At 48.3% G+C, this 71,624-nt stretch overlaps 3 protein-coding genes and 1 pseudogene across 3 annotated transcripts; all 4 read right to left on the bottom strand.

Annotated features, from left to right (window-relative positions):
* Positions 1–19,307: 19,307 nt before the first annotated feature.
* Positions 19,308–21,756, bottom strand: LOC109778373 (putative F-box/LRR-repeat protein At3g58880; annotated as a pseudogene).
* Positions 21,757–48,383: 26,627 nt separating this feature from the next.
* Positions 48,384–50,803, bottom strand: LOC109786887 (fructokinase-2-like). Its single transcript, XM_020345445.3, has 3 exons — positions 50,526–50,803; positions 49,306–49,968; positions 48,384–49,197 (listed from the first exon to the last, which is right to left on the bottom strand). The coding sequence occupies exons 1-3, from the start codon at positions 50,739–50,741 to the stop codon at positions 49,063–49,065; spliced, it is 1,014 nt and encodes a 337-aa protein (XP_020201034.1). The 5' UTR covers positions 50,742–50,803; the 3' UTR covers positions 48,384–49,062.
* Positions 50,804–56,416: 5,613 nt separating this feature from the next.
* Positions 56,417–61,943, bottom strand: LOC109786892 (dnaJ protein ERDJ7). Its single transcript, XM_020345452.4, has 10 exons — positions 60,998–61,943; positions 60,855–60,917; positions 60,692–60,758; positions 59,800–59,859; positions 58,856–58,906; positions 58,685–58,765; positions 58,318–58,430; positions 57,832–57,949; positions 57,556–57,682; positions 56,417–56,800 (listed from the first exon to the last, which is right to left on the bottom strand). Exons 1-10 carry the CDS (start codon positions 61,108–61,110, stop codon positions 56,694–56,696), a joined length of 900 nt encoding a protein of 299 aa, XP_020201041.1. The 5' UTR covers positions 61,111–61,943; the 3' UTR covers positions 56,417–56,693.
* Positions 61,944–61,995: 52 nt separating this feature from the next.
* Positions 61,996–65,536, bottom strand: LOC109786891 (subtilisin-like protease SBT3.10). The gene is made up of 9 exons (XM_020345451.3): positions 65,293–65,536; positions 64,966–65,106; positions 64,677–64,866; positions 64,429–64,593; positions 63,622–64,235; positions 63,453–63,523; positions 63,109–63,375; positions 62,740–63,029; positions 61,996–62,655 (listed from the first exon to the last, which is right to left on the bottom strand). Exons 1-9 carry the CDS (start codon positions 65,392–65,394, stop codon positions 62,108–62,110), a joined length of 2,388 nt encoding a protein of 795 aa, XP_020201040.1. The 5' UTR covers positions 65,395–65,536; the 3' UTR covers positions 61,996–62,107.
* Between the last annotated feature and the right edge of the window lie 6,088 nt (positions 65,537–71,624).

Genomic DNA, 71,624 nt, shown 5'->3' with positions numbered 1-71,624 from the left:
ACCCCCATTGATTGAGTTTGTGCCACATTTTACCCCTAGCCCTCCAATTATGTGTTGACTAGGCCTGTCACATAGTCTTTTTTTTGGTTTTTTGTCTGGTTTTCTTTATTGCAATAAACCGAACAAAAAATTGAAGTCACGATGAACTGGACCCAGCCGCCCGCACCCACCTAGTCGAGCCGCGTAGCCTCCATGTTCAGTCGCGCCGGCTAGAGCCAGTTGTGTACCCGACCACCCAAGCGCCGCCTCCCGTCGACTGACGAGCCACCGCTGCCCCTCTAGCCCTCCTTCCTCATTACCTCCACCTCTCTCCCGTACCGGCCTCATTACCCGACCACCCATGCGCAACTCGTCCCAGCTCGCACGGTCAAGCGCCAACCACCCCCAACACCACCCAGACACAAGGCCACAGCTGCGCGAGGCGCTTCTGTGTGTCTTTTTTCTGACATTGTCCATGAGAACTTGAGATGTAAATGTAATGTTGAAACATTACGATTCAACGTACTTTTGGCATGCATATTTTCTTAGTTGCTTAATAAAGTTTGGAACAAAGCACCCTTTGTGCTTTAAAACACACCATGCAAGCCATATACATCTACTTTGGTGCAAAGAATATTTAAACCACTTAGTTGATAGTTTGATACTTGATACAGATTATATCCTGATTGAAGCTTAACTTTTCCCCCGCAAAAATAAAGAAGCTTAACTTGCTGATACACATTATATTTTAAGATCGTGAGAACAATTACCATTTCATAAATCTTTAATTAACTTGTTGCTCCAATCTAAAAGTCTTTCCGGTTCATTCATGGTCTGAGTGCTGCGTACAAGTGAACACTCCCTTGACTAATTTACACACGAGTGTGGTTTTTGTGCACCCACGGACTTTGCACCCCCGGTGCACCCACGATAAAAAACGTAGCAAAACATTTCAGGAAAAAAAATGAAACTTTGTGGATGTGATTTTGACTAAATGTTTTAGGTGCTTGTACAGAAAAAACTAAGTTTGTGCTGAAACATGTGAACAGTAAACTTGGGTGCAGATCATTATTTGTATTTTGTTTTGTATGGAGATCATTTGATGTTTTTTGGCTACCAAACTATGCAAACAGTTGAAGCATTTCCTCATAATCACATGCACAAAGTTTCAGATTTTTTTTATTTTTTTCTAGTTTTTCGAATTTACTTCAGTGTGTTGGTGCACCGAAGTTGGGTGCAGCCATTACTTTCCCTTTACACACAGATGCTGATAGTTCTCAGCCATCAAAGTGCGCCATTTCCTTTTTCCTCATTTTTGAATGTGTTGATGAAAGGGTTTCCATTGTTACAGAACATAGTATCAGTAGGTCAAAAAAGAAAACCATAGCATCACCATTGCATCTTCAACATGTTGAACAAGTATGGTGAGGTGCCCACACCAAGGATGTAGTAGATATTATTCTAATTGTCACTCCCTCCACAACGCCCCCCCCCCCCCCCCCCCCCCCCCCCCTCTAAATAATTGAACATCATGTGGTGTGTACCAAAATTTTCCCCAGAGTGAAAATACATTAGTTGGCATATTTGCGGCAAAGTAATCTCTATTGCTATCTCCTCCTGTTAGTCCGGGTAAAAAGACAGAAATCTTAACTGTAAGCTAAGTGACATTGTTTCTGAAGAATATAAGAGCAAATAGATGAGCCGTGCATTATATGGTATTAGGCACTAGGCATAACTGCACAAGCCATGGAAACACCTAAATCCGCCAGTGCCATTATGTATCCAGGATAATTATTGTCGAGTCCAGGACTACCTAACTTCCTCTTAACGTGAGAGTAACAGGCCTCTGAAGAAACTTCTGGGGTTTTGGCATGTACGTATATTTTTTACCTGTAATTGTGATTCTACCCTAACCCAATACAGGCAAATCTAAGATGTTGGCCAGCAAACTAATCGCCCACTCCAAACATAGTGAATCGTTGAATAGATGGACACTTTCAGTTTTAGCATTAGATATGTACATATATACACTTAAATTTTGATGAAAGTGCTTCAATGCAGTCCTAAGTCCCAAGAAGTGAAACTCAACAAGTTTTATTGCATATTCAGAACTCACCTGGTACTTCAGTACTAAGGATACGGACTGACATTCATGCAAACATCAACGGTCTTCTGACAATTTTCTAATATTGTCATCATATAATGGTTTAAACATGAAATGGATAGACGAGTAAAGTAGATAGCATGTCCAGCCTCTCTCCGGCATATAGAAATTATTTCCCATATACTCACAACGATAAACTTGAAATGGATAAACATTTTCGACTCCCTATATCTAGAGCCCTTGAAGAAAACGTGGCAGCTTCACACGCTTGCCATCTTTCCTCTCGAAGAACTCATGCCTGACTAGGCTTTCTTTGAAACAGAGACCAAGAACCTTTGGATCAACGTTCTTCCATGGTAATTTCTCAATCAGCTTGCCCTTGCTGTCACAGTGAAATAGTGATTGGGAGGAATAATTGTCACTGATTAGCAGCATATCTCCCTTCTCAGACACAACCTTGCCGTATAGGCACTCAATATAGCTATCATCTTCCATCATCTCCTCCTCCGGCAATTCATTCTCGTACTTTGATGACCATACCTCTGCCTCGTAGTCCTGCAACACCCATGCTTTCGCGGTCATGGTAGCCACATCTATGCGGCCGATGCCGAGCGTGCCATCCATCTGAAGCAAATGTGCTGAGCAGTTGGCTGTGGGAGATTGAATCCACCTGAATGACTCTGTGACCGTATCAAATATTACGATCTTGCCGTCAAAGGCGTTCTCGTCCGGGAGGGCGGGACGGCGTCAAGGCCGCGCTTGCGCGGCGTTCCGTTCACCATGGTCTGGTCACCGCGCTCCGCACGACCCAGCGCCGCTGCTAGCCGCCTCAGCCATTGCATGCAGGAGGTTCGCCGCCGACGGCGGATCGTAGGGTTTGGACTGTATTTGGGCGGCTGCGGCGCGGTTTGGTGGAGATCTGGGAAATGATAATGAACCGTGAAAATAGCCAGTTATCGGGCAAGTTTAGCCCGTAATTCTCGATGGAAAATCTCGCCGGACGCGCTAATTATTTTCCCGATCTTCCGCTTCCTCATCAACGAGCTATTCATGCATGCAGGAAAACTCACGCACGCGTATTCCCTTCCCATTTTTTCACAACAATGAACTAGCCAATCGTCCATGCATTGGCTTAAGGCCAACTCCAACGCATCACCATAAATGGACGTACGTTTTGTCCGTTTTGTTTGCATTTTGTCCGCTTTGAGTCAGCAAAACGGACAAGAGTGTCCATTTGCGGTCGTCCGCTCGTCGACGCACCCAATGGCCAGACGTATTTGACAAAAGTGTCTGTGTTTAAATTTAAAATCAAATCTAAAAAGACATAAAAAAAGCAATTCAAACGACAACTATATATTACATTAAAGTCATGACCGAACTGTCCACATGCATTAAACTGAAAACATTAAAAAACAAATTTAAGCTCCAAAAGAAACCCTTGATCGGCCGGCGCCGTTGTCCTGGCCGCCTTCTTCAGGGCATGCAGTCATCGTCTTCTCCCTCGTCTGCGCTGAGGTCGATGAAGGGAGGCGGCTGCCACATGTGGGCTGGAGATGCCTACAGCTGCTGCACTCTGCAGGGGCCGCTGTGACTAATGTATCGGCCCCGACCCACACGGTCGGCGCTGTCACCAACTCCGGCGTATACGGCAAGGACGAAGTCAACGCCCAGGGCTGGTCCACAACCGCCTGGTTCCACCATGGCTCGGCGTCGTCCGGCTCCTCCATTTCCTCGAGCTCCAGGCAGGAAGGGTGTGGAAGGCGGTGAAGCGGCAGTGTGAAGACGAGGTGGACTAGCCGGTCTACCGCTTGGGCATTTTAAAAGTATGCTTGGGGGAGCTGGGTGGCTGCCAGGGGGGCCCGTCCACGCGTGGGGCTTAAACGGGGCCGATGAGAAGTAGATGGATGGCACATGCCAAATCCGAACTAGCCTCGGCCGTGCTGGCTAGGGCCTCAACGACTCTCCCAACGATGGCTGCTCATTTGTTGGAGACGGATCTAAGTGGTGGTGCTTGCCCGATCCAGAATCTACGAGTTGTAGTCGACACCACATAATCCTCATGAGGGCTCCAATCTCAAGATCATGTGTCTTCTGCTAGCGTCTTGTACTGGTTTCATTGCGAGATACTACCAGAATGCTCCTTTGTGAGTTTTGGTGGGTCTCACTCTGGCCAGTTTGCCTTGGACGATGAGATGCTATCTAGGGACGGCTTCTTGACACCGAGGGTATGGTTGTGCAGCGACTGCGGTGGGATTTTTGGCCCAGCGCATGAAGCTGTTGAGATCGCGAAAAGGGGCGACGACACATAATTTACATTGATTTGGTTGTGCTTCTCAAGTACCCAGTCTGGAGCTCCCTGATGAAACCCTTAGCTATGAATCAAGTTGGTTTTACCTGTCAATGGCGATGCTTTTGAGTTGTTACCTTGTTCAAGGCATTGCTTACATATGCTCGAACTTGTTCATCCGGATGAAAACCTAAATTTTGTCCTTTGATGGTTGGATTTGGTGATGATGGCGCTTGAGAGTCATTCCCTTAATGAAGGCATTGTTGTTGAAGAACGTTTTTCATTGTCCTTGTGATGTCAAAAGATGATTGTTGTTGAGATTGTCATTGTTGTAGTTTGTCGATTATGGTTCGATCACTTTTTTTTTTGCTTAGGCGTGCATATCTTTGGTCTTATAGTACTTTGCTATTTATCAGCGTGTTGTTGTGCGTGTTGGTGTTAGCTTTGTGTATACTAGCTATGCGGAGATGTGTGCGCTAATTTTGATTGTATCACCTTGATGGCTCATATCTCTATATACTGTTTATAAAAAGATTAGTGTTCCTTTTTCTGCCGGCAGAATTTTGTCAACCGGTTCTCTCCCTCCCACCACGTCCCTCCATCAATTTGTTTTGTTCAGGCAGTTTTTTGTTCCACCACGCTCTTGTTGGGGAACGTAGTAATTTCAAAAAAATTCCTACGCACACGCAAGATCATGGTGATGCATAGCAACGAGAGGGGAGAGTGTTGTCCACGTACCCTCATAGACCGAAAGCGGAAGCGTTAGCACAACGCGGTTGATGTAGTCGTACGTCTTCACGATCCGACCGATCAAGTACCGAACGCACGGCACCTCCGAGTTCAGCACACGTTCAGCCCGATGACATCCCTCGAACTCCGATCCAGCCGAGTGTTGAGGGAGAGTTTCGTCAGCACGACGGCGTGGTGACGATGATGATGTTCTACCGACGCAGGGCTTCGCCTAAGCACCGCTACAGTATTATCGAGGTGGACTATGGTGGAGGGGGGCACCGCACACGGCTAAAAGATCAAACGATCAATTGTTGTGTCTAGGGTGCCCTCCTGCCCCCGTATATAAAGGAGCAAGGGGGGAGGTGCGGCCGGCCAGGAGGAGGCGCGCCAGGAGGAGTCCTACTCCCATCAGGAGTAGGACTCCTTCCCTTCCTTGTTGGACTAGGAGAGGAGAGGGAAGGAGAGAGGGGGAAAGGAAAGGGGGGCGCCCCCCCTCCTTGTCCAATTCGGACTTGGGGGGGGGGGGGCGCGCGGCTGCCACTTGGCCGCCTCTCCTCTTCCACCAATTGGGCCCATAAGGCCCAATAGCCTCGGGGGGGGGGGGGGGGGGGGGGGGGGGGGTTGGAGGGGGGGTTCCGGTAACCCCCCGGTACTCCGGTATATATCCGATAACCCTCCGGAACCATTCCGGTGTCCGAATATAGTCATCCAATATATCAACCTTCATGTCTCGACTATTTCGAGACTCCTCGTCATGTCCGTGATCACATCCGGGACTCCGAACAACCTTCGGTAGATCAAAACATATAAACTCATAATATAACTGTCATCGAAACGTTAAGCGTGCGGACCCTACGGGTTCGAGAACTATGTAGACATGACCGAGACACGTCTCCGGTCAATAACCAATAGCGGAACCTGGATGCTCATATTGGCTCCCACATATTCTACGAAGATCTTTATCGGTCAGACCGCATAACAACATACGTTGTTCCCTTTGTCATCGGTATATTACTTGCCCGAGATTCGATCGTCGGTATCTCAATACCTACTTCAATCTCGTTACCGGCAAGTCTCTTTACTCGTTCCGTAATACATCATCCCAGAACTAACTCATTAGTTGCAATGCTTGCAAGGCTTAAGCGATGTGCATTATCGAGAGGGCCCTGAGATACCTCTCCGACAATCGGAGTGACAAATCCTAATCTCGAAATACGCCAACCCAACAAGTACCTTTGGAGACACCTGTAGAGCACCTTTATAATCATCCAGTTACGTTGTGACGTTTGGTAGCACACAAAGTGTTCCTCCGGTAAACGGGAGTTGCATAATCTCATAGTCATAGGAACATGTATAAGTCATGAAGAAAGCAATAGCAACATACTAAACGATCGAGTGCTAAGCTAACGGAATGGGTCAAGTCAATCACATCATTCTCCTAATGATGTGATCCCGTTAATCAAATGACAACTCATGTCTATGGCTAGGAAACATAACCATCTTTGATCAACGAGCTAGTCAAGTAGAGGCATACTAGTGACACTCTGTTTGTCTATGTATTCACACAAGTATTATGTTTCCAGTTAATACAATTCTAGCATGAATAATATACATTTATCATGATATAAGGAAATAAATAATAACTTTATTATTGCCTCTAGGGCATATTTCCTTCAGTCTCCCACTTGCACTAGAGTCAATAATCTAGATTACACAGTAATGATTCTAACACCCATGGAGCCTTGGTGCTGATCATGTTTTGCTCGTGGAAGAGGCTTAGTCAACGTGTCTGCAACATTCAGATCCGTATGTATCTTGCAAATTTCTATGTCTCCCGCCTGGACTAAATCCCGGATGGAATTGAAGCATCTCTTGATGTGCTTGGTTCTCTTGTGAAATCTGGATTCCTTCGCCAAGGCAATTGCACCAGTATTGTCACAAAAGATTTTCATTGGTCCCGATGCACTAGGTATGACACCTAGATCGGATATGAACTCCTTTATCCAGACTCCTTCATTTGCTGCTTCTGAAGCAGCTATGTACTCCGCTTCACATGTAGATCCCGCCACGACGCTTTGTTTAGAACTGCACCAACTGACAGCTCCACCGTTCAATGTAAACATGTATCCGGTTTGCGATTTTGAATCGTCCGGATCAGTGTCAAAGCTTGCATCAACGTAACCGTTTACGATGAGCTCTTTGTCACCTCCATAAACGAGAAACATATCCTTAGTCCTTTTCAGGTATTTCAGGATGTTCTTGACCGCTGTCCAGTGATCCACTCCTGGATTACTTTGGTACCTCCCTGCTAAACTTATAGCAAGGCACACATCAGGTCTGGTACACAACATTGCATACATGATAGAGCCTATGGCTGAAGCATAGGGAACACCTTTCATCTTCTCTCTATCTTCTGCAGTGGTCGGGCATTGAGTCTTACTCAACTTCACACCTTGTAACACAGGCAAGAACCCTTTCTTTGCTTGATCCGTTTTGAACTTCTTCAAAACTTTGTCAAGGTATGTGCTTTGTGAAAGTCCAATTAAGCATCTTGATCTATCTCTATAGATCTTGATGCCCAATATATACACAGCTTCACCGAGGTCTTTCATTGAAAAACTCTTATTCAAGTATCCCTTTATGCTATTCAGAAATTCTATATCATTTCCAATCAGCAATATGTCATCCACATATAATATTAGAAATGCTACAGAGCTCCCACTCACTTTCTTGTAAATAAAGGCTTCTCCAAAAGTCTGTACAAAACCAAATGCTTTGATCATACTATCAAAGCGTTTATTCCAACTCCGAGAGGCTTGCACCAGTTCATAAATGGATCGCTGGAGCTTGCACACTTTGTTAGCTCCCTTTGGATGGACAAAACCTTCCGGTTGCATCATATACAACTCTTCTTCCAGAAATCCATTCAGGAATGCAGTTTTGACATCCATTTGCCAAATTTCATAATCATAAAATGCGGCAATTGCTAACATGATTCGGACAGACTTGAGCATCGCTACGGGTGAGAAGGTCTCATCGTAGTCAATCCCTTGAACTTGTCGAAAACCTTTTACAACAAGTCGAGCTTTATAGACAGTAACATTACCGTCAGCGTCAGTCTTCTTCTTGAAGATCCATTTATTCTCAATGGCTTGCCGATCATCGGGCAAGTCAACCAAAGTCCACACTTTGTTCTCATACATGGATCCCATCTCTAATTTCATGGCCTCAAGCCATTTTGCGGAATCTGGGCTCACCATCGCTTCTTCATAGTTCGCAGGTTCGTCATGGTTTAGTAACATAACCTCCAGAACAGGATTACCGTACCACTCTGGTGCGGATCTTACTCTGGTTGACCTACGAGGTTCAGTAACAACTTGATCTGAAGTTCCATGATCATCATTAACTTCCTCACTAATTGGTGTAGGCATCGCAGAAACGGGTTTCTGCGATGAACTACTTTCCAATAAGGGAGCAGGTACAGTTACCTCATCAAGTTCTACTTTCCTCCCACTCACTTCTTTCGAGAGAAAATCCTTCTCCAGAAAGATTCCGAATTTAGCAACAAAAGTCTTGCCTTCGGATCTGTGATAGAAGGTGTACCCAACAGTCTCCTTTGGGTATCCTATGAAGACACATTTCTCCGATTTTGGTTCGAGCTTATCAGGTTGAAGTTTTTTCACATAAGCATCGCATCCCCAAACTTTAAGAAACGACAACTTTGGTTTCTTGCCAAACCACAGTTCATAAGGCGTCGTCTCAACGGATTTTGATGGTGCCCTATTTAACGTGAATGCGGCCGTCTCTAAAGCATAACCCCAAAACGATAGCGGTAAATCAGTAAGAGACATCATAGATCGCACCATATATAGTAGAGTACGATTACGACGTTCGGACACACCATTACGCTGTGGTGTTCCGGGTGGCGTGAGTTGCGAAACTATTCCGCATTGTTTCAAATGAAGACCAAACTCATAACTCAAATATTCTCCTCCATGATCAGATCGTAGAAACTTTATTTTCTTGTTACGATGATTTTCAACTTCACTCTGAAATTCTTTGAACTTTTCAAATGTTTCAGAATTATGTTTCATTAAGTAGATATAGCCATATCTGCTTAAATCATCTGTGAAGGTGAGAAAATAACGATATCCGCCACGAGCCTCAACATTCATCGGACCACATACATCTGTATGTATGATTTCCAACAAATCTGTTGCTCTCTCCATAGTTCCAGAGAACGGCGTTTTAGTCATCTTGCCCATGAGGCACGGTTCGCAAGTACCAAGTGATTCATATATATCTAGTATGTCATATGTGTTAAAGTAAATCAACATCTCATATTTCAAATAAACTCAACATCTAATATATATCAAAAAAACTCAACATCTCACATATAGCTACAAAACTCAACATCTCATAATTATCTACAAAACTAGGCATCTCATATATATCTAAAAAAATATACAATCTAGGTTTCACTAACAAGAATCATATAGTGTGTGTGTGTGGGGGGGGGGGGGGGGATCAAAGGTTCCACCTAATCTTGGGCAAACAGAGATCCAAACCAAGCAAATCAAAGGTTCTACCTAATCTTGGGCAAATCCCTAAACTTTCAACGAATTTACGGAGGAAAAGAAAGGGAACGGAGGAGTTTACCTAGTAGGAGGGATTGGAGATCGAATCCGGGCCTCAAAACTTCAGATCTGAGAGGGGTGTGGGGGGGGGGGATCCGAAGGGGGCGCCGCCGCCGCTCTCTGTACAGAGAGCAACTTCCTCAGATGGGGAAGAACTGCCTGGGAGGGGCTGGCCCGATGCGGCTTAAGTCAATGTGCAGCGCCCAAGCGATAGGCGCTGCAATTTACACCGTGTGGCGCCCAAGCCTTAGGCGCTGCAGTGCTGTCTGTGGGGCCGCAAGAGGACCAGGGCTGCCACGCTGGTAGGAGGTGCGACGCCTAAGGGAAGGGCGCTGCCAGTAGGGTGCGGCCCCTCGCTGTCGGGCGCCACACGAGAGGGTCAGCAGAGTGAAATTTTTTCGAGAGTAGGTTAGTTTGTGATTTGATTTCGTCCTTAGATCAAATATGTGATTTCTGCCGCAGCGATCAGAGTGCACCCACTGCAAAAGCTGTCCAAGTAGTCAGACTCATGTGCGAATCAGAATTGCTCAACGCACTCGACTAGGGGATGCCTATCTAGGCCCCGTTCGGGGATTCACCAGCTCCTAGAATCTGCGGAGCGGTGGTTTGCGGAGCGGTGGTTTGCTCACGGTGGCCTCACTGTCAGCAAAGAAGGTGTTTGCTACTAGGTCCTCACGGTGGCCTCATGGGCATCCTGGCAACTACTTCTGTCTGAAGGTAGTATTCAACGTGGTGGCTGATTCATTTAGGTGGATGTCATCTCCAATAGCCGCCGGGATAGCAAATCTTCTTGAGATACACGGGCCATCAGCTGCCTGTGAGTTTCTAGAAAATAGTTTATATAATAAGACATATTTCGTTTCGTTAGAACAAGACTTTGACCAACAATTACTCTTTTAATATTTGATTTATGTGATACAAAATCACTATCATAATAAAGTACTTTTAAATACGATTCTAGTGATACAAATTTCATGTCAAGATATAACCTTGTGTTTATGGAGTAATTATTGGTCAAATGCATGTCATAACGAAACAAAATACGTCTTCCTTTTAGGAATGGAGGGAGTATGTAGCTAGGAAGCTTGAACTCTGTACCTTCTTTGTTGGTTTATGCATATTAAAACCATTATGCTATGGTGCAAATCAAATGCAAACATTCTTAAGCTCCACAGTCTACCTGTTGTTCATCTTCACTTCTTTTCGTTGCCAATCTTGAAGCGTCACGTCAGCACAATTTTGCTGCAAACGACAACAACGATCACGTCAACGAGAAGAATAATGAATCATGAATCATACATACAACAAGGACTGAAGGAGGTTAATGGCACGAGCAGTGCGGTTGGAATGGTTGACTCACTCACTCTCACCCCTCTCTTCTCCGCAAAATGACAAAATGGTGATTTAAAAAATAGTGAACAGTACACTATTCATTTATGCAAAATCGTGTTTTTTTCATTTTTTGTGTAATTCATATAGTTACTTGTTTCATCACACAAATTTGCAAATGTATGATATAGGAGTACATCTTTATAAAAATGTAGGTTTTTTTTTTCATTTTTTGAAACTTTGAAACACTACCACTTTAAAAACGTCTTATAATTTGGACAAAGGAAGTACCATTTTGAAACTTCTAAAAATATAGTGCTCACTCAAGCACGTGCACCGAAGTGTTTTATTATTATTATTATTATTATTATTTGGGAATATGTGGCAAACTGAATTGGAGTTAGAGAGGGGGGATGGGGGAGCTTTCAAGAATCTCTACTACCTAAAAGAAACAGAACCTTCCATCTCCCGTCATACGTTAATCCTTCGTCCGACCTCGTATATCATGACACCTCTTCATTGTTGTTTTTTCGCCCTTTGTCCCAACCTGGTTTTTTCCTTTGGCTTTTCCCTACGCGATCCCCCTTTACAAGTTTTTTCGTTCCACCACCACGCCCCAGTCGCCGTTGTGTGCGTGGGCTACGTTAGGGCTTCTTCATCTTCTAAATAGAGCCCTCCAGATCCCATCTCCCTCCTCGCTTGATGCCCCAGCGCTGCCTCCCTCACTCTCCAAGCTTCGTCGTCCGCTGACGTCTTTGTCATCTTCAAGCTCCTCCGCATTGCAGTACTCTACATCTATTCTCTCGTCTGGCGGCCATCGTAGATCGAGGGAAGCGGTGGCGGCGTCAGCAACAGCCCCGGCCAGCAGATGTGCACATGCGCGTGGCGACGACAACTTAGCGCGCTATGGGGACTGTGTCAGAAAGTATTTCACATGTATATATGGTATAAGTATAAACCGTATATACTTATGTTGGTTTAGGTGTTGTGTGCGTTGTTGTAATCCGATGGTTCAAGTGGTTAGGATTTATCATCATCTCTTGTATAGTCTTTCTTGAGGATCAATCCAGGAACTACTGAACACCGTATCTTGTAAACCTCCCGATCATCTCGATCTCTATAACACACAACGCGTCCCTGCCAGGGGCATACGCTTCCACTCATCTTTCATGGTATTCAGAGCCTAGCTTTCCTCACGCATCCGAGCCTTCCCTCTCGCATCCAAGCCATGGCTAGCTCCAGTTCCTCCACCGCCGCCGCCGCCTATGCCCTCATCCCCATCGCCAACAAGCTCCACCATGGGAACTACCTGGTGTGGCATGCGCATGCACTAGCCACCGTCCGTGGAGCCCAGTTGATCGACTACCTCAACCCCGATCACCCGCTCCCGGAACCCAAGCTCGTCGATAAGGACGACAAGCCCACTGATGTTCCCAATCCAGCGCATCAGATCGCTTTGGCACAGGACTCTCAGGTGTTGAGTTTCATCTTCAACTCAATCTCACCACCTGTGATGATCCAAGTCACTCATTGCACGAAAGCAGCTGCGGCATGGACCGCGATCAGGGAGATGTTTCTCTCCCAGACTCGGGCGAACGTCGTCAACACAAGGATTGCCCTCTCCACCACCAAAAAGGGCACCTTGACCCGCTTAGTACATCGGGCGCATGAAGGCGCTTGGTGACGAGATGGCTTCAGCAGGGAAGCCGCTTGAAGACGAGGACATGGCGTCCTACATTCTTGCTGGACTGGACTACGACTAATGTTGTTTGTCTCCTCCATCTGCGCTGCAAGAACCGAGCCAATCAAGGTAGCAGACGTTTATTCACAGTTTGTCAGTTTTGAAAAAAAGACTTGCTATGTTCGAAGGTGGAAATCACTCCTCTCAATCCTCGACCAATGCTGCTTCTCGTGGCCGCGGTGGAGGCGGCCGTGGCAATGGTGGCCGCGGATACGGAGGTGGCGGTCGCGGCAATGGAGGTGGTGGTCGCGGCAATGGAGGCCGTGTCTACGGCAATGGAGGCGCCAATGATCTCCCTGAAGTTGTATATGCTAGGTCTGCAAGCAGCCGAACCACACCGCCATGGAGTGCTGCTGCCGCTTCGACATCTCCTTCACCAAGAACGAGAAGAGTGCAGGGTCAGCAAATACTTCATCCTACGGGGTGGACACAAATTGGTACCATGATACAGGAGCGACCCCACATGACAAGCGAACTCGACAAGCTGACCGTCCGCAACAAGTACAAAGGCAACGAGCAAATTCACACCGCCAACGGAGAAGGTATGGAAATTAGCCATACGAGCAAAAGGGCCCGTGCGTTGCAATGGAAGAAAATCGCATCGACCACGCTTAATTCAGTCACTGTGAATTCTAAAAAATATGCCATGAACGGCGTGAGCAAAATGTTGAAGCTCAGAGATTGGCTAGGATGGCGACAACTTTAGAGGTTGGACGCTATATTCGGTTGAACCTCTGTATCCCCGTATCTTTAGCCAACTGGAATAAAAGATGCCGTTCTTCTAAAAAAAAGCAAAGGCCTTGTCCTAGCGAACCAAAACGGTCGCTCGATAGACCCTCGCACAGCGAACCATTGGTTCGCTATACGGCCAACCCCAGATCTGACGCCAGTTTTGTATTGGCGTCCTCCTCAAATCCCCAGATCTGACCCAAACTAACGTAGACGTAGATATCGGAGGAAATCAATCAACCGGCCTCAAAACAGAACCGGGCAAGTTTGATTACTTCCAACGCAAGTCATAGTTTTCCACCAACACGCGCTGCAGCCGTCGAAATTGGCAGGTCAAAACCCTACGGTTCCCCGTCGCCGGCCGGCTACCCCTAGACGGCTAGCAGCGGCGATAAATCCGTGGAGCTCCGCGAAGTGACCATGGCGAACGTGGCACGACCTGGTCGCAAGCTCATCCTCCCGGACGAGCTCGTCCTGTGGGAGATCCTCGTCCGCGTGCCGGCCAAGGAGCTCCTCCGCTGCGGCGCCGTATGCCGCTCCTGGCGCCGCGTCACCTCCGACACCGCGTTCCTCCTCGCCCACCATGGACATCAGCCGTCGCTCCCGCTGGTCGAGTTCGAGGACAAGAACAACATCGCCCACAACGGTCTGTCTGGGACGGTGCATCGAGTTCGAGTCGTTGCCTACTACGTCCTCACCGTCGGCTCCTCCCTGGGACGGTGCATCGGGCTGCCCGTGGCCGACTGCGTTTACTGGTACAACAGCCACGACGACATCTTGGACAGCAAGATTGTAATTTTCGACACGGTGGCAGAGTCATTCAGGTGGATGCAACCTCCCATCACCACCAGTTCAGCAGATTTGCTTCAGATGGATGGCACGCTTGGCATTGCACATGTCAATCTTGATGCCATGACAGCGGAGGTTTGGGTGTTGCAGGACCAAGAGAAGGAGTTAAATTACCATATGAGGAGATGAGGAAAGATGTTAAGTGTGTTGATGATTTTCTAGGGGGCACGGTCGTGTCTGAGAATGGAGATGTGCTGGTAATCGGTGGCAATTCTCCGTCCGGGTCCATATTTCACTGTGACAGCAAGGGCAAGCTTCTTGAGATATTCATACTGCAGAACATCGATCCAGTAGTTCTTCGACTCTATTTTAAAGAAAGCCTAGTCAGGCATGCGTTCTTCGAGAGAAAAGATGGCAGACGCGCGAGGATGCCACGTTGTTTCCGAGGGCTGTACTAGAGAGCTCCTCTGCTGCTTCTTCTTGATCGGTCTCCTTGCTTATTATCGATGCGAATATGTGGAATGTTCTCTGTAGGATGCTTGAACACACTCTCTACCTACTTTGCTCATCCACGTGTCTCGTGTTAAAACCATTATATGATGCACATGGTAATTAATTAATAATGCACATGTGGTCATCATGCTTGTTCAATTTTTCTTTTAGTTCTTGTGCATACAAGGATGATGCTGACCTGGTCTCTCTGCAAGGTTTCGGAGAATATAGAACTTTGACGAACATACAAGGATGATGCTGACCTGGTCTACGTTGAATAAGAGTCTGTTCTGCAAATTGAAATGATGCACATAAATGCAAGCAGTTTTGGTGATCGAGGATATGATGTGGTGTTTTGCCTATATCATTAGTAGTATTAGTGAGAACAAAATATGTAAATGGTTATTCAGTACTGCATACAAAAATCACTGATTCTTTTTAATTGGATCTACCATGTTGGTGAGATGATCATTGATGGCATTATAAACCACCGGTACCAGACTTTTGTATGTCTTTTCCTTGGACCACCAATAAGACAATGCAAATTATTTTAGCATAGGGGCAGTAGTTTTTATTCAATTACTAAGCAGTGGGAAAAGGGTATAGGGAAACAAGGGGCCAGGCTAGATGAACGAACTGCAAAACAATCTAGTAGATGAGCTAAAGCGTTGTAGAGAGATTTGTTGTAGCTTACAAATAAAGAAACAAATGGTGCTACCATGAATTGTAGATCCTTATCCATACTACTGAAGTAAAAGGTGCTACAGGTGATCGGTAGTTTCATATGCACTAAACCTGTGGATTTCCACTTCTTGAGACTTGGGATTGATGTGCACTGAACCTAAGATCTGTCAGTTTCCCAATATTGCACTATTTTTCTTCATGGGTATATTTTTTTCCAGAATGGTTGCTCATAGAAGGTTTATAATGACGCAATAGTAATACCAGCATCATGATCTATGTCAGTTTCCCGTTATTTTCCCACTTGGTTTTTCAAATGATCTTTTCATGGCATATTATGTATATCTCCAATTTTTTTCCTCATTATTTTTGAAGGACCCATTCTTCAAGAATGATGAAATTACATGGACAGACCTATATTAGATGGAGCTTTAAGATGTAATAAACACATTTTAATTATGGGTGAATCTACACTTGTAACCGACATGTTGTTTCTCATCTTCGAGAGCAGTGTATCACCTCGATTGCCTCCCCCATGAGTGTCATGTGTTTGCAATGCGCCCCCTCGAGGAAATATATACATGTGCACTTCTTCAATCTTCATTCTCAGTAACAAAGATTGATAATGAGTCAACATGGGGAGAGGACCATGCAGGCGATTAAACCTAGTCGCCACTCTATCTAACCCCCGCCCCAACCTCGCCGCCGCCATGGAGAGAGGATCGCGGGAGATTGGAGGGCTGCGGTGTGGGATGGCTAAGGAGACGTGTGCTTGACTGGCGGTCTTTGTTAGGTGGTGCTTGACGGCTGTGTTGGTGATCGTGCACGGTGATCTTCAATGGTGGCCCGACCTGGCTGGTTCATCAAAGAAGAAGGGAGACGGTGCATGGTCCTAGACGGCTTCGCCGAGTGGGTGAAGACCATGCCATTTCAGTCCACGCGTACAGCTTCGCCGAGTGGTGCACCACCAGCAACGCCATATTGTGGAGCGTCAAATGGTACCTCCACGCGCAGCTCCACCATGACCTGACGGTGACACAGAAGAAGGCCAAGCCGTCTCGTCGTGCGTCATCTGATTGTCGGTTAAGTTACGCCGTGTGGCGGAGCATCCTCCATGGTAAGCTCACCTGGGTAAGCTACAAGCCATCTGTATGGTTGTGCTGTGCCGTTCAGTGTTGTCCAGTTTTGTATGCTGATCGGTTGCATGCAACATCTCGCTAGCTGAAACTCATTTTACATCGCTGCATACAACACTAGCCAAACAGGTCACTTTATTATCAAGGACGCGAATATCCAGCTGACGTTGTACCTGGGGAGGCCGGCGCGATCATTCCCATGCGCGAGAAGGGATCATCTGGCGAAACCTTCGCACAGGAAGGCTATATCTGACGCCAGACTTATAGCCTTTCCGATTATCAATACTGTAAAATAGTTTATGTCAAAACCGTGCTATTTTACACCAACGGCCTAAATGACTGCAGTATTTCAATACTGTGGAATTTGCAGTACTTTGCTCTCAACCACAGCCTTGTTGAATACAAATCAATGACGTGAGAGAGCTATCCACCATTGGTTGGTGCATAAATAGTCCTGCAGCCATCTTTTCCCAATTCTACGCCAAACCACGCCGCAGCTGCCAGAATTGAGCCCAAACCCTATGATCTGCCACCATGGACGTGTAGCCCGCACGGATATCAGGTGCGCAATTGGGCTCGGTCAGTGGTGAGCAGAGCCGTTGGTGGTGCTGCAACCACCAGGGGGTGAGGCTACCTTGAGCGTTGACACACAACACTGGTTGCCCTGCCTTCGTGTCGCCCAGCCAAGCGAGAGCACCGGTAGCGGCATGAGTGAGTGCGGCGAGAGCCACCGTCACAACGGTACGGTGTGGAATCCCAAGTATAGTGTCACCCATGCTCTGTAGATCAGGAGGCACAACCCCTTCCCCCAAGAGGTCTGTCAACGTCGTCCCGCAGTTAACAACAGCGCTGCCATCCTGCACATCATTGCGGTCATCATAGCAATGCAGGTGCTGATCAGCAGGCCGATAGGGGCCACATCCATCACCGTAATGCTCGTGAACAACATCATGTGTGCCGCCTTCGTATATCATAGTCTAAAAAAAACATTTGAAGGTGTTGGTTGGGGCGAAATAAGTGAATCTACACTAGGGATGAAAATGGAGTGGAAACTTTCCATTTTTCGGAAATGGAAACGGAGAGGAAATGTGAAAACAGAAACGGAAATTTGCAAAACGGAAGTGGAAATAGAATTTTTTACGCGGAAACGGAAACAAAAACGGAACGGTGTTTTCCGGTGGAACATGAATGGAAATGAAACTTTCCGCTTCCGTGAATATGGAATTTCTGTTTTTACTATAGACCTATAGCTGCTTTGTAGCCCAACCACCAAAGAGAACACAATGACACAATTAGTAGAATGGATCTGAGGCCCAACTTCTACTACCACACATGTATTCAGTTTGACCCTCTACGCAATTGTTCAGTACTACTATAATACTATGCTAAGTTGCTAACATAATGATATTATTTTGTAGCCATGTTAAAAACTCTTTAAATTTGTTTGTCTTTGTGTGTATTTATCTATGATTGAAGGGGTTTTTAAGTTCCGATCAATGCCCATTTCTGTTTCCATATCCGCTTTGTATTCGCTCTGTGTCCGTTTCTGGTAGTATCTGCTTCCGTATTCATTTCCCGGGTTTCTGTGTATTCGTTTCCGCTTCTGTAGAGAAATGTGAAAACAAATATGATAGCACTCAGTTCCGTCCGTTTCCACGCCGTTTTCATCCCTAATCTACACTCTAAAATATATCCATATACATCCGCATGTAGTCCGTATTGAAATCTCTAAAATAGCTTATATTTAGAAACGAATTGAGTAGTTGAGGTTAATAAAACCAAGCATCTTCAGAGTCAAACCTTGAGTGTATAGCTCATCACAATTCAAAAGCATTACTACAATCCTTTAAACAAGGATGTGCGAAAATAGAAACCCCGTTACTGAAAAAAAATGCACCTCAACTATTAAATACCAGATGAATAACCAGGTCGGAAGCACTAGCTAACTCTAAGCCAACAGCTACAACATCTAGTCTAGGGCATCACAATCAATAATATCTGTTAGTTTCTTGACTTCCACTACAAGAATGAAAAATAATCTTCTATCACTGCTGCAACCTGCAAACATGGTGTGTCTCAAGACTGCCATGACATGGAAGTGATGAAATGATACCAAATAAAAACTTTGTTTATAGGATAATCACTAAAACTAATAAAAAGCCGCACACATATAAAGGTTCATCGTCAGCTCCAGTGCACATCAACCTGATGAATGTGAACAAATTTCTTATTAACCAGACCTAATGCTGATAATACAAAAAAATTAGATGCAAGTGGGGTACGGTGCTCCCAGAAACGAATCTCAGAGATATCCCTAGTTGCTGAATGTCACTCATATACTATGGTAGCCTGAAACCTGAAGTCTACTGCAGGTATCATTTTGATGGCAGAGAAGAAACACCTTCCGCACTTCGGATCCTTCGCAGCTAGCGATAGCTCTGGGATTCGTTTCTGGGAGCACAAGACCTTGCAATGTTCCTGCGTCAGGGCTGTCTACGGCTATCTGAATGGGTCGGCCACTAACATATCATGGATATGATTGTCGACTCGGTACTCCGGACGAGGATGACCTCTGGTGTACTCAAATTGAGCTTCTTGGGAAGCTCTATTTTCCACTTGTAGCATCCTCTGTATAGTATACACATATTTACTGTTGTAGTCACGGCCTCCTTCAATTTCAATTTGTTTTAGCACTTTTGCATTCAAGACAAAGAATCTGGCAAAGTCAATCTCTTCCTCATAGCCTAGGAACGACTTAAACGCCACTCTCTTCAGATGGGTCTCAAGGCATTCGATTGGATGTAGCGGGTCATACTGATGCACATTTTCCTTATTCATCACAGCGTATTTGGGGAACTGCGAAAACTGGAATTAAGAGGCATATATGTTAATGTTGTTGCAAACCAGACTAAGTAATGTGTGTTAATCAAATCAGAAATACTGTATAAAGCAAGTAAAGATGAGTACTCACCATGACATAGAGCTTACAAGGTGTGGGGCATCCTCGATGAGCAGTTCTGCTTTCTCAGTAGTAGAGATATGACGAAAGCCGATGCTCCTAAGAGTCGGCGAGCTAACGAGGAGACAACAACCCGCAGTGTGAACCTCGGACATGTATATGCTCTCCAAGGCATGGCAGCCAGAGACTAGCCTGTGGAAGACGTCCCCAGAGATTTTTTCGACAAAGGATGAATTTTATTGGCTCAAAATGAAGCATCAAGAGGATACAAAACATGATGAGCACACACCCGGCCTCTGCATAGCAATGATGCACACAGCCGACACCAACACACACGCAAAAATACGCCAACAACTAGCAATGTCATATAAGACCAAAGCTATATTATGTGTAGGCGTGAAAAAAAATAGCCCCAAAGCGACCAGATCCGCTACCGGCAAACTGCAGCAATGACCATATCCGCACCATTCATCTTATGACACCAAATGAACAACGAGATTCTTCAACAGCAACGCCTTCAGGAAGGGAGTGGCGCTCAAGCGCCGCCGTCACCGGATCCAACGACCAAGGCCAGAATCTAAGTTTTCACCCTGAAGAATTAGTCCGAACATATCCGAGCAATGCCTTCAACAAGGTAACGACGTAAAGTAACATTGTCATTGCCAAGTATAACCGACTCGGTTTAGACATGGGCTTTCACCCCGGAGCTCGAGACCGGATGCACGAGTAGCACCACCATCGCAGTCACTTGTGTTGTCTGCCACCTCTTTTCCAAGATTCCAACAACTAAATGCGATATGTGACCGCAATCGCTGCACAACCATCCCTATGCGTCAAGCCGTTATCTATAGTTTGCATCTCACCGCCAAAGTCAACCACCTCTGAAGAGATGAACCCTCCTGAAAGATCTTTGGGTGTCAACCGCTGTCGTGGAGCCGCTGGAGGTCGTTGCATGACAGTCAGTGTCGTTGGTAGCCACCACCACCTGGCCGGTACGATCTGAATCACCGCCATCAAGCACACCAGATCTCACAACCACGCCGGGTCGCCGGCATGCCCTGTTCCAATCTGGTGTACCAGCAAGAGGGGCCTATGGCCGGAGGTGGGATGGTTGTAGCCCTCTTGCCACCCATGTACTGCATGCGTCAGGAGCCGAAGTTGGGCCTCCAGCCGCTACATGCCCCGGCCAGCGAGAAGACATGATCCGTCCACACCGCTGGCTAGGTGAGGGGACGAAGGAGGTAGCGCAACTCGAATCAGCGACACACCATCAAGCAGCAGGACAACGCGAGAGCGGACAGCCTGCCGGAGGCCATCGCTGAGAGCAGCGTACACGCCCCGCCGCCTAGCTCCAAGCCTAGCAGAACCGGCCACTTTGCGCCTTCCGATGGTCCCGCCGCCGCCGGCGCTGGCCAGGCTTTGCCGGCGACGCCCTCCGGCGGCGGTGAGGGGAGAGGAGGAACCGGTGTAGGCCTTGGGCCGCCGGACTGGGGCGCCCCGGTGCGACTCGCTGGAGTCGCACGGGAGCGAGATCCCTTTTTTCCGGAAGTGCCGGTAGTGGAGTACCTTCCGCACTGCTGATAGAATCACTGAGATGGAAACACAAGATAGGGTGAGCTGCTTAAGGAGGGGGAATTTCATGGAGTCTTCGATCTCGTGAGGTAAAACACAATGGCCGATCCGGGCAACAACAAGGGTGGACGCTGAGCGGAGCACAGACGGCGGCAGCGCATGGTCGGCGTAGCTGATATCGAGCTCCTGGAGGTCATCGAGGACCCGGGAGCGAAGCCAGCTCTCCGCCTCAGCGTGGAGGTCACCATGGCACCAGCGAAGGTAGAATCGGCGGACCGGGCCACGGTGTCGGGAGATTATTTTGGAGACGGCGAAGGTGCGGTTGGTGCCGTCGATAAAGCCATCCAGGCAGCGGGTGACCTCGAGGTTGAAGAGGCGCGGAGCGCCATAGGTGGCGCCAACGGCGGGACAGGATCGGTGTGCGGCCGCCGTCCTTGGTGGGGAGAAGGGAGATGATGTTGCCGAGGATTTCATCGGGGAGCCCACTAACGAGATCGTCGGCTGCCATGTCTCTCCGTACCATCTTCCGCGCGGTTCCGACGTTGTTATCGGGCCCGAGTGCTGTCCCCACGGCCTGCTTCATCTCCATGGCCGGCGACTACTAGTGAGTTCTGGTCTCATGGCCGGCGGTCATCACTTGACGAGGCTAGGGTATGGGTTTTTAGGATTTGCCGCCGATCGCTGTGACGGACACTCATCAGGGGGTTTTCGGCCTGCTTCATCTCCATGGCCGGCGACTACTAGTGAGTTCTGGTCTCATGGCCGGCGGTCATCACTTGACGAGGCTAGGGTATGGGTTTTTAGGATTTGCCGCCGATCGCTGTGACGGACACTCATCAGGGGGTTTTCGGCCTGCTTCATCTCCATGGCCGGCGACTACTAGTGAGTTCTGGTCTCATGGCCGGCGGTCATCACTTGACGAGGCTAGGGTATGGGTTTTAGGGCTGGCGCCGATCGCTGTGACGGGGAGTTGATCTTGACGGAGACTCATCAGGGGGTTTTCGGGAGTCTCGGCCTTGAATTTTCCGTCTATGCAGTGGGTTTGGGCTTTGGGCTTTTGGGTCCTCGGCCTTGAATTTAGAGAATTTATGGACGGCCCAAAAAAAATATGCAAAAGAACCAGAATTTGGATGTGTGTGCTCTTTATCTTCATCAGTACGGTATAAGAGGGTATGCCTACAACATGCTTTTGCCTCCAGCTGTTTCAGCACAAAATCGATGCATAATAACACACATCATGCTCTTCTCCTACTTGCTCAGCCATGCTACATAATGCAAACGCAGCTTATGTCTTGTCAAAAGTACACAGCTGAAACGCAATAATTAGTGTTCAACAGAAATAGTTTTTATTTTTGTTGACAAGGGGATGGATTTTATTTACTCGACTAGGACAACGCCCATGTGTTGCAACGGGATATATATAAATATCCTAGTATGTTCGGTTTTTATTCATTTGTTCATATTAATGTGATTGTGTAAACAGATGTTTATCAAATCTCACCCATAATTTGTTTGATGAGAATTTTCACAAGTAAATTAATGTGAAAATGGTGCACTATATAAGTAAATTAAGGTGGTTGATTAGGGTACGGGAAAGGTGCGGACAAAGGGCTTGGTGGGACAAAAAACTGGCTGAACAAAAAATAATAATGGTGGGATGTGGTGGGAGGGAGAGAACCGGTTGAGGAAGTTCATTCGTCAGAAAAAGGAACGCTAATGTTTTTATAAGCACTATATAGAGATATGAGCCACCAAGGTAATACAATCAAAATTAGTGCACACATCTCTGCATAGCTAGGATGCACACATCTAACACCAACAGACACAAAAACACGCCGACAAATAGCATAGTATTATAACACCAAAGACATGCATGCCTAAGAAAAAATAACAAAGTGATCAAATCATAATCGATAAACTACAACAATGACAATATCAACAACAACCATTTTTTGACACCACAAAGACAATGAAAAAGGTTCTTCAACAACAATGCCTTCATTAAGGGAATGGCTCTCAATCGCCGCCATCACCAAATACAACCACCAAAGGACAAATTTTAGGTTTCATCCGGAAGAACAAGTTCGAGCATATGTAAGCAATGCCTTCAACAAGACAATAACCCAAAATCATCGCCATTGACAGGTAAAACCAACTTGGTTCATATCTAGGGTTTGTACCCCAGATTTGGAGAAAGGCTGATTTAATTGGTTGATCAACATAAGTCATTTGCAAGCTAAGGAATGTGAAAATTTGACGCCACTACCTTGTTTACCAGCATGTAAACATATACAATGAACGACAGGTCTTTGTCACATGAGGGGAGGAGAGAGATTTAAAAAAACTGAGAGGGAGGGGTACATTGATTCGGGAGCAGAGAGAGATTGGGGGTAGAAGGTATACATGACAAGTGGGCCCGGATGGTCAATGAGAGGAACAAGTGATCCCAGTTGGGATCGTCCTTTTTCCAGAGTGCCAAGCATGATGAGGGCCAGGAAGGAACGGGATTAGTAAGTATAGGGTGATGATTTCAGGGATCAAGAGGTTAAGATTTGATTCAGACAAGCTCTGCGAGTATAAGGCTGATCATAATGGGAAGTATTATATACGTACTAGTATCATGCATATGATACTAGTGTATGATACTACCTTCACATTTGTCCACAATACATAGTATCATAACTTGGTATCATAGAGAGCTCATTTATTAACATGCATGACACAAAGTAGTACACTATTTAACATGACATGGTAATATATCATGATACTCAACCTCCTCTTTCCTCATTTAATTGTGTGACACCTCAGCAAATTGCCTAGTTGGCTTGCATGATATTACCTATTGTACGCTCATTGTAACCCGCCAGGTTTTAGTCGCGTACATAAGAGCATCTCCAATAGATTATGCAAACTTAGAGATGTAAAAATAGACGTTGTATAAATTACATCATCAAAAAGTACATTTTTCATCTCAAAGAAGAGGCAACTCCAACAGATAATGTATATTGGTTATGTAAAAGTTCAACTCCAATAGATGATGTATATTGGAGATGTAAAACACATTGGATGCGGTGGTCGTGGGCATGACCATGTCTTCCTCCATGGTTGGTTGTGGAGGTGGAGTAGGGGTACCTTGACCGAATGCGGACGCCACGGCCGCCGGCGGCGGCGCGGCCGCGACCACCTTTGATTTTTCGGCCACCCGAGATGGGTTCGTCGCTTGGTTGCACCCCGCTAGCCCCTTCACACTTCCACCGTGGGGATTGGCAGCCCACTGCTTCTTCGCCGGTGGCGCAGCCTACGTCGATGGGACGGGGAGGGAAAAGCTGGGGCGACATGGAGGCGGAGGGGGGATTGGGGAAGGTGGTCGTGCCAGAGAAGGCCGCGGCAGGGTGGGTCAGACCAGCGGTGGCGCGGCGGAGGAGGCGACGTGGTCTTTGGAGTCGGCCATGGCCCGGGTGACGGTCGGCAGGCGGAACAAAAATGAAAGCGTTTGGCGCGTGACCGGCTGTTTTACATCTAATAAAGGTCTCCAGTGTTGTATTTTACATCTCCTGAAGGTGGAGAAGATATAATTTTGTTTACATCGACGTTATGTGTTGGAGGTGTGTTTTTAGGGCTCGAAGATGTATAAGCTAGTTATTTTTGTATCTATGTCATCTATTGGACATGTACAATTAAGCCCCACACTACCGGAATCGCACCCTATGCCGACGGCCCTGGCCGTCGGCATAGCCCTGATTGGCCGTCGGGACAGGCCTATGCCGACGGCCCCCGTCGGCATAGGGCCGTCGGCGTAGCCCGGGAGGCCGTCGGCATAGAAAGGCCGTCGGCATAGGCCCTATCCCGACGGTGTCCGTACATCTATGCCGACGGCCCTGGCCGTCGGCAACGTTACCTCCTAACGGCGGCCGCCGTCAAGTGCTGACCAACGCCTGCTCGCCACGTGGCAAGCCTATGCCGACGGCTAGGCCGTCGGCATAGATTTAAACTAAGCCGACGGCCAGGCCGTCGGCATAGGCCTGCCATGTGGCAGCAACTGGGCTCTCCTGGGGCAAGGCTATGCCGACGGCCTGGCCGTCGGCGTAGTTTAAATCTATGCCGACGGCCAGGCCGTCGGCATAGACTTGCCCGAGGAGCTCCCAGTTGCTGACACGTGGCATCTATGCCGACGGCCTAGCCATCGGCTTAGTTTAAATCTATGCCGACGGATAGGCCGACGGCATAGATGCCACGCGTCACCAACTGGGCGCTCAGGCCAGCCCTATGCCGACGGCCTAGCCGTCGGCATAATTTGTATTTGATTTTTTTTTCTTTTTTCTGTTTGTTTTCAAATCAATTCAATTCAGATATACAGCACATATCAGCAGATATATATGATGGAAATAGACATATAGAACACATCTAAGTATCATCCGTCACCATCACAAGAAAATATGCATAAGCATCATCATAATCAACATAAAGATAAGCATAAGCATATAAAGAAGCACGCAAGTCATCTAAAGGACCATCAAAGACCACAAGTTTATCATCATCACCACACACAAGTCATCTAAAGATACATAAGCATAAGCACACAAGTAACCAAAAGGCTTAAGCGCCAGGACGTCGAGCACCGCGGAGGTCGTCACCGCCAAGACCGCTGAAGCCCAGGTCGTCAGTGCTAGCGGCAGCGCTACCGCCAAGACCGCCTCCACCTCCGCCTCCGCCTCCATGGATCGGAGTGGTCGGGCTCCGTGACTCGGGAGTGCTGCGAAGACCACCGCCAACGGTTGATCCACCGGTTCCCTTGATGTTGAAAAGACATATTAACAGGATATATGACTGTGTTGAAAGGCATGATATGCTTTGAGTGAATAGATTGGGGATGAACTAACCGGCGAGGGGCCAGCGTTCTGTGCCACAAACTCCTCAAAGGTCAGCAACGTTGGTTGTGCTGGAGGACCCTCTGCTGATGGCCATTGAGGACACCTGCCCGCCGCCATTTCCTGAAAAGCGTGCTGCATCTGGCGATCCCTCTGCTGATGGTACGCATCAAGGCGGTCGTGCCACGCCATGGTCTGCTGGCGTGTGTACTCCATGTAGGCCTACAGTATGACATGATGAAACTCATAAAACTACTAAATGCGGAAAATAAAGGGAGCAATGAAGATAAAAGGGAAAATACTTACAGTTTGCTGCTCCTGAAAGAGGGACATTGACGGTGCACTGCTCATGGGCGTGCTCGTGCGCTGGCTCAGGGTCGGGTCGATCTGACGGAGCTATGTGTAGGAGATAGTAGGAGTGATCACAGCATCGAGAACCGCCTCCCGACCGTGCTCCTTCGGCCCCATGCCCACCACCACCCTTTCGTCCAGATCCGCCGCAATGGGGTCAGGTGTGTCAGGATGTAACGCCAGATACCCATCGAAGTAGGCCTTCTTCCTATGCGCGGTCTTCTTGCCGTAGTACTTGGGCTCGCCGGGCTTGGGGTCCTTTCGCGTATGGGCGATCTCCCACGCCTGCATGTGTGAGAGCGGCCGCTTCAGTTTCTCCTCCTGCACCACCAAACAGAGGTTAGTCATACATAAGAAAGTAATGGTAAATAGAAGAAGAAGAATGTTTAATGGGCTTAGTCATACATTAACTGCCTTGTGGAGATAGTGGTTTCGGTTTCCCTGAGCATGTACTCCCTCCTTCCCTCAGTTAGCCTTGTTTTTGACTCTCATAGCCGCCCAGGCTCCAGCCTCATCACACAAAAGATCCACCAATGCCGCCCAGGACTCGTCTTTTCCATAACACCAATTTGGTAACACCTACATAATGAAAGCATAATGGCATGTCAACACAAAACGGTGAAATGTACCACAAGGTAATGAAAGCATAATGAAAAATCTTTTATACTTACCTTCAAAAACTCGTCCCTCTCCAAGGTAATGCCCATCCTCCGCGCGTCTTCCTTGGTCATCTTCACACCAAGATAGTCGTGATGGTATGTCGAGATGGCCACATAGCGCACCTCGTACTGCATCTGGCGGGCCTTCTTCTTGCATTGGCGCAGCACGATCTGGTCCGCTCTGGCCCTGTGCTCCGGGAGAACTCGATAGAATTTCTACAATCATGCATGAAACAAGAATGGAAGAAGCCATGAGTTAAATCATTCATGAAACTAGAATGGACTTGTGCTTCTGAAGAGAACTCACCCAGAAAGTGGTGATCACGGCCTTGGCATGGGTCCCATGGTCCGCGTGGAGGGCCGCTTCCCAGTGCTCCCAGCTCGTGGCCAAGACCCGATGGTTCGGGTGCCTAACTGGATCCGGACAGTACAACCCCGGCCAGTGTAACTTCAGCAAGACGGTGATGAGGCCGTTGGGAATACGGACCCCTTTAGAATATATCCAGTTGCTGCAAAAGAATGAACTATTAGCATGTGACAAGCAAAATAAATAACAACCGGAATGAGTATGTGACAAGCAAAATAATGAAATTATTATAAAGTGGCACTTACTCTTTCCCCGTGGGCTCAATGAGCCACTTCTGCTCCTCAGTAGCAGGAACCTGCTTTGGTAGCTTTGCGTTACCACGCAGCCACCCCTTGTTGTCAACCCCCTCCCCGCCAGCACCATCATCCCCGCCACCACCCTCCTCCTCGCCTGCCTCCCCCTCCCCAACCTCCTCCTCATCCTCCTCCTCCTCGTCCTCCTCCTCCACCTCCTCCTCGGCCCCATCCCGAACCTCCTCCTCCTCGCCTGCCTCGTCCTCCTCCTCCTCCTCACTAGAGGAGGGTACCTCACTAGAGGATGGCCTCGAAGGCAACACCCCTAAGTCGGTGAGGGTGCGCTCTTTCTGGCCGCGACCCCCTGTAGTGGCTCTCCCCCCACCACCTCGCCCTCTAGGGGCTCTCCCCCCGCCCCCTCCTCCTCTAGGGGCACCTCTCTGTTGGAAATATGCCCTAGAGGCAATAATAAATGGTTATTATTATATTTCCTTGTTCTTGATAATTGTCTATTGTTCATGCTATAATTGTGTTATCCGGAAATCGTAATACATGTGTGAATACATAGACCACAACGTGTCCCTAGTAAGCCTCTAGTTGACTAGCTCGTTGATCAACAGATAGTCATGGTTTCCTGACTATGGACATTGGATGTCATTGATAACGGGATCACATCATTAGGAGAATGATGTGATGGACAAGACCCAATCCTAAGCATAGCTCAAATATCGTGTAGTTCGTTTGCTAGAGCTTTTCCAATGTCAAGTATCTTTTCCTTAGACCATGAGATCGTGCAACTCCCGGATACCGTAGGAGTGCTTTGGGTGTGCCAAACATCACAACGTAACTGGGTGACTATAAAGGTGCATTACGGGTATCTCCGAAAGTGTCTGTTGGGTTGGCACGGATCGAGACTAGGATTTGTCACTCCGTATGACGGAGAGGTATCTCTGGGCCCACTCGGTAATGCATCATCATAATGAGCTCAATGTGACTAAGGAGTTAGCCACGGGATCATGCATTACGGTACGAGTAAAGAGACTTGCCGGTAACGAGATTGAACAAGGTATTGGGATACCGACGATCGAATCTCGGGCAAGTAACATACCGATTGACAAAGGGAATTGTATACGGGATTGATTGAATCCTCGACATCCTGGTTCATCCGATGAGATCATCGTGGAACATGTGGGAGCCAACATGGGTATCCAGATCCCGCTGTTGGTTATTGACCGGAGAGGCGTCTCGGTCATGTCTGCATGTCTCCCGAACCCGTAGGGTCTACACACTTAAGGTTCGGTGACGCTAGGGTTGTAGAGATATTAGTATGCGGAAACCCGAAAGTTGTTCGGAGTCCCGGATGAGATCCCGGACGTCACAAGGAGTTCCGGAATGGTCCGGAGGTGAAGAATTATATATAGGAAGTCCAGTTTCAGCCACCGGGAAAGTTTCGGGGGTTATCGGTATTGTACCGGGACCACCGGAAGGGTCCCGGGGGTCCATCGGGTGGGGCCACCTATCCCGGAGGGCCCGATGGGCTGAAGTGGGAAGGGAACCAGCCCTTAGTGGGCTGGGGTGCCCCCCCTTGGGCCTCCCCCTGCGCCTAGGGTTGGAAACCCTGGGGGTGGGGGGCGCCCCACTTGGCTTGGGGGGAAGCCACCCCCCTTCCCCCTTGGCCGCCACCCCCCCTTGGAGATCCCATCTCCCAGGGCCGGCGCCCCCCAGGGGTCCTATAAATAGTGGGGGGAGGGAGGGCAGCAGCACCACAGCCCCTGGCGCCTCCCTCTCCCCCTGCAACACCTCTCCCTCTCGCAGAAGCTTGGCGAAGCCCTGCCGAGACCCCGCTACTTCCACCACCACGCCGTCGTGCTGCTGGATCTCCATCAACCTCTCCTTCCCCCTTGCTGGATCAAGAAGGAGGAGACGTCCCTGCTCCGTACGTGTGTTGAACGCGGAGGTGCCGTCCGTTCGGCACTCGGTCATCGGTGATTTGGATCACGGCGAGTACGACTCCATCAACCCCGTTCATTAGAACGCTTCCGCTCGCGATCTACAAGGGTATGTAGATGCACTCCTTTCCCCTCGTTGCTAGTATACTCCATAGATGGATCTTGGTGATGCGTAGAAAATTTTAAATTCTGCTACGAACCCCAACAGTGGCATCATGAGCCAGGCCTATGCATAGTTACTATGCACGAGTAGAACACAAAGCAGTTGTGGGCGTAGATGTTGTCAATTTTCTTGCCACTACTAGTCTTATCTTGTTTCGGCGGTATTGTGGGATGAACCGGTCCGGACCGACCTTACACGTACGCTTACGTGAGACAGGTTCCACCGACTGACATGCACTAGTTGCATAAGGTGGCTAGCGGGTGTCTGTCTCTCCCACTTTAGTCGGAACGGATTCGATGAAAAGGGTCCTTATGAAGGGTAAATAGAAATTGGCATATCACGTTGTGGTTTTACGTAGGTAAGAAACGTTCTTGCTAGAAACCAATAGAAGCCACGTAAAAACTTGCAACAACAATTAGAGGACGTCTAACTTGTTTTTGCAGCATGTGCCTTGTGATGTGATATGGCCAGAAGATGTGATGAATGATATATGTGATGTATGAGATTGATCATATTCTTGTAATAGGAATCACAACTTGCATGTCGATGAGTATGACAACCGGCAGGAGCCATAGGAGTTGTCTTTATTTTTTGTATGACCTGCGTGTCATTGAATAACGCCATGTAAATTACTTTACTTTATTGCTAAACGCGTTAGCCATAGAAGTAGAAGTAATCATTGGCGTGACAACTTCATGAAGACACAATGATGGAGATCATGATGATGGAGATCATGGTGTCATGCCGGTGACGAAGATGATCATGGTGCCCCGAAGATGGAGATCAAAGGAGCAAAATGATAATGGCCATATCATGTCACTATTTGATTGCATGTGATGTTTATCATGTTTTGCATCTTATTTGCTTAGAACGACGGTAGTAAGTAAGATGATCCCTTATAATAATTTCAAGAAAGTGTTCCCCCTAACTGTGCACCACGTGATGATCGGGTGTGATAGATTCTAACGTTCGCATACAACGGGTGTTGACGAGCCTAGCATGTACAGACATGGCCTCGGAACACACGCAATACACTTAGGTTGACTTGACGAGCCTAGCATGTACAGACATGGCCTCGGAACACGGAGGACCGAAAGGTCGAGCATGAGTCGTATAGAAGATACGATCAACATGGTGATGTTCACCGATCTTGACTAGTCCGTCTCACGTGATGATCGGACACGGCCTAGTTAACTCGGACCATGTTTCACTTAGATGACTAGAGGGATGTCTATCTGAGTGGGAGTTCATTAAATAATTTGATTATATGAACTTAATTATCATGAACTTAGTCTAAAATCTTTACAATATGTCTTGTAGATCAAATGGCCCATGTTGTCCTCAACTTCAATGCGTTCCTAGAGAAAACCAAGCTGAAAGATGATGGCAGCAACTATACGGACTAGGTCCGGAACCTGAGGATCATCCTCATAGCTGCCAAGAAAGATTATGTCCTAGAAGCACCGCTAGGTGATGCACCCATCCCAGAGAACCAAGACGTTATGAACGCTTGGCAATCACGTGCTGATGATTACTCCCTCATTCAGTGCGGCATGCTTTACAGCTTAGAACCGGGGCTCCAAAAGCATTTTGAGAAACATGGAGCATACGAAATGTTCGAAGAGCTGAAAATAGTTTTGCAAGCTCATGCCCGGGTCGAGAGATATGAAGTCTCCGACAAGTTCTTCGGCTGTAAAATGGAGGAAAATAGTTCTGTTGGTGAGCACATACTCAGAATGTCTGGGTTACACAACCGCTTGTCTCAGCTAGGAGTTAATCTCCCGGATGACGCGGTCATTGACAGAATCCTTCAGTCGCTTCCACCAAGCTACAAGAGCTTTGTGATGAACTTCAATATGCAGGGGATGGAAAAGACCATTCCCGAGGTATATTCAATGCTGAAATCAGCGGAGGTGGAGATCAGAAAAGAACATCAAGTGTTGATGGTGAATAAAACCACTAAGTTCAAGAAAGGCAAGGGTAAGAAGAACTTCAAGAAAGACGGCAAGGGAGTTGCCGCGCCCGGTAAGCCAGTTGCCGGGAAGAAGTCGAAGAATGGACCCAAGCCTGAGACTGAGTGCTTTTATTGCAAGGGAAGTGGTCACTGGAAGCGGAATTGCCCCAAATACTCAGCGGACAAGAAGGCCGGCAACACCAAAGGTATATGTGATATACATGTAATTGATGTGTACCTTACCAGTACTCGTAGTAGCTCCTGGGTATTTTATACCGGTGCGGTTGCTCATATTTGTAACTCAAAACAGGAGCTGCGGAATAAGCGGAGACTGGCGAAGGACGAGGTGACGATGCGCGTCGGGAATGGTTCCAAGGTCGATGTGATCGCCGTCGGCACGCTACCTCTGCATTTACCTACGGGATTAGTTTTAAACCTCAATAATTGTTATTTAGTGCCAGCTTTGAGCATGAACATTGTATCTGGATCTCGTTTAATTCGAGATGGCTACTCATTTAAATCCGAGAATAATGGTTGTTCTATTTATATGAGAGATATGTTTTATGGTCATGCTCCGCTGGTCAATGGTTTATTCTTGATGAATCTCGAACGTGATGTTACACATATTCATAGTGTGAATACCAAAAGATATAAAGTTGATAACGATAGTCCCACATACTTGTGGCACTGCCGCCTTGGTCACATCGGTGTCAAGCGCATGAAGAAGCTCCATGCAGATGGACTTTTGGAGTCTCTTGATTACGAATCATTTGACACGTGCGAACCATGCCTCATGGGTAAGATGACCAAGACTCCGTTCTCCGGAACAATGGAGCGAGCAACCAATTTATTGGAAATCATACATACCGATGTGTGCGGTCCAATGAATGTTGAGGCTCGCAGAGGATATCGTTATGTTCTCACTCTCACTGATGATTTAAGAAGATATGGGTATGTCTACCCAATGAAACACAAGTCTGAAACCTTTGAAAAGTTCAAGGAATTTCAGAATGAGGTTGAGAATCAACGTGACAGGAAAATAAAATTCTAACGATCAGATCGTGGTGGAGAATATTTAAGTCACGTATTTGGCACGCACTTAAGGAAATGTGGAATCGTTTCACAACTCACGCCGCCTAGAACACCTCAGCGAAACAGTGTGTCCGAACGTCGTAATCGCACTCTATTGGATATGGTGCGATCTATGATGTCTCTTACCGATCTACCGCTCTCATTTTGGGGCTATGCTTTAGAGACTGCCGCATTCACTTTAAATAGAGCTCCGTCGAAATCCGTTGAGACGACACCGTATGAATTATGGTTTGGGAAGAAACCTAAGCTGTCGTTTCTAAAAGTTTGGGGATGCGATGCTTATGTCAAGAAACTTCAACCTGAAAAGCTCGAACCCAAGTCGGAAAAATGTGTCTTCATAGGATACCCTAAGGAAACCATTGGGTATACCTTCTACCTCAGATCCGAAGGCAAGATCTTTGTTGCCAAGAACGGGTCCTTTCTGGAGAAAGAGTTTCTCTCGAAAGAATTGAGTGGGAGGAAAGTGGAACTTGATGAGGTGATAGTCACCCCTTCCGAACCGGAAAGTAGCGCAGCGCGGGAAGATATTCCTGTGGTGCCTGCACCGACTGGGGAGGAAGTTAATGATGATGATCATGAAGCTTCGGATCAAGTTACTGCTGAACTTCGTAGGTCCACAAGGACACGTTCCGCACCAGAGTGGTACAGCAACCCTGTCCTGGAAATCATGTTGTTAGACAACGGTGAACCTTCGAACTATGAAGAAGCGATGGCGGGCCCGGATTCCAACAAATGGATTGAAGCCATGCAATCCGAGATAGGATCCATGTATGAAAACGAAGTATGGACTTTGACTGACTTGCCCGATGATCGGCGAGCCATAGAAAATAAATGGATCTTTAAGAAGAAGGCAGACGCGGATGGTAATGTGACCATCTATAAGGCTCGACTTGTCGCTAAGGGTTATCGACAAGTTCAAGGGGTTGACTACGATGAGACTTTCTCACCCGTAGCGAAGCTGAAGTCCGTCCGAATCATGTTAGCAATTGCCGCATTCTACGGTTATGAGATATGGCAAATGGACGTCAAAATGGCATTCCTTAACGGCTTTCTTAAGGAAGAATTGTATATGATGCAGCCGGAAGGTTTTGTCGATCCTAAGAATGCTGACAAAGTATGCAAGCTCCAGCGCTCTATCTATGGGCTGGTGCAAGCATCTCGGAGTTGGAACATTCGCTTTGATGAGATGATCAAAGCATTTGGGTTTACACAGACTTATGGAGAAGCCTGTGTTTACAAGAAAGTGAGTGGGAGCTCTGTAGCATTTCTCATATTATATGTGGATGACATACTATTGATGGGAAATGATATAGAATTCTTGGAAAGTATAAAGGCCTATTTGAATAAGTGTTTTTCAATGAAGAACCTTGGAGAAGCTGCTTATATATTAGGCATCAAGATCTATAGAGATAGATCAAGACGCCTCATTGGTCTTTCACAGCGTACGTACCTTGACAAGATATTGAAGAAGTTCAATATGGATCAGTCCAAGAAGGGGTTCTTGCCTGTATTGCAAGGTGTGCAATTGAGCACGGCTCAATGCCCGACCACGGCAGAAGATAGAGAAAAGATGAGTGTCATCCCCTATGCCTCGGCCATAGGGTCTATTATGTATGCCATGCTTTGTACCAGACCTGATGTAAACCTTGTCGTAAGTTTGGTAGGAAGGTACCAAAGTAATCCCGGCATGGAACACTGGACAGCGGTAAAGAATATCCTGAAGTACCTGAAAAGGACTAAGGATATGTTTCTCGTTTATGGAGGTGACGAAGAGCTCGTCGTAAAGGATTACGTCGACGCTAGCTTCGACACAGATCTGGATGACTCGAAGTCACAAACCGGATACGTGTATATTTTGAATGGAGGGGCAGTAAGCTGGTGCAGTTGCAAGCAAAGCGTCGTGGCGGGATCTACATGTGAAGCAGAGTACATGGCGGCCTCAGAGGCAGCACAGGAAGCAGTCTGGATAAAGGAGTTCATCACCGACCTAGGGGTGATTCCCAATGCGTCGGGCCCGATGACTCTCTTCTGTGACAACACTGGAGCTATTGCTCTTGCCAAGGAGCCCAGGTTTCACAGGAAGACCAGGCATATCAAGCGTCGCTTCAACTCCATTCGTGAAAGTGTTCAAAATGGAGACATAGATATTTGTAAAGTGCATATGGACCTGAATGTAGCAGATCCGTTGACTAAACCTCTCCCTAGAGCAAAACATGATCAACACCAGAACTCTATGGGTGTTCGATTCATCACAATGTAACTAGATTATTGACTGTAGTGCAAGTGGGAGACTGTTGGAAATATGCCCTAGAGGCAATAATAAATGGTTATTATTATATTTCCTTGTTCATGATAATTTTCTATTGTTCATGCTATAATTGTGTTATCCAAAAATCGTAATACATGTGTGAATACATAGACCACAACGTGTCCCTAGTAAGCCTCTAGTTGACTAGCTCGTTGATCAACAGATAGTCATGGTTTCCTGACTATGGACATTGGATGTCATTGATAACGGGATCACATCATTAGGAGAATGATGTGATGGACAAGACCCAATCGTAAGCATAGCTCAAAGATCGTGTAGTTCGTTTGCTAGAGCTTTTCCAGTGTCAAGTATCTTTTCCTTAGACCATGAGATCGTGCAACTCCCGGATACCGTAGGAGTGCTTTGGGTGTGCCAAACGTCACAACGTAACTGGGTGACTATAAAGGTGCATTACGGGTATCTCCGAAAGTGTCTGTTGGGTTGGCACGGATCGAGACTGGGATTTGTCACTCCGTATGACGGAGAGGTATCTCTGGGCCCACTCGGTAATGCATCATCATAATGAGCTCAATGTGACTAAGGAGTTAGCCACGGGATCATGCATTACGGTACGAGTAAAGAGACTTGCCGGTAACGAGATTGAACAAGGTATTGGGATACCAACGATCAAATCTCGGGCAAGTAACATACCGATTGACAAAGGGAATTGTATACGGGATTGATTGAATCCTCGACATCATGGTTCATCCGATGAGATCATCGTGGAACATGTGGGAGCCAACATGGGTATCCAGATCCCGCTGTTGGTTATTGACCGGAGAGGCGTCTCGGTCATGTCTGCATGTCTCCCGAACCCGTAGGGTCTACACACTTAAGGTTCGTGACGCTAGGGTTGTAGAGATATTAGTATGCGGAAACCCGAAATTTGTTCGGAGTCCCGGATGAGATCCCGGACATCACGAGGAGTTCCGGAATGGTCCGGAGGTGAAGAATTATATATAGGAAGTCCAGTTTCGGCCACCGGGAAAGTTTCGGGGGTTATCGGTATTGTACCGGGACCACCGGAAGGGTCCCGGGGGTCCACCGGGTGGGGCCACCTATCCCGGAGGGCCCCATGGGCTGAAGTGGGAAGGGAACCAGCCCTTAGTGGGCTGGGGCGCCCCCCCTTGGGCCTCCCCCTGCGCCTAGGGTTGGAAACCCTGGGTGTGGGGGGCGCCCCACTTGGCTTGGGGGGGAAGCCACCCCCCCTTCCCCCTTGGCCGCCGCCCCGCCTTGGAGATCCCATCTCCCAGGGCCGGCGCCCCCCCAGGGGTCCTATAAATAGTGGGGGGGAGGGAGGGCAGCAGCACCACAGCCCCTGGCGCCTCCCTCTCCCCCTGCAACACCTCTCCATCTCGCAGAAGCTTGGCGAAGCCCTGCCGAGACCCCGCTACTTCCACCACCACGCCGTCGTGCTGCTGGATCTCCATCAACCTCTCCTTCCCCCTTGCTGGATCAAGAAGGAGGAGACGTCGCTGCTCCGTATGTGTGTTGAACGCGGAGGTGCCGTCCGTTCGGCACTCGGTCATCGGTGATTTGGATCACGGCGAGTACGACTCCATCAACCCCGTTCATTAGAACGCTTCCGCTCGCGATCTACAAGGGTATGTAGATGCACTCCTTTCCCCTCGTTGCTTACTCCATATATGGATCTTGGTGATGCGTAGAAAATTTTAAATTCTGCTACGAACCCCAACACTCTCCCTCGACCTCCCTGTGAGGAGTCATCGTCAAGTAGCCGAGGGGGAGGATTACGTGCTCGACCACTCCGACTAGGCAGGCCAACGACCTTGCGTAGGAAACCCATGCCGTCGGCCCTCCCCTTGCCCATGTTCCACGAACCTGCATTGAAAAGAGAATAAGCAATTAGTAAATTAATGAAATGAAGGAAAAGGCATGATAATAAACACATTAATAAAAATGCATAAAAGGCATATTCCTAAACTATAGAAAAAAAGACTTGACACGTACATCTGCTAGAAACCATATGAATCATCACTGTTGTAACCTCTTTCTCGGTCCGTCTCATCATCACTATCAATCATATCATCTTCGTTGTCTGACGGAGGTGGAGGCTCTTCCTCGTCGTCAGCGTCTTCGTTTAACTTTTCTAGCATAAGTATGTCATTTTCATTGACAATGGTCTCACCATCATTCCGTGCTTCGTCGTCGTTTGGATCCACATCATCATCACCCAATGGTCTAGCGTCATCGTTTCTAACCACATCATCATCATCAGGTTGCTCTTGATAGAACACTCCCTCGTATGTCATGGGGTTAATGTTGTAGTAATCGTCTTCATTCGGGTTCGGTAGCTTACCATGCGGCGACACCTTGAACACAACTTCCCAACCCTTTAGGTACTCTTTCTGGCATGGGTAAGGCAGATAATATACTTGTGTAGCTTGGGTAGCCGCAATGAAGAGATCGGCTCCGGCATAGACGGTTGATGGTTTAACTTCGACCAAACCAATGGAAGGCGTATGTTTTACCCCCTCCGGCGGATCGAACCATCGACATTTGAACACAGGCAGACTTAGGGTCTCGCGCCCCTGGTGGAATTTAATCTCGTATGTATTTTGTACCCTTCCGTAGTAGTCTACTGAATTCTGACCGGGGGTGTACACTCCGGTATTTATAGTTTTGGGATCAGGCCGGCTGTTCTGGTGCTCCTCAGTATGGAAGCGATACCCATTCACATCATACTTTTTACATGTCATGACGGCAGGGTCAAAACCCATGGAAACCCATCTCAATTCATCATCCATAGATATGTTCGGATCTTTTCCCTACAAGTATAATTGAAATTGTTGCGTGCATTAGTGAACTAATAAATGTTGAACTAGGTATTTAATAGGGGAGTGTGGAAAATTACTTTCTCCATGAACCAAGCAACAAAATTTTTACGTCCAGGGTTTCCATGACAGAGAAGAGTAAGTGCCTCCGCCTCAGTAGGAGGATTCATTCCCGTCCATTCCTCTTGAACGAAATCACTAAAAAAAGAAAACCGGTGTTAGACCGGGACTAAGTGAACATAAAACATGATGATGTGGAAGACATAAAGGAATGGTGTAGTGGTATTACCTCATCCACACTTCCTCAACTTCCCTGATGTTGTGCAAGATATAGAACATGAGGTCCTCCCACTCTTGTCGTGGCATGTTATAAGGTTTTGAGGCACCAGCCCTCCCACCTTGCGCGTTGAATAGATGGAGCTTGGGTTGATACTTCGGCTCTTCTATATTGTATCGAGGCACCTTGTTATGCAGATGGGGAACGTGGTCTGGATAGTATGATGTCCTGAGGTCTGACACCTCCTCTAGGATAACTGCCTCAGCTATGGAAGCTTCAATCTTAGCTTTGTTTCCACATTTCTGTCGGAGATGCTTGTTCTGTCTCTCAGGGCCGTACTGCCAGCGATTCTGCACAGGCCCCCCCAACAATACCTCGTTCGCGAGGTGCAGAATGAGATGTGTCATCGGTGTAAAGAAGCCTGACGGAAAGATCTTCTCTAGCATGACTATCAACTCCGGTGCCTTCTTATGCAATTTTTCAACCACATCTTTACTTACTTCTTTAGCACAGAGCGTGCGGAAGAAATGGCTTAGCTCGGCAAGCACTCGCCAGACATGCTCGGGGACATAGCCCCGAACCATCACCGGCATTATCCGCTCAATCCATACATGGTAGTCATGACTCTTCAGGCCGGTCACTTTGCCCGTTGAAAGATTGACTCCCTTACTTATATTCGATGCATAACCATCGGTGAACTTCAAAATGTGTTTCAGCCAGATAAGTACTTCCTTTTTTCTGGCGGTTTAAGGACAAAGTCAGCATCTGGCTTGAACCAGTTTTTTCGACCGCCTGTGGGAGGCTTCATGTCCAGACGTGGTCTATCACAAATTCTCTGTTGATCGGCTCTAGCTTTAACGTTATCCTTCGTCTTATCAGGAATATTGAGGATCGTGTGGAAAAGGGACTCTGGCACATTCTTTTCGGTGTGCATCACATCGATACTGTAAGGAAGTTTGAGGTCCTTGAAATAGGGAAGCTGTGAGAAGGGGGTAATGTGAGTCCAGTTGTGCGTCTCACCATATCCCTCGAAGCCTTTGGCTTTGGCTTTGGCTTTGCCTTTGCCTTTGACTTTAGGCTGGAGAGCTTTTAGCTGAGCAAGAAAATCTGCCCCCGAAAATGTTGGAATCTCGGTTACTTCATGAACAACCCGGCCTTTCGTGAAGTTCTTCTTGTCTTCCCTGTCTGGATGGTCTGGAGGGAGGAACTGTCGATGCAGGTCAAAGGCTACATACTTGCCACCCTTACTCAGCCAAATCATTCGCAGAGCCTGCATGCACACTGGGCATGGCATCTTCCCACTTGTACACCATCCGCAGAATAGAGCATAGCCGGGAAAGTCATGCATGCAATAGTGCAACCAAACTTTCATCAAGAAATTTCTCTGCAGATCCCGGTCGTATGTCAACGTCGGAAAGTATCAAGAATGGTGCAAAGCATCCACCAGTGGCTGCATAAACACACCCAATTGCTTCCCCGGATAATCAGGCCCCGGAATGATGAGCGACAAGAACATGGTCTTGCGTTGCATTAGGGCACCGGGAGGAAGATTGAGCGGAATTACAAACACGGGCCAGCAGCTGTATGGATTGGACGACATACCATATGGATTCAACCCATCACCTGATATGGCTATTCTGACATTCCCAGCCTCGGCTGCTTCCTCGGGGTATTCTTCATTGAACGACTTCCATGCTTCCCCTTCCGATGGATGTACGATTTTTTTGGATTGTACCTTATACCTTCCTTGTGCCACTTCATCATTTTGGCAGACTCCTTCGTGATGAAAAGGCGCTGCAGTCTTTTTATAAAATCAAGATACCGAAGAACCTTAACGGGGATGGTTAGCTGCTTTTTCTCACCATCCTCACCGACCACCTCAATGTACCGAGACGAACCGCACTGCCTACAGTACTTTTCATCCGCATACTCGTGCCTAAACAAAAGGCAATTCTTCGGGCAAACATCTATTTTCTCATAATCCATAGAGAGTGCCTTCATGATTTTCTTTGTATCGTACATGCTTTTCGGCAGTTCATGACCCTCAGGGAGGCTGTTAGCCCATACTCCCAAGAATGCTTCGAAGCATTTCTGGCTACAGCCGTACTCAGCCTTGACTGCAATCAGTTGCGAGATGGCATCCAGCTGAGATATTTTCGCACCCGCATAAAGAGGTTTCTTCGACGAGGCCAAGACCTCCAAGAAGGCCTTTGCGGTTGCCTCCGGCTCCTCCGGTTCATTCTATGAAGGTGTCGCATTTCCCGTTTCTGCAACAATGACATCATCTAGCATGTCCCTGACCCCGTCGTCCTCATATCCATCGATGCGTTGTCGCATCACCTCCTCTCTACCACGGTTCTGCTCGGCTATGTTTATCGGCGGCATGTCAAAGTTTGGCATATATCCGTGCGTGCGAAGGTGCTCACTCATGTCCGTCTGATTTCTACGGTGACGTCTGGCACATCTCGCACAGGGGCATGGTGGGATAATTCTCATTGGACAACGGAATATCTCCTTCAAATACACATCGGTTTTCGCGACCCACTCTGATGTTAGTCGATTCCGACGGATAAAACCACTGTACATCCACTGATTATCTGCCATCCTCTGCTTTTTTGCAAGCCACGCAACATAATTAAGGATTCACTTAAATTAATCACATCAAATTTTCAGTTTCTACCGCGTTGAATCCACCTACATCTCTAATAGGTAAAGATGGGTCTAATCCCACCCGAGGATGTGTAGATTGAGTACGTTCTCCATTCTACCCCGTTCCGAGGCAAAATTTCGGCACCTCCCCACTGTTCTCCAGATACACGTCTCGGCAAATAGCCGAGAGAATGTGCTCCGGAGAACAATGGGGAGGTGCCGCCGAAATCCTGTCTCGGAACAGGGTAGAACATGGAGAACATAATCAATCTACACATCCTCGGGCTGTCCGTGGAAAACGCTAGACAATCTGAAAGAGCTGCGGTGATAAATATGCAATTGAATGCATATTTATCAATGCAACCCTTTCGGACGGGAGACCTAGGTTACGCCAGATGACTTGAGAATGAAATCTAGTGATATGAAAAAAGGGAGGAGATGGACTTGTAGCTCACCCTCGGCTGTAGAAGAAGTAGTCGAACAGCAGAGGGATGCTCAGGGGGACCAACGCGTCGGACAACGGTCACTCCGATGAAATGCGACACCACAAAGCCTGCAAAATCCACCGAAAGAACAACTTAGATCATCACATCTGAGTCAATCAAAATTTTGTCTTCAATTTTTTTTTGCAATATCATCATGATGAACTAACCACTAACCATGATCCGAATTTTAACATCTGTCTATCTATCTACTTCACAAAACATCTATCTACATATCATATCGAGAGATGCGACGCCACAAACCCTTTAAATTCCACCGAGTAAAATTTTTGGAACTTCGCATCTCATGTAGCATTTCAACAACATCTCAAATTGTAGGACAGAATGCATATATTCTACATTATTCAAAACATAAAGTAAAAAAACTTAGATGATCATGATACTTCAAATTAATTTTTTACCGCATTGATTAATTTTTTTGGTCAAAACTAAAATGTACCTACCTATCAATACATTGATGTACCTAGAAATTTATCTACTTATCTATCCATTTCATTCAACTATCCAAATTTTAACATTTCTCTATCTATCTACTAAAATTGCACTAAACATACAAAATAATTGCACTACACTAATTTTGTCTATCTAGCTAACACAACGGCGGCATCAGCTACAACTCCGGCGAGTGACCGGGGGGCGGGGAAGCTCATCGAGGGGAAGCAGCACCGGAGCGGCTGGAGGACAACAGGGGCGGGGGAGGTGGCGACGTCGGAGGGGGCCGGGACGAGGCAAGGGCGGGGCCTGGCAGACGGTGGTCGGCACCGGGCGGACGGTTGTCGGCGCAGTGGCGGAGGAGGTCGGTCGGAGCCGGGCCAGGAGAAGGGGGCGTCGGGGCAGGGGCCCCCTTAGGGAGGGCTTCAGCGGAGTGGGTGGAGCAGCGGCCGAAGATCAGGCCGGGGACTCCGGCCGGGGGGGAAGACGATGGCAGCGCGGCGCGGGTGGGTGGGTGGAGACAACGGCGGTGGTGGGTGGGGGGTGGAGACGTGGCGGGTAGGGCGGAGATGACGGCGGCGCGGCGCGGGTGGGTGGAGATGGCGGGTGCGAGGAGAGAAACGAGTGGAGGAGGGCCGGGGTGTCGAGGATATGGTGGCCCTATGCCGACGGCCAGGCCGTCGGCATAGGAGTGGTCCCACCTGACAGCGAGAGGGCCATCGAGTGGATAAGGGTGCTTCTATGCCGACGGCCAGGCCGTCGGCATAGATAGGAGGCCTATGCCGTCGGCATAGATGGCAACTACTTTTTTTGAAAAAATAGTCCCACCTCGCCGAGGGAAAAGCAATTTGACCTGTTTAAATAGTTCACTAATCCATACGTTATAAGCTCCGGTATTCATTAGACTTATATGAAGAAAATGGACAATTGCTGTGAACTTTTCAGTGCTTGGGCACCGGGCGTGCCCGGGCAGCCGGCCCGGTGCCCGAGCACTAAAAGGTTCACAGCAATTGTACATTTTCAATGATGAATACCGGAGTTTTTAATCTATTCAATTATTACATTTTTAGATTCTTAGTTTACCGTCTGTATGGGACCCGGTACCCGGCACCTGGAGGGGGGAAACGGACGCGTCGGGTCTACACGGAGGGGATCTTGCTGTGGGTCTGGCCCGGATGTTGCTCCAAAGTGTTCCTATGGGCTGACCTACCACAACCGGGTGGATAGGTCCACTGCTCAAAGCCCGTCCGTGCAAAGTCAAAGGGCTAGATTCCGTGGTCAAACGCTACAGGGTTTGGCGGGACGGGGGGCCTGGGGGGTAGCAATGCCACCCGAGCATCGCACCGGGCCCTCATACATGCGGGGTCGTGTGGTGGCATGTCCGAAGAGGCGGCACGCGTCTCCGGGGGGTGCCCCCCCTCACGAACGGCAATGACACGGTAGTAGACGTTCTGCGGTAACGATGCGGCGTGAATATTATTAAATACACAGAGAGCGATAAAATCATGAGTTTTTTACACGACGCGGGCACATGTGCTGTAGGACTGATGGTAATTTTTCATAATTGTTCGTGATGGAGTAGTATCTGAACAATTCCCTCTATGCGGATTGCTCTTCGCGTGTCTACGACTGTGGCCGGCGGCCTCCGGGGGCTAGCATGCCGCCAAATCTTGTGTAGGCGGCCTCTCACAAGTCTGGAAGTGTTGTGGCGGGTGCAAACGCCCGGCACGCGTCTCCAGGGTGTGCCCCCCCCCCCCTCACGGACGGCGCCGCCGCCGGCACCTGGAGGGGGGAAACAAACGCGTCTACACGGAGTGGATCTTGCTGTGGGTCTGGTCCGGATGTTGCTCCAAAGTGTTCCTATGGGCTGACCTAACACAACCGGGTGGATAGGTCCACTGCTCAAATCCCGTCCGTGCAAAGTCAAAGGGCTAGATCCCATGGTCAAACGCTACAGGGTTAGGCGGGACGGGGGCCCTGGGGGTAGCAATGCCACCCGAGCGTCGCACCGGGCCCCCACACATGCGGGGTGGTGTGGTGGCATGTCCGAAGAGGCGGCACGCGTCTCCGGGGTGTGCCCCCCCCCCCCTCACGAACGGCGATGACACGGTAGTAGACGTTCTGCGGTAACGATGCGGCGTGAATATTATTAAATACTCGGATCGCGATAAAATCATGAGTTTTTTACACGACGCGGGCACATGTGCTGTAGGACTGATGGTAATTTTTCATAATAGTTCGTGATGCAGTAGTATCTGAACAATTCCCTCTATGCGGATTGCTCTTCGCGTGTCTACGACTGTGGTCGTTGGCCTCCGGGGGCTAGCATGCCGCCAAATCTTGCGTAGGCGGCCTCTCACAAGTATGGAAGTGTTGTGGCGGGTGCAAACGCCCGGCACGCGTCTCCGGGGTGTGCCCCTCTCACGGACGGCTCCGTCGCCGGCACCTGGAGGGGGGAAACGGACGCGTCGGGTCTACACGGAGCGGATCTTGCTGTGGGTCTGGCCCGGATGTTGCTCCAAAGTGTTCCTATGGGCTTACCTAACACAACCGGGTGGATAGGTCCACTGCTCAAAGCCCGTCCGTGCAAAGTCAAAGGGCTAGATTCCGTGGTCAAACGCTACAGGGTTTGGCGGGACGGGGGGCCTGGGGGGTAGCAATGCCACCCGAGCGTCGCACCGGGCCCTCATACATGTGGGGTGGTGTGGTGGCATGTCCGAAGAGGCGGCACGCGTCTCCGGGGGGTGCCCCCCCCCCTCACGAACGGCGATGACACGGTAGTAGACGTTCTGCGGTAACGATGCGGCGCGAATATTATTAAATACTCGGAGCACGATAAAATCATGAGTTTTTTACACGATGCGGGCACATGCGTTGTAGGACTGATGGTAATTTTTCATAATTGTTCGTGATGGAGTAGTATCTGAACAATTCCCTCTATGCGGATTGCTCTTCGCGTGTCTACGACTGTGGCCGGCGGCCTCCGGGGGCTAGCATGCCGACAAATCTTGCGTAGGCGGCCTCTCACAATTCTGGAAGTGTTGTGGCGGGTGCAAACGCCCGGCACGCGTCTCCGGGGTGTGCCCCCCCCTCACGGACGGCGCCGCCGCCGGCACCTGGAGGGGGGAAACGGACGCGTCGGGTCTACGGAGGGGAACTTGCTGTGGGTCTGGCCCGGATGTTGCTCCAAAGTGTTCCTATGGGCTTACCTAACACAACCGGGTGGATAGGTCCACTTCTCAAAGCCCGTCCGTGCAAAGTCAAAGGGCTAGATTCCATGGTCAAACGCTACAGGGTTTGGTGGGACGGGGGGCCTGGGGGGTAGCAATGCCACCCGAGCGTCGCACCGGGACCTCATACATGTGGGGTGGTGTGGTGGCATGTCCGAAGAGGCGGCACGCGTCTCCGGGTGGTGCCCCCCCCTCACGAACGGCGATGACACGGTAGTAGACGTTCTGCGGTAACGATGCGGCGTGAATATTATTAAATACTCGGAGCGCAATATAATCATGAGTTTTTTACACGACGCGGGCACATGTGCTGTAGGACTGATGGTAATTTTTCATAATTGTTCGTGATGGAGTAGTATCTGAACAATTCCCTCTATGCGGATTGCTCTTCGCGTGTCTACGACTGTGGCCGGCGGCCTCCGGGGGCTAGCATGCCGCCAAATCTTGCGTAGGCGGCCTCTCACAAGTCTGGAAGTGTTGTGGCGGGTGCAAACGCCTGGCACGCGTCTCCGGGGTGTGCCCCCCCTCATGAACGGCGCCGCCGTCGGCACCTGGAGGGGGGGAAACGGACGCGTCGGGTCTACACGGAGGGGATCTTGCTGTGGGTCTGGCCCGGATGTTGCTCCAAAGTGTTCCTATGGGCTGACCTAACACAACCGGGTGGATAGGTCCACTGCTCAAAGCCCGTCCGTGCAAAGTCAAAGGGCTAGATCCCGTGGTCAAACGCTACAGGGTTAGGCGGGACGGGGGCCCGGGGGGGTAGCAATGCCAACCGAGCGTCGCACCAGGCCCCCATACATGCGGGGTGGTGTGGTGGCATGTCCGAAGAGGCGGCACGCGTCTCCGGGGTGTGCCCCCCCCCCCTCACGAACGGTGATGACACGGTTGTAGACGTTCTGCGGTCACGATGCGGCATGAATATTATTAAATACTCGGAGCGCGCTAAAATCATGAGTTTTTTACACGACGCGGGCACATGTGTTGTAGGACTGATGGTAATTTTTCTTAATTTTTCGTGATGGAGTAGTATCTAAACAATTCCCTCTACGCAGATTGCTCTTCGCGTGTCTACGACTATGGCCGGCGACCTCCGGGGGCTAGCATGCCGCCAAATCTTGCGTAGGCGGCCTCTCACAAGTCTGGAAGTGTTGTGGCGGGTGCAAACGCCCGACACGCGTCTCCGGGGTGTGCCCCCCCTCACGGACGGCGCCGCCGCCGGCACCTGGAGGGGGGAAACGGACGCGTCGGGTCTACACGGAGGGGATCTTGCTGTGGGTCTGGCCCGGATGTTGCTCCAAAGTGTTCCTATGGGCTGACCTACCACAACCGGGTGGATAGGTCCACTGCTCAAAGCCCGTCCGTGCAAAGTCAAAGGGCTAGATCCCGTAGTCAAACGCTACAGGGTTAGGCGGGACGGGGGCCCTGGGGGGTAGCAATGCCACCCGAGCGTCGCACCGGGCCCCCATACATGCGGGGTGGTGTGGTGGCATGTCCGAAGAGGTGGCACGCGTCTCCGGGTGTGCCGCCCCCCCCCCCCCCCCTCACGAACGGCGATGACTCGGTAGTAGACGTTCTGCGGTCACGATGCGGCGTGAATATTATTAAATAATCGGAGCGCGCTAAAATCATGAGTTTTTTACACGACGCGGGCACATGTGCTGTAGGACTGATGGTAATTTTTCTTAATTGTTCGTGATGGAGTAGTATGTGAACAATTCCCTCTACGCGGATTGCTCTTCGCGTGTCTACGACTGTGGCCGGCGGCCTCGGGGGCTAGCATGCCGCCAAATCTTGCGTAGGCGGCCCCTCACAAGTCTGGAAGTGTTGTGGCGGGTGCAAACGCCCGGCACGCGTCTCCGGGGTGTGCCCCCACTCACGGACGGCGCCGCCACCGGCACCTGGAGGGGGGAAAGGGACGCGTCGGGTCTACACGGAGGGGATCTTGCTGTGGGTCTGGCCCGGATGTTGCTGCAAAGTGTTCCTATGGGCTGACCTAACACAACCGGGTGGATAGGTCCACTTCTCAAAGCCCGTCCATGCAAAGTCAAAGGGCTAGATCCCGTGGTCAAACGCTACAGGGTTAGGCGGGACGGGGGCCCGGGGGCGGTAGCAATGCCACCCGAGCGTCGCACCAGGTCCCCATACATGTGAGGTGGTGTGGTGGCATGTCCGAAGAGGCGGCACGCGTCTCCGGGGTGTGCCCCCCCCCCTCACGAACGGCGATGACACGGTAGTAGACGTTCTGCGGTCACGATGCGGCGTGAATATTATTAAATACTCGGAGCGCGCTAAAATCATGAGTTATTAAATACTCGGAGCACGCGGGCACATGTGGCATGTCCGAAGAGGCGGCACGCGTCTGGGGTTTGGCCCCCTCCAAGTGGCGGCGGCACTACCTTGCGTGCAGGGGGGCACACCGCGGAGCCCAAGACGGGCGTCTACGCATGCGTGAACACTTTCACATATGCATCGAGACCCGTGTGATGTTTCGGTGACATAGCTACACCCCGAATCCCCCCACCAACCAGAATTCCCTCCGTGTCGACAGTTTCCCCCCTCCATGACACGGCGATAGCGACGTTCGTAACGGGGGGCAATCGATATACCATCGGGGTACGTTTTTTTAGATAAGGCATAATTATCTTATGAAAAACAAAAATTAAAATAAAGTAAAAATAACAAAATAAAGTAAAAATAAAAAATAAAGTAAAATAAATGTATGCCGACGGCAAGGCCGTCGGCATATCTATGCACACACGGAGATGCAGTCCCACGGATCGATGACGTGGCATGGCACACGGATCGATGACGTGGCAGAGCGGCCTATGCCGTAGGCATACCTTTGCCATAGGTAGTATAAAGCAAAATTAAAAATAAAACTAAATAAATATATGCTGCGCACACGAATCGATGACGTGGCAGAGGGGCATGGGCCTGGTCTATGCCGACGGCTATGCCGTAGGCATACCTCTGCCATAGATATGCTGACGGCCGCCGTTACCTCCCGTCGGCGTAGTTTCAACGCCGTCAAACGGTCAGCGCTGACCGGGTAGGTGGGCCCGGGCTATGCCGACGGCCGCGCCTATGTCAACGGTCCCCATAGGCATATTTCGAGCGGTCCCGACGGCCATGTCTATGCCGACGGCCCCGTCGGCATAGATGGATGTATGCCGATGGCTTTTCTACGCCTATGGCCTGTCCTTGGCCGTCGGCATAGGTCCATCTATGTCGACGGGGGCCGTCGGCATAGATGAGGCCGTCGGCGCAAGCAATTATTCTGATAGTGCCACGCGGCCATATTTGAATGCCGTGTGAATAAGAAACCGATGGCCCGCGTCGCTTGCTGCATGTAGTTAGGCCCATGCATGCACGATTGGCTGGTTCATTTTTTTTTTAATGGGAAGGGAATACGGGCGCGTGACTGCGTGAGTTTCCCTGCATGCATGAATAGCTCGTTGATGAGGAAGCGAAAGATCCGGAAATTAATAAATATAGTGGATGCAAAAGAGAAAGAAAAGAAAAGGTAAGAAGAGATCTCCAACTACAAATTGTGCAAAATCATTTCATTGGTGCGAAGGCGTGCCCATGATTTGGTTGGACCTTGTAGAATGATAAGATGGGATTTGTACATCTTGTATCTTGTATAGCAAGTTACCGTAAAATGTTTGTTTCGAATTTTGTTTTCCAGAAGAAAAAAAGTACTCCCTCCTTCCCATAAAATACGATCTTATTAAAACATGCCTGATGCGACCGCCAAGAGGAATAAAATCATTACTGATGATGAAACTAAGAGCAAGAGATAAGTAAACATTGCATTATACGACTAGAAAACAAACTCTACTCTAAGCCAGCAGCACTGTATTTTTCTTTTTCCGAACACAAGTCCATTCATTCAAGGCTCGGATAAATTGCAGGTGAAGGCTACAACAATCAGTAGCCTCCTTAATTATACAGATGCTTGATTTTTATTAAGACTGGCACACGAACTAAACTTAACTCATCCCTAATAAAAATGGAGCTAAACTCTCCTAAGATTCCACCCGGACGTCGCGACACCGAGACGAGCTAGTTGGTGCCCTTGCTGATGAGGTCCAGGGCGGTGGCTGTGGTGGGCAGCGCCGGGATGGCTCCCTTCTTGGTGGTGCAGATGGCCCCGCAAGCGTTTGAGAACTGCAGCACCTCCCTCAGCTTGGCCTCATTCTGACCAATCAAAAGGAAACATCACCATTAGCAACATACTCACTCGTACTAGAATTCAATCAGCTGATAATTAATTCTTTTTATATTGGGGATTAATTAGTTTCTTACGTAGAAGATGGAGTCGTCCTTGGCGACGCTGAGGAGGAGGGATCCAACAAAGGCATCACCGGCACCGGTGGTGTCGACCGTGTTAACAGAGTAGCCTGGCAGGGAGCCCTTGAAGTCCTTGGTGAAGTACCTGCACCCCTTCTCGCCGTCGGTGACGACGAGCAGCTTGAGGCCCTCGAACCAGAGGGAGAGGACATTCTTCTCGTCGTGGGCGTCGCCCTGGGTGAGGAACGCCACCTCCTCGTCGCTCACCTTGATGAAGTCAGCCTCCTTCCAAATGCTCATGATGCCGTCGCGAGCGGCCTGGGCGGAGGGCCAGAGCGGGAGGCGCACATTGGGGTCGTAGGAGCAGAGGATGCCGGCGGACTTGGCGGCACGCATGGCGGCGACGTGGGCGGAGCGGCAAGGCTCGGTGATGAGCGAGATGGAGCCATAGTGGAAGATGCGGGCGCGGCGGATGAGGTCGAGGTTGAGCTCCGCCTCCGTGAGGAGCATGTCGGCGGACGGGTTGCGGTAGAACATGAACTCACGTTCGCCGTTGGACTTGAGGGTGACGAAGGCCAGGGCGGTGCGCGCGTGCTCGTCGAAGAGGCAGCCCTCCGTGTTCACGCCGTTCTGCTTGAGGATGTCCACCAGCATGTGGCCGAACTCGTCGTCGCCAAACTGAAAAAAAAACATCATCATATGATTACAATTTCATGTGTTACTCCCTCTGTATATTTCTTTACGGAGGGAGTAGTTCTCATCTAGACGAGAAATAACTATTGTATGTCTCATTAACTCCTATTATTGATTGCACTGCTCATATGAATATAAACAATTGTTAATAAAAACAATGCATTAGCCTTTGAAAAAATAACATAAAAAGGTTGCCTCTTGTGTTAGAGTGGATTACTGTTAGATTTGGACTGATCGATGACCTGAGATGCAGGTAATAATTGTCTAAGAGACTACGAGATTATATTCAAAGACCAAAAAGAAAGTTGCAGAGGCTTATTGCTCTTGACATCCAATGATATAACTGAGTGATGAAACCGATCAGCGATATGACGCTACTAATAAGGTACTCCAAAATCAGATCAGCGATATTCAAAAACAAGTCAACAGCCTTCGGCATGATCAGATCAGAGCCTACCAAACACCGGATCTAACACGGGCGCCCAAGGGAGAATCATTATGTTATCAGGGATGGCGATTGATCTTGATCCATGAGCGTGTACCTTGCCGACGAAGGCGGAGGAGCCGCCAAGCTTGGAGACGGCGCATGCGACGTTGGCGGGTGCGCCTCCGGGCGCCTTGACGAAGCCTCCGGACTCGGCGAGCGAGACGCCGGCCACGTTCGGCACGAAGTCGATTAGCATCTCACCGAAGGAGACGACGAGACCGGGCGCCGCCGCGGCAGCCACGGGAGCAACACCATCACCGAGAGGCGCCATTGAACCTGCCTAACAAACGTGAACGCAAACGCAAGGGAAAGAATCGATCGAGCCTGGGAAGATAGGTGCTGTTGGGTGGACTGAGATTTGGGAGTTGTGAGTCGAGAGGGACGGGCCTTATAAAGGGTTGCGGTTCGGGTCTTGACTTGGCCGAAGGGTCGTAGTTTTCTTATACTAATCCGGTTACAATCCGCTAGTCAGTTCGGGTTTGGATAACTCCTCTTTTTTTGGGGGGAACAAGGGATTGGATAATCATGGCAATCAAGAGTAATTCTTCTGTTCACCAAGGATTTTCCTTAAGTACATGATAAGCATCTCCAATGGTCATCCTCAAATTTACTCCCGCATCCGTCCGTGAATGAAGGGACCAGTCCGCGGACATGGATGCGGGAGGCCGTAACCAATACTGACCGCCTACATTTCAACAACAATTCGAATCAAACGGATGAAATTCGTTCAAACACGACGGAATTCATTCAAGTTCGGTTATAATTTACATAAAAATATCGATATTTCGACCATTTAACAAAAAACAAACTACGAAAAAAATCTAAACCCTATACCGGACAACCACCTCGTACACGTGGCCGCTCTGCCCTGCCGCACCACCGTCGTCGTCTGTGCCGTCGTCGTGGTCCCTTCAGCGGTGGTATGACGCCGAAGGGCCGCGTCAGTCTTGTTCGATGGTTGCATGCCGCTCGCGAAGGAGCCGCTCCGCCTCCTGCTGCGCCGTGCGGAGGGCCGCCGCGGCCACTGCCGACGTAGCCTTCGAAGCCCTGGTGGCGGGCTTGCCACGGCCGGCGTTGGTGGAGTGGTATATATAAATCATTTTTTTAGGTTTTAATTTTATTTTTTAAATCTGATTTATCTAAACTTCAACATACATAAATTATATATCGTTTTTTGATGCTTCAATGGCATTGCTACCCCCCCCCCCCCCCAAGTCCGGCCCGACGCAGTCGTTTCCCCCCTCCAAGTGTTGGCGGCATCGTCGTCCATGAGGGGGGACCAAAATCCGGAGCCGCGTGCTGCCTCTTCAGACCTACCACCACACTTTAAGGCATGTATGAGGACCCGATGCGACGTTCCGGTGGCATTGCTACCCCCCCCCCCCCCCCCCAACGCCCCCAAGGCCCCGTCCCGCTTAACCCTAGAGTAGTTGACCAGGAGATCTAAACCTTTGACTTTCACCGGACGGGCTTTGACCACTGGACCTTTTCACCTGATTGTGATAGGTCAGCCCATAGGAACACGTCGGAAAAAGGTCCGGGCCAAACCCACTTCAAGATTCCCTCCGTGGTGACCCGACGTGGCCGTTTCCCCCTTCCAAATGCCGGTGGCGGCGCCGTCTATGAAGGGGGCACACTCTGTAGCCACGTGCCGGGTGTTTGCACCCGCCACCACACTTCCAGACGTGTAAGATGTCCCAGCGCAAGATTTGGTGGCATAGCTAGCCCCCGAAAGCCAACGGCCGGCCTAACCCTGGACCAGTTGACCATGAGATCTATGCCTTTGACTTTAGCCAGACGGGCTTTGACCAATGGTCTTTTTCACCTGGCTATGCTAGGCCGGCCCATGGGAACACTTCATAACAATGTTTGGGCCCAACCCACAGCAAGATTCCCTTTGTATCGGCCCGACGCAGCCGTTCCCCCCTCCAAGTGCCGGCGGGAGCGCCGTCCATGAGGGGGGACCACACCCAGGAGCCACGTGCTCCCTCTTAAGACATGCCACCACACCTTAAGGCATGTATGAGGACCCGGTGCGGCGCTCCGGTGGCATTGCTAGCCCCCCAAGGCTCCATCCCGCCTAACCCTGGAGTAGTTGATCAGGAGATCTAACCATTTGACTTTCACCGGACAGGCTTTGACCAATGGACCTTTTCACCTGGTTGTGACAGGCCAGACCATAGGAACACGTCGGAATAAGGTCTCAGCCAAACCCACCGCAAGATTCCCTCTGTGTCGACACGACGTGGCCGTTTCCCCCTTCCAAGTGCCCGCGGCAGCACCGTCTATGAAGGGGGGCACACTCCAGAGCCACGTGTCGGGTCTTTGCACCCGCCACCACACTTCCAGACGTATAAGATGTCCCAGCACAAGATTTGGCGGCATAGCTAGCCCCCGAAAGCCATCGGCCGGCCTAACCCTGGACAAGTTAACCAGGAGATCTACGCCTTTGACTTTCGCAAGACGGGCTTTGACCAATGGACTTTTTCACCTGGTTGTGTTAGGCCGGCCCATGGGAACACTCCAGGACAATGTGTGGGCCCAACCTACAGCAAGATTCCCTCCTTGTCGACCTAACGCAGTCGTTTCCCTCCTCCAAGTGCCGGTGGCAGCGCCGTCCATGAGCGGGACCACACCCCGGAGCCGCGTGCTGCCTCTTCAGACGTGCCACCACCACAACCAGACCGAGTCAAGCTCGCATGCCGCCACATCCATGGCCAGCATCGTCGATCCGTCTGCAGCATAGCAGCAACACGGGCGCCTACACGGATCAACGCCACAATGGAGCCATAGGAAGAAGAGCACTAATGTGACGGAAACCAACGCGGACTAGGTCGGCTCCCGGACCCTGCACTCCGACGGACGCCACCCACCACCACCGACCAGATTCAACCCTGAGGCCCCAGGACATCCGCGCCACCCCCACACCAGCCCCCCAAAGGTCCAGCATCCAAAGAGCACGCCACCGCCGGAACCACCAGATCCGCGCCACCGGCCGACCCCTACCTCCAAATCCGGCTGGAACCACGCCACCTCCCGGGTCAGGAGCTCCGCAGCCGTTGTGCCATACTCGGGAAGCAGAGCACCGGCGCGCAACCACTAGCCGGACGCGCCGCCGCATCACGCCCCCGCCGCCGCGCTACTGCGCCCCGCGGGCGCCCAGCGATGCCACCCGAGATCGCCGCCCCGCGCCAACCTTCCACGGGCAAAGGAGGAGGAAGGGCCCCGCCGCCGCACTATCCGGGCTTTGCCCGTCAGTGCTAGCCGACGGCAGCGGGGAGGAGGAAAAGGAGGCGGGGCCGAGGGCCTGGTGGCTAGGGTTTCCCCACCGGCACATCGCGGGAGGGGGGAGGGGGGAGACGGGTAGTTGTCTGCCAGAAGTCTTCGATTTCTGGCAGTAGCTACCGACGGCCACCGCCGAGCAAGTCCCGGCATGGTCCACAACCAGACCGAGTCAAGCTCGCACGCCGCCACATCCATGGCCAGCACCATCGATCCGTCTGCAGCATAGCAGCAACACGGGCGCCTACTCGGATCGATGCCACAATGGAGCCGCAGGAAAAAGAGCACTAATGCAAGGGAAACCAATGCGGACTAGGTCGGCTCCCGGACCCTGCACTCCGACGGACGCCATCTACCGCCACCGACCAGATTCAGCCCCGAGGCTCCAGGACATCTGCGCCAACCCCCACACTAGCCCCACCCCCCAAGGGCCAGCATCCAGAGAGCACGCCACAGCTGGAACCACCAGATCCGCGCCACCGGCCGACCCCCACCTCTAGATCCGGCTGGATCCGGTCGGTAGGCCGACCGCGCGCCACCTCCCGGGTCAGGAGCTCCGCAGCCGCCGTGCCATGCTTGGGAAAGCAGAGCACCGGCGCGCAGCCACTAGCCAGACGCGCCGCCGCATCACGCCCCCGCCGCCGCGACGCTGGGCCCTGCGGCTGCCTAGCGATGCCACCCAAGATCGCCGCCCCGCGCTATCCTTCCACGGGCAGAGGAGGAGGAAGGGCCCCGCTGCCGCCGCACCATCCTGGCTTTGCCCGTCAGCGCCTGCCGACGACGGCGGGGAGGAGGAGAGGGAGGCGGGGCCGAGGGCCTGGCGGCTAGGGTTTCTCCACCGGCGCGTCGCGGGAGGAGGGAAGGGGGAGAGGGGTCGATGTTTGCAAGAAGTCTCCGACTTCTGGCAGTAGCTGCCGACGGCCACCATCTAGCAAGTCCCGGCATGGTCCACAACCAGACCGAGTCAAGCTCGCACGCCGCCATATCCATGGCCAGCACCGTCGATCCGTCCGCAACATAGCAGCAACACGGGCGCCTACACGGATCGATGCCACAATGGAGCCACGGGAAGAAGAGCATTAATGCGAGGGAAACCAACGCGGACTAGGTCGGCTCCCGGACCCTGCACTCCGACGGACGCCATCCATCTCCACCGACTAGATTCAGCCCCGAGGCCCCAGGACATCCGCGCCACCCCCACACCAGCCCAACCCCCCAAGGGCCAACATCCAGAGAGCACGCCACAGCCGGAACCACCAGATCCGCGCAACCGGCCGACCCCCACCTCCTGATCCGGCTGGATCCGATCGGTAGGCCGACCGCGCACCACCTCCCGGGTCAGGAGCTCCGCAGCCGTCATGCCACGCTCGGGAAGCAGAGCACCGGCGCGCAGCCACCAGCCGCCGCATCACGCCCCCGCCGTCGGGCCCCGCGGACGCCCAGCGCTGCCACCCGAGATCGCCGCCCCGCGCCGGCCTTCCACGGGCAGAGGAGGAGGAAGGGCCCCGCCGCCACCGCGCCATCCGGGCTTTGCCCGTCAGCGCCTGCCGGCGGCGGCGGGGAGGAGGAGAGGGAGGCAGGGCATGTTCTCACCATGCAAATTCTATAGGCTAAGAATGTGTATAGAACATTGTCGAAGATGCAAGGATGACACTGACCTGCTGTAATCTTAATAAGAGGAGTCTGCTCTGCCAATTGCAAATTATGTATTACGATGATATGAAATGATATGCACCTATCTTGTCAGAGGAAGTAAGTACGAAATAGTTTAAAAGTTCGTTCGATTATTCAGTACTCCATACAGAAGTCACTAGTTCTCCTCAATGAATTGAATTACTGAATCTGAGATTTTGGTAAGATCATTGGTAGCATGCTAAACTCCGGACAAGAAAATGGACATTTAATCCCTCTTCTATTCTGCAGAAACATCGTCATTTAGCTTCCATTTAAGCTTGTCCATTTTTTGCCCTGACTAGCAGGAGGACAGAGCAGTAGCTGTAACATTCTGAACCATGTCAATCTTCCACTAAAAAAAAGGAAGCATCTCCACATTTGAATTTTCCATTCCATATGAAATCCCTGCAGACTTCATGTTTTTAAATGGGGATGGCTGTGTGCCTGTGTGTTTTATATAATCTCTACTTGAGGCCCATCACTGCCAGTTTTCTCTATACATTACCTTTGAGGAGATTTTATTTACACACAGAATATGATTTTTTTTTCTATTTACGGAGCGTTTGTGAATTATTTGTAATATTCTGTAAAGATGTCACGATCTGAACCCACCCAAAAATTATGCATTATCTGAAAATAGCACCGCCATCTGCGCAGTTTGCAATTGGCGAGTTGTATTTTCCATGACATGAACTTGCAGTTACTTCCACGGTTCGCAGGAGTTGAGATAGATGCTACGCTTGGCATCAGTTACATAGGTGATGCAACGACGGCGGTGAAAGTCTGAGTAGTGTTGCAGGGCTTCAAGACTGAGATCTGGTCGTCAAAGCACCGGACTAAATTTCCAGCGGTGAAAATGAGGCGTGTTGCAGCAATATGCCAATCTTGCCACACCAAGAACCAATTTCCCACAAAAACAAATATCTAGACCATCTCCAAAAAATCATAGCAATAGAGAACATGATAATCGTAGACGAGAAAGGAGACATGTAAACAGCATCAAAGTAGATATATCTATAGAATCCAAATAGACGTAAGAAATGTTATCATTACTACATAACTCCTCCACGGTGTACGATATGGTAAAAGAATCCCCTGTATCTTATGTTTCTTCAGTATCAATGTCCCATGTTTATGGGTCGACGAACCCAGGCCTGACTCATGTATGCCTTCCCTTTCCACTCGGTATGTAGTTATCCTCCTAAAATGACATGCTGTTAAACAGCCTCATCTCGTAATCTTCAGTCAAAATTGGGCTGTCAACAGGCTATCTTCTACGCTGCTTCGATCCTCTTCTCGCCTCCGCTATGTGCCTCTCCATGTTGGCCTTTTCCCAGAGGCGTTTCATGACGAGATCCTCTTTCGTAAACTCATCTGAAACACACAAATATATGATCATCTGTAAGCACTAATGGATTCAACTCTAAGTTAACGGTGCACTTGCTCAGTGACACAGCAAATAACTTGTGACAACGAAAATAACATTGGTAGCTGCGCATTACTGTATGGTTCAACCAGCAACTCCTCAGTTCAACCAGTGGGACATTGGCAGTACTTTACTGATACAACTACAACTACACTGCCAGAATACAATGAATGGATGGATAGTCCTTCAAGCATCTGCGTTCGTGTTGAACATCGAACTGGACATGCTACCACAACTCTTATACATGTCTGACAGGCACATTACATGTACCTACTCATGCCAGACTCCATGTTCATACAAGTGTCACCTTGTCCTGTAGTGCCATTGGGTGTCCTGGTTGTAACCAGCCTACTCATGGTTCTAAATAACATTGTCTTTCTATCAATGCATCGAGGTTCAAAGTTTTTTTGTGTTTTCTCTAGAAAAAAAATAGGTGCACTTCTTTTGACAATTCAATTTTTTTTACCACTTGGTGTACATCTTACTTGGATTAGTTACTCTCATAACTTAAAACAAATATCTAGTACAATATTTTATAGCTCATATCTGAAAATTGGACGGAATCTGGTACAAAATCACAAAGATGATTGGAAAGGAAAAGGCACAATATTTCACAATCCCAAGAGAAAGCTGACCAAGAAGTAAATACGGTATGACAAAATACTATGGTCAAAACACATCAACAAATGAGAGTGGTAATTACCAATATTTTGCCATGTGTTAGCAGGCATCCTAAGGGATGTCCGAGTCAAATAGCAAGCATCCTCCCATGCATACGGTGATTTCTTTACCCGGTATCTCCAAAACCAACAAATTTGCCAAATAAGCAGCTGCCAAGAAAAAAAAACAGTATACAATTAACTTCCACATGCGTCCAGTAAACTTTCAAACCTCATGCAGCTATTTACAAGGAGTTGAAACCTTAGGTGCACCATTTAGAATTTACTCTGTTCAAGACAGTCTACCAGAGATGAACTACCTTGCCAATTAAGTAAGGCAGAAGTATCAGTTGGACACCACAAAGATTCCACACAGAAGGTTTCTGAACTCCCTGAATTTGCAAGTCGACTTCATTTCTAAGCTCATCTTCAACCTTTCTGCATGAGCAACAACACTAGTATGGTCAGTCACAGTAAGCCAACACAAGTGACATGCGGCAAAATGGTTAATAAGGAAATTGTATCATTAATAGTATTAAAAAAAGGAAAGCCTACTTGTAACAGAATGTGTCTTTCTAAACAATTTAGTTTCTGAAAGGATAAACAACCTAAACAGGCAACAGAGTCTATCAAGGTTGCTCAAATATTTCCAACCGCATGTACACAATACACTGGTGCCCAAACTTTAAGATCTCATTTGAATGTAAACTACAGATGGAACTGGGCAGTGCAAACCAAAGCAGCCTTCAAATTCTCAGATAGAAAATTTCAGCCCAAAATTCAAACTTATTAGATGTCATTCTTACTTATCCATCGGCTTGTTGCCCTTTTTTTTGCTTGAAATTCCTCCTGTTCGCTCAAACTCCAATGCTTTTAACCTATTTCTGTAGGCAGGAGTTTGCTTCACACTTTCGATGGCCTGCAGCAACAAATGCAGCACACTTTCAATGTGTGTTGTTGTTAACAAAAACATAAGATATATTGTTATGCTAAAATGTGTAGTCATATTTCTATCACATAAATGCAGAAAATAATACATAATCTTATGTTTATGCTGACATTCAATGACATAGCAAAATGTTTATGTTGATCATTTGGTTCATAAACAGCCAGTCAGAACAGCAGACTAAAATCCCACAACCTTGCTTTTGCCTTTCTGTTCCATATACATACCTGACTGTACGATGTCAACTGGTTTATGTATTGGAATGCTGACACAATTAAAAGAAGGCCAATCAACACAGAACGAGTATCCTATCAAGAACAAGAGGAGAGTTAGCTGCAGTAGTATATGAATGATGCAGAGCATTGCTATTAAGCATATCATTGATAGAGAAAACTAACCGTTTTATATCCGTAGTAGGCCCTATAGTATTGAGCAGTGTTGTAGAAGAACTGAAATGAGGTCAACAAGTAGCACCCGCAGATGGAATCAGTATTTAACAGTGCTCAGTTGAAAGGAAGAGCCGACCAGGCGGCCAAAAGAATGTCATTAACTTATCATACTATCTAATACGGAAAACTTGTCTGGTTCTATCAAACGAGCTACTATGAATAGCCATGGTGTGGGTATCTGACGGAAGATATTTGTATAAATGCATTATTTTCAATGTTAGCCTATTTTAGCATCATGCTCACATGTACAACTTTTGTTTCATGTGTGTTGTCTTTTTCCCATCTAAACTCTGCATAACCAAACAAATGGACTTTCTCACAGTAAACAAGAAGGCAGAAGGTAAATTTTGCAGCCACGCAACGCACCAATAAGAATGTAAGAATATATGCTTCATGCTGTGGAATGCCTACTGATTAGTATCTATCTGTCATGTGATACAGTCTACTCTTCACAAGTTCACAGATATTTCTCATGTGGAAGTACCAACATTCATTCGTTTTGCACATTCCAAGACGGAATGTGGAATGTCAACCATGTATTTAGTTTTCATCTATAATATTAGTTCTTGCCTTCTTGGATTTCAGGAGATCCCCTATTTGATGAATCGAAAGTAAAAATTCATGGGATTTAAGGTCAGAAATAACTTCCGAGTCCCATTTAGGGGAATAACAAAATCTGTGCTGGTCCACAAATCAAATTGAAAAGTATTCACTAGATACTTTCTCTTCTAATAATTTTTTCCTTAGCATCATGTGTGTACAGATAGACTATACATACCAAATGACTAATGGCCATGAAGCCAAATCTAACAAAAAGTAACCAGATAAAAATAAGGTAGATAAACAGGAAACAATTTGGCATGCTGAAGCCACACAAGGGAATGAAGGTTTACCTCCTCTGGATGTGCAACAGCATAGTCATATTTCTCCCTAGTTTCTTCATCTTTTAGTATCTGACAAATAAAAATGTAGACACGCTCAAGAACCAAACAGAAACTGGAAGTGCCATATTATTAGGAAAATAGCTGTCCTGTTGAACAGGTCAGATGAAAACAGCAGTCACCACAACATCAATGTGCTCCATGAAATGAAACTCTTCCTATGTTTCATAGCCTAAATGATGAAATAGCTCAACTTTGTCATGCACGACAAACAATAATTCAGTTCACTGCACACTACAAATTCCATGTGGGAACTGCAAACTTTAGAGTGGAACTACCTATCAGAGGGCATGATTAAATAAGAAAAATGCCGTGGCAAAAATTGCAGCGGGCTCCAAGCCTCCAACTACATGCTTGACAGCCTAAACTAGTGTACACAACCTCGCCGTCGCATGCCAGGCAGCCATTAGAGCAGCTGGTTTCACAGCAGCAACTGTGTCAATTGTTCTTCCATAAGAGATGGTGGCAAGGGGGGAAAAAGCGGTAGGCATTAATAGTGTGTCCTGCCACTGCCTAGTGACTATCTCGCCTAAGCGCACGCCAAGCACGACTAAGCACTAGGCGTTATGTTGTCGGCTAGCGCCTTGGCACGCTGAAGTGCACGCATAGCGCTGTGTTCCATTTTCACTCTGGTAGCCGCTGCACTGAATTGTGAAACAATAATGAGTAAATTCTGCAAATATACCGGCGGCCGCACGAAAAGGCCGTGCGCAATTCGCAGCAACTGAATACATGGAATCTGACCAACAGATCTTGGGTACATAATAAGCAGTTGAGCCATTAGAAGCAGGAGATGCAGAGCTGTAAATAAGGGAACAAAAGGAGGTCCAGGGCAGATAGACACCTCGTAGGCATTGGCGACCTTGACGAAGAGCGCGCGCGACTCCGGGTCGGGGTTCTTGTCCGGGTGGCTGCACAGCACAACAAATCCCCAAGAAATGGGTCAGGGATCTGGCCCGGGCGCAAGAACGGAGGCGGGCAGGAAGGGGAGGGGAGAAAAAGCTCACTGTTTGAGGGAGAGCTTGTAGTAGGCCTTCTTGATCTCCGACGCGTTGGCGTCCTGCTTCACCCTGCGCACGCGAGCACCCGTGAGACGGCGGCCGGGCGGAGGAAGAAGCGAGAAGGGGGTGGGGAGGGGACGGGGGGTTACCCGAGGAGGTCGTAGCAGTCGTCCTCGTCGCAGTAGATGGCGTCGGCGGCCGGGACGAGGAGGGCGACGGCGAGGAGGAGGATGAGGACGGGGAGGGGGGCGGCGGCGGCCATGGACGGCGGCGGATCTGCGTCGCCGTCAGAGGGGAGAGCCGAGATCTATCGGCTCGGTCAGACCTGTCCTCGGGAAGAAAGAAAGAAAGATGGAGAAGCTCATGGAAAAAACATTCCTCTTCCACTTTTTCTATTTTCTGCTTTAGCTAGTTTTATTTATATGTTTTTTCGAAACAAATTTGTTTTGAAACACATATTTGCCGCACTACGAAATTTTAGGCACTGGTAAAAATTTGGCTCCATTACAAAAATGTTTGGATTTGGCGGTTTTTTTAGTCAGTGCCCGTGTCGGCTCCATAGGGTCCAGGTTCTTGCAAATGGGAATCATAATCCGAACTGAGTGTAGCTCGGACGGTTAGATTCCTTGAAGTTCACGTCCTAGACTTGATATTGGCGCTCGTATTTACCTGGGTTTATTTCAGGCTTTTGGCGGGAGGAGACATCCCGTCGATTACGAGGCGCCTGTGGTGACTTCGTAAATGTAAGGACGCCGAGTATCCTGCAAGTGCTCATAGAGATAGGGTGTGCGTGCGTTCATAAAGGAGAGTATACATATGTGTATGTGAGCTTCTACAACTGCACTGTGTTAAAAAAAGATTTTTTTTTTTCTTAAAAAATGGGGAAATCGTAGCATTGATGAAATCCTGATGCTTGAATGTGGGGCAAAGTGCCACAATACAAGTCAAACATACCTCACACTACCATAGTGCCGCAAAAACATGGTGTTTGGAGTGGGATCTACTCGATTGTTTCTTTTTTCTTAATATCTTTTGTGTGTGCCTCCATGGACTTCAATCCGGAACTTTGCTTGGCATCCGACTATTTACAAATCCGGAATGCCCGCATTCGTATTTTAATTATACAGTTCACATACGATTTCTTGCATAACAGAAAAAGGCCTCGGGCCATTATAGAGAATATGCATCCATTTGTTTTCTTATTTATGCTAGTATTGATTAAGAGCGCAATTTCCTATACATATATTCCACTGGAAAACTTATGCAACATCTGCATAGAAATCTTGAATCGTCATTCGGGCCGCAACAGGAATCCTCACCGTTTTCTGGTCCTTCCGCCAAGTAATGCTGCCAAAGGTGTAGTCCCCTTGCAGCCTCCACATAGGCGCCAACTTCACCTTAAATGAATGGACTCTGTCCGTGGTGTTGAACACGAGCACCGTCGGCTCGACCTCCATCATGACTCCAGCTGGGCTCTGGACTTCTGCGTGGTACACAGAGTCGGCCTCGCCGACATTCGTCACCGTCCTCCACACAGTGACCGGGCGCCTCAACTCAGACACCGCGATGGAGGGTAGGTTTAGGTGGTACGCCGGTAGCATTGTCGCGTCACAACTCACATTCGTCCTCCTGACAATGGTGCACCCGAAGAATTTGTTGTAGTCACGGGGATCGATGTCGTAAACCAAGCCGGGATCGGCTGCACCAGTGGGGTTAATGTTGCCACTTCCATAGTCAAATGGGTCAGCGGTCTTCCGGGGCAACCCTTCTGCCAGTATCGGCATGCCACGCTTGTCCGTTACACGGGCTTCATCACCATGCAAGAAAAAATGATGAACTAGGACTGTTCTAACTCTGCACAATTATGGTTGGTATCTGGTGCGCTTTTTACCTGTGGTCATGATGGCTGATTTTATCGCGGCAGGAGACCAGTCTGGGTGCTCGGCTTTTAGTAGCGCAACGATTCCTGCTACATGTGGGGCCGCCATCGATGTCCCGGAATACATTACATAGGAATCTCCCACTGCTGCCAAGATGTTGGCTCCGGGCGCGGCTATGTCAGGCTTGATAATGTCGGCGTAATCACGCGATGGACCTCTCGAAGAAAACGATGCCACTTTAGCCTCCGGTATCTCTTTCCCGGTAACGGTGTGTGCTGGTTCGATCTTTGCCACTGGAGAGCTGCTTACAAGACAAGAAAGGTTCTCTCCATTAATCACAAGGGTTTGTTTGATGGAACTCACTGCATAAAACTGTGTACCTGGCAGCGCCTACGTATTTGATGATCTTCTCCCCAGTGTCAAGGTCCACGAGAACGCAGGCAATGCCTTGGCAAGCAACTGATGCTGTCACGGTTAAAAGATCCGTCGTATATTGGGCGAAAATGAGACCAGATCCCCCGCCATTCCGGACGTATTGTGACGCATACTCAAAAGTACTCACTGGTGTGCGTGCATCATCTGGCAACGGTAAGCAGAAAAGGATTATCCCTCTCACGTCTGTGCCATTGAGTGTATCCGCGGTACACCTAAAAATGCAAAGTGAAGTTGGGTTTAGAATTGCCAGGCTGATTCAAAGAACCAACATATAGCTTAATTTACTTACCCTTGACCAACTAAAAGACCTGCAAAACTGCTCCCGGACGAGTTTTTTGCTTGGTAATATAGAGATTGTCCCTGCGAAACATGGCGCCTAGAGTTAGTTTGCAGAAGATTGTGTACACTCTCTTGTGGTGGTATGCTTATTTTTCCCCATTAATTTTGTAGGTATGTACCACTATTTGTTGCTTGTTTCCCAGCGTGATCACCGTGGGAAATGACCGATCAACCTTGCTTGCCGCCACGGTGATGACCCACGGCGAAATATTCCCCACTGTTTGTGGCCTAGGTCCATCGTTGCCGGCCGCGTACACCACGGTGATCCCCTTTTGAACCGCGTGTAGGGCACCGAAGGCAACCTGCCCCCGGCCACCGATGGAGAGCGACAACACGTCCACTCCATCGTGGATCGCATCGTCAATGGCGGCTAGCACACTCGCCGTACTAAAAGAGCCAGAACCCCAGCCTGACTTGTACACCGCAATGCGAGCACGCGGCGCACCTCCTCTTGCAACCCCCTCGGCAAGGCCATTGAAGCTAGCCGCCTCCACAATCGAGCCTGCTGCAGTGGACGCACAGTGTGTACCATGGCCGTTGCGGTCGCGAGGCGAGAGCGTGTCTGCCTTGAGGTGTTTGTCGAGCACACCGGCGGTGTAGAAGCGAGCGCCGATGATCTTGCGGGTGCAGTTGTTGCTACCCCAGTCTGGCCCTAGTTGGCACTTCCCTTTCCACCTTGACGGTATTGGCCCATACCCTTCATCGCTGAAGCTTCTCGACTCCGGCCATATCCCTGATTAGCGAGTTTGTATAAGAAATGATGCCAAATTAAAATTGGGGTGACCATCTCTATCGACTTGAAAAATCAATTGTTGATAGCCATCACGATCAAGACTACTTATCTCTTTCCCCTAAAGAAAGAGACTTCTTATCTCTTTTGCAATTGGTCCTCTAAAAAAATTGCAACATTTAATTAGAATACTAACCGGTGTCAACCACCCCGATGATTACATCCTCTCCATAGTTGCTTCCCTTGAGTAGCCCACTGCTAGTACCGGTCATCTGGTAGTTGAGTCCAAGAAAGTCCCAACTTCGCGTGGTGGCCGTCGTGTGAATTTTGTTCTTTTCGACGCTGATGACCTCCGGAACCTCTGCACACATGCCTCACATATACTATGATGCAAGTGAAACAGCGAGATTTATAATTAGGTTAGATGGTTACGACGCTGCCGACCTGCAAGTTGTTTTGCTTGCTCCGGTGTGAGCATGGCGGCGAAGCCTGAGAAGCCGTGCTTGTAGTTGTATGCAACCGAAGCTATAGATTCTTCCTTGCTTCCAAGAAGAGTGGTGAGCATATCATGGTGCGAAGCGACGACATGGTCGGGGTGGTCATGCTTTACTTCGCCCAGGTAAACTATGTAGAGCTAAATAAAACAGATTCATGCATACATGCACATGCAGAGAGAGGGTTAGCTTGTATGGAGCTAGCGCCACTGTTAATTAATTAACTAAACGGAAATTACCTCGTATGAAGAGGGTTCTCTCTTTGCCGTGCTGGTCTTCGTTGGTTGGTCCCAGCAATTAGGATGAAAATCCTTGTCTAGGCTATCTCGGGCCGAACATGATGGCGCTATGAGGGTGTTCATCCCTTCTTCAAGGTGTTGCTGTGGAACAAGTTGATTTAGTGGTGGGTCTTAAATTTCATATCTTATAATGGTTTGTTCGTGATTGTCTTCATTATGCACTCTACTAAATAATCAAAAAAAAATATTTGTATGCATCAAAATGATGCAGAGGCAGGGGGTTCAACCTCCTTTACAAAAGAAGAAGAAGAAGAAGAAACAAATTACCTCGTGAGATGATCCTCCCTGTACTCTGCATAACAGCATGCAAAGGCAAAGTTGTAGCACCGAAGCTATGCGTGAGCGCCGAGAGGAAGAAGAGAAACCCATTGTTTTAGCTATTGGTTCTCACGCGCACCGTGATGGGTCTCATCGCTGCTATGGAGGGATCGTACTTATAGTAGACACCGTGGTGCGTAGAAATGTTGCTTTAGTTGAATTTGTCCAGATTGAACTTTGGTCTTTCAGTTCAGACTTTTCTCCAGCAGAAAGTTATTAATGCTCGAATAGTCCGACTTTTCTTCATCTGAATTATTTGCAGCCTCTTTCGCAGACAAAATATGAGCATGAGCATCAAGAAGGTGACCACACGGTGTCCCCGGCGTCAATTATACGCTCATAATGGCCAAGAGACTTTTTCTCTATGTGAAGGTTATGGATCTTTGAAAGGTTCGAGTCTCCGTTATCTAGATTTCTGGTTGAGCAAAGCACGGGCTCATGTAAATATATATAGATATGAGATGGTAGATGTGAGATGCGAGTGTGCATGCGTCTGGTGAGGTTTTTGTCACTGTACCAGTAGTAACGAGTTGATGGGCAACATATAAGTATGGTGGTCCAGTAATAGAACTACGGTTGTCCAATGGTAGAACTTGTGTGCGTGGCTAGCCCAATGCGTCAAGGTGGTCCAGTAATAGAAATATTTATATGGATTTTGATAGAAGGGCACATTCCTCTATTTTCGATAGAAGAAATTCAACATGAAACACAACATGCATATGCTTCCATCTTCCGGCTCGAGAATTTCAGGGAACAGAAAAATGGTGTAAGAAATAGGCTAATAAGTAACTCCAAATGAATTTTGGATACGTCTATATCCTCTACAAAATGCAAGCACCTATGTCAAGTTCAGGACTTAAATCATGTTCAAAAAAAAAGTTCAGGACTTAAATCCGGATGAACTGATCCCACCACAAGGGATCTAAATATCTAAGCTGCGCTCTGTTGACTTGGCTAGCTAGGGGCAGTTGAATTGGTGATTAATTGATGGGCCAGCGAGGTTGATCATTAAGATTACAACCCAATTCGATCGACCTCCATCCATTCATGATGGTGGAACAGTCTTCTTTGTGCTTCGTGGATGGTTCACCACAACCATATGCAGGTATGTTATTGTCAATGTACTAGTAGCTCTAGTAGTTAGCAATTGAGTTTGATTGATCGTGATTCCTCAACAAGACGATGAGAACCTACATGTGTAGGCACGTGCTTGTCCGGTGAATATGTGTATCGTCTCATCTTTCCTTCTTCATTAAGAACAAACAAGCAAAGTTTCCTATCATTTTCATTAAGAAGGAGAGAGTATTACAAAGTTACAGCTGCGATTGGGAAGAATAGACTCTTGACCAGCTCATAAGAAGAGAACACCGCACCGGGCTCAAAAACCCGCTGCCACCATTATAGTCCTACTCCTCGTCGTAACCTGCCCCTTTCTTCCTTGCGTCTCGTCATAGATTATACTCCATGACCCGCGCATTACTTTCCAGCCATAGCTTCCTGAATCCCACAATCATGACCGCCGTGAGGCGTCGTCGGATAAAATCATATAACACCACTAAACCCTGACCAAATCATCTGCGATGGTACAAGGGGCCCTAACCCGACATCACTAAGGACCAAGAACCAGAATTGTCTCACATAAGAGCGTTGGATGATCAGATGATTGATATTTTCATGAGCCTGATCACAAGGCAAACAGCCCGGCAGACGCTACATATTCCTTCATGACGCATTTGGTTACTCGTATAGTTTTCTGCCGCTTTGTATACTTGTCCCAAGTGAGCATCCTCTACCGCCTGCTTACTCTCAAACCCTTTGTGGCAACTGTTTTTGTAACCCGCCATTTGTTCATCGCATGCTTCCCGTGAACTGTAAATCCCTGAAATCCTCCCTCGGTGCACCACATACTACTTGTCTTAGCATGGCAGAAGAGCAACAATTCAAGCAGCAATCAATGGAGCACAGTAGACATGAAACATAGTAAGCATGCACGATCATACGACATAGCAAGTTCATCCTATCACTACTATGATGTCATCCTACCACCACATTCAAATGAGGGTGGTATCCTACCACTGCTAGTTCGCCATCGGCATGAGGGGTTACTATATATACTACCTCATCAAAATATACAGGCCAATATCAAGAGTTTATCAAGCCCTAGTTACCACAAAATGTACATCGTCATCATCATCGCCGTCGAGAATCATGCACTCCGTCATCACCACCAGAAGGAGCACTAGTAGTAGTGCTTGCCCAACCAGGTCCTGAGCCAGTGCATCCTGTGGGCATCTCCCATGGCAACAAACCCAACACCCTGCTCTTTGTTGTCTAGCAGGTGGCTCAGAGCCGCCATAAGAGCCTCTGGGCCTAAGTCACGTTGTTCCATGACGGCGCTGTAGAGGTCAGGGTGGACGTCGACCGACTTGCTCTCCCTGAACATGGGACATTGATACTAAAAAAACATAGGATACATTGGACTTTTCTACACCAAAATGTAGGCCATGGAGTTATGTTGTAGTGATAACATTTCTTACATCTATTTGGAATCTATACATACATCTACATGCATACTATTTACATATCTTGTCTTTTGCCTTGTTTGGTTCTCATATTCTCCGTTTCTATGATTTTGCCAAGATAGTCTAGATTTTTGTGGGAAATTGGTTCCTGGGGCAGCAAGGTTGGCATTTTTTGCCCTACCGATCCTGACAAAAGATGAATCTCTTGGGCTAGATAATTTTGTAGCAATTTTATCTCTTGGAAGAGATTCATTGCCGTAGAATGTAGAATGTATCATCATCGCCATTGGTGAATCAAAATCCGTTTTGTTTCACCTGCACAACTGAATCGAAGTTGTGTCCATGTTGCTTTTGCAAATAAATCTGTCACCTGTTTTCAAAAGCAGAACAGGGGGATTAAACGGCAAGTCCCATGGCATCACAATGCAAGTTTTATCATGGGAATAAAACCCATCTATTGCATGCAGGTTGTAGTCACAAGATGTCTGGTTGAGTTTCCTGTTACAGACACATGAGCTGAGAAACCGAAATGAAGAATTCCTACTACCTCTGTACAAAAATAAAAGATGATTTTGCACCATATGACATATGTGATAAGCAATCCAAACTATTCCAAAAAAAAAGTTGTTTTTGCAGTTCAATTTAAACTGTAAAAATGTCTTATATTTTCGTACAGAGGGAGTATATGGAAACCATACTTTAAGCCGAAGCAAGAAACCAGCAAAATGGGAATAGTCTAGTGCCAAAACAGGTACTTCTGGTTTTCATTCAGTTTCCATAAACAAAAGGTGATCTTATAGGTTTGTAAGCCAACCACCGAAGATGTGAAAATTATCTTTGGAGCTATCAATCAAAGGGAATTCTAGAAATTTCCAGTGAAATTTGTTGGGGGGGGGGGGGGGGGGGGGACAACAACATCGCCACCCGGGTGAAATTTGCAATACTTTCTAAGGTGTTTTGGCATGAATATTTTTCTAACTATAGGATTGACTATTCTACCCAATGCAAGCAACCACCTAAGCAATCCTGATTCTACTTAGTCAGGTAGCACTTCACACATAGTTTATCATTGAGTAGTCAGGTGGCACTTTTAACAAGTACATTGGGAAGATATTCAAGATATTTCTCTTTTTAAAAGCAGAACATGGTGATTAAATTGCAAGTCGCATCGCATCAGAATGCAAGTGTTATCATGGGAATAAAACCCATCTATTGCATGAAGGTTGTAGTCACAAGATATCTGGTTGAGTCTCTTGTTAGACATATGTATTGAAAAACCGAAATGAACAATTTCTATATCTATATGGATACCATACTGTAAGCCGAAGCAACAAACCAGCAAAATGGGAAATAGTCTAGAGGCAAAACAGCTACTTCTGGCTTTCATTCAGTTTCCATAACCAAAAGGCGATGATAAAGTTTGTAAGAGCCAACCCCCAAGGATGTCAAAATTATCTTTGGAGCAACCAAACAAAGGGAATTCTATTTTCTAATTTCCACTGGAATATGTGTGGGAAGAAACAACAACATTGCCCATCTTCAAAACTTTAGAAACAAATCAAGGAAGAAGTTGCTTGTGTTCTCCGACTCTCAGCAACACGCGGCCTCATCTTCACCGCTGGTGATTACTTCAACAATTCAGTCCTGCAGCGCTACCCCAGACGTTCACCAATCATCTAGTGGTATATAACTGATGCCAAAGCGTACCGTCTGTGCAAGTAACTGTATGTTTTCCACAACTGCAAACTGCACAGAAGGTGGTGCTATTTTCAGATAATGCATCATCTTTTAAGGTCAGCCACGTCCAACCACAAGGAAGCAAATATACCCATATTGACGGGACATTACAAATAACTCAGAAATGCTCCGTAAATAAGCAAAGCTCATATTCTGTGTATCAAAATCTCCTTTTCATTCGATATAACGACATGCAATTCACAGAACATGCTCTTGTCCTTGGGGCCATCTTTGCAACTTCAACGACATTTTACATTCGATGCGTGTATATATGATACACAGAGCAGAAGTACATGAAGTGAAATTTTTTAACAAGCATGGTTGAGCTGCAATACTATTTCGTTGTATAATTGTTTCAAAATTACACACGGAAACGAGCACAGTAGATGCTGAGTTCATCAGGTCATCCCTGCAGCTATAGTACATGAAATGAAATTTTTAACAAGCAAGGTTGAGCACATGTGCAATACAATTTCACACTCCACCGAAACAATTATTCAAGTATAATTGTTTTAACATGAGACACGGAAACGAGCAAAGTAGATGCTGAGTTCAGAGCTTCCTCCTACATAGAAATTACGTATTTCCTATATACTCACACGGCTGTTAAGCGCGGAGATCGACGATGAAGAAGCACCAATTAATTAATGTCCCCCTAGAGTCCTTGGAAAAACCGTGGAAGCCTCACACGGCTGCCATTTTTGTTCCCCGGGAAGAAGACATGCCTGACTAGGCTCTCTTTGTGATAGAGTCCAAGAATCCTCGGACGGACGCTCTGCCATGGGAGTTTCTCCAGCAGCTCGCCCTTGCTGTTGTAGAAGCAACGATTGTTTACAAGCACATCTCCATTCTCAGACAAAACCTTTCCACAGAAAGCTATTTATGTTTGAAAGGCCCGACTTTTCTCCAACAGAAAGCTATTTATGTTTGAAAGGCCCGACTTTTCTTCATCTGAATTATTTGCAGTTTCTTTCGAGAACAAAATATGAGCATGAGCATCAAGGTGCCCACACGGTGCGCCCGACGTCAATTATGCTCATAATGACCAACAGACTTTTTTTCCAGTTGAAGGCTATGTATCTTTGAAAGGTTCAACCTTCCCTTATCTAGATCATTCGTATTTCTGTTACGAACAAGAATGAGTAAAGCTTTCAGTGACGCTAACATGTAAAGTTGGAGAAAAATGACTGAAAACTCATCCCCCTCCCTCCCTCCCGCTCTAAACACACACTTGTACCGACGACCCTGTTGGCCGTGTAAGCAGCCTAATGGAAATTTGTTCAGGTGGGAGAATGCCCCTAGGCTTTTAGAAAAAAAAAATACTACATACCATGAACAAAGCAAGGATATATCTGGCGCGTCTGGTATATTGTTGCCCACACACGGTGTACACAACCTTGGTTATGTACCTTATACACAAACTTCGAGAAAATCTACAAATTGAAAGTGAGGAAATAGATACAATGCAATATGAAATTATAATTTTTGAATTCAAAACACATGTCAAGAAGCAAGAAGATACGACGGTGCGTCTAATAATTATTGCGTTGAAATTTGACCTCATATTGCTGGTTGTTGCTATCTAACTGCATAAAATGAAACTTCTCTCCCCTTCCCTACAAAAGGGAAACTTCTCCCTCCTCAAATCTCTCCAAATCATATATAAACAAGAGATCCCACCCCCTGCATTGCTACAGGAATTGGTTGCAGTTATTTTGAATGAGATTTGGTTGTATGTAGGGCTGCAAGGAAAACTCGAGGCTCGTGAGCCGCTTGAGATTGACTCGTCTTTTTGCTCGACTCGAGATCAACTCAAAAAGAAATGAGCTGAGTATGAACACTTTATGTAGCTCGATCGAGAAACGAGCTGATCTCGGGGCAACACTGGCTTGCTTGACTTTACCTCGATAATTCGATATAATATTATTGTATTAAATAATCATGATATATATTAGAAGGGAATATGAGAATTTATTACCATGCATGTTTTGTATTATTTTTCTTCATTTTATTTATAGCAAA

Source organism: Aegilops tauschii, chromosome 3 (genome assembly GCF_002575655.3).
Source record: "Aegilops tauschii subsp. strangulata cultivar AL8/78 chromosome 3, Aet v6.0, whole genome shotgun sequence".
Taxonomy (NCBI): Eukaryota; Viridiplantae; Streptophyta; class Magnoliopsida; order Poales; family Poaceae; genus Aegilops; species Aegilops tauschii.
This window is presented reverse-complemented; position numbering and strand designations above follow the sequence as displayed.

Excerpts from the sequence above, each read along its gene's own strand:
- LOC109786887 (XM_020345445.3), bottom strand. The coding sequence starts at position 50,741 with ATGGCGCCTCTCGGTGATGGTGTTGCTCCCGTGGCTGCCGCGGCGGCG. Across the intron at positions 49,969-50,525 it reads CCTCCGCCTTCGTCGGCAAG|TTTGGCGACGACGAGTTCGG; the intron begins GTACACGCTCAT and ends TTTTTTTTTCAG. Across the intron at positions 49,198-49,305 it reads AGGACGACTCCATCTTCTAC|AATGAGGCCAAGCTGAGGGA; the intron begins GTAAGAAACTAA and ends TTGATTGGTCAG.
- LOC109786891 (XM_020345451.3), bottom strand. The coding sequence starts at position 65,394 with ATGGGTTTCTCTTCTTCCTCTCGGCGCTCACGCATAGCTTCGGTGCTA. Across the intron at positions 64,867-64,965 it reads GAGAACCCTCTTCATACGAG|CTCTACATAGTTTACCTGGG; the intron begins GTAATTTCCGTT and ends TGTTTTATTTAG. Across the intron at positions 63,030-63,108 it reads AAATACGTAGGCGCTGCCAG|CTCTCCAGTGGCAAAGATCG; the intron begins GTACACAGTTTT and ends TCTTGTAAGCAG.
- LOC109786892 (XM_020345452.4), bottom strand. The coding sequence starts at position 61,110 with ATGGCCGCCGCCGCCCCCCTCCCCGTCCTCATCCTCCTCCTCGCCGTC. Across the intron at positions 60,759-60,854 it reads TACAAGCTCTCCCTCAAACA|CCACCCGGACAAGAACCCCG; the intron begins GTGAGCTTTTTC and ends TGTGCTGTGCAG. Across the intron at positions 57,683-57,831 it reads TGCCTTACTTAATTGGCAAG|CTGCTTATTTGGCAAATTTG; the intron begins GTAGTTCATCTC and ends TTTTCTTGGCAG.